The 72,089-nt window shown below is 43.0% G+C and overlaps 2 protein-coding genes across 3 annotated transcripts; one reads left to right on the top strand and one right to left on the bottom strand.

Moving 5' to 3' along the window:
* Positions 1-217: 217 nt before the first annotated feature.
* Positions 218-21,008, bottom strand: ush1g.L (Usher syndrome 1G (autosomal recessive) L homeolog). 2 transcript variants are annotated; one of them, XM_018235313.2, is made up of 4 exons: positions 20,688-21,006; positions 6,656-7,039; positions 5,699-6,544; positions 218-5,127 (listed from the first exon to the last, which is right to left on the bottom strand). In XM_018235313.2, exons 1-4 carry the CDS (start codon positions 20,849-20,851, stop codon positions 5,124-5,126), a joined length of 1,398 nt encoding a protein of 465 aa, XP_018090802.1. In that variant the 5' UTR covers positions 20,852-21,006; the 3' UTR covers positions 218-5,123. The 2 variants fall into 2 exon arrangements, with proteins under 2 accessions (XP_018090802.1, XP_018090803.1); XM_018235314.2 differs by lacking the exon at positions 218-5,127 and having other exon boundaries at positions 5,695-6,544; positions 20,688-21,008.
* A 7,890-nt stretch (positions 21,009-28,898) lies between these two features.
* Positions 28,899-51,127, top strand: LOC108701106 (proton channel OTOP2). The gene is made up of 7 exons (XM_018235315.2): positions 28,899-28,982; positions 43,829-44,475; positions 46,430-46,566; positions 47,307-47,365; positions 48,520-48,662; positions 49,153-49,997; positions 50,322-51,127. The coding sequence occupies exons 2-7, from the start codon at positions 43,854-43,856 to the stop codon at positions 50,490-50,492; spliced, it is 1,977 nt and encodes a 658-aa protein (XP_018090804.1). The 5' UTR covers positions 28,899-28,982; positions 43,829-43,853; the 3' UTR covers positions 50,493-51,127.
* The last annotated feature ends 20,962 nt before the right edge of the window (positions 51,128-72,089 follow it).

Raw genomic sequence — 72,089 nt, forward strand, 5'->3', positions numbered from 1 at the left:
CTTCTACATCTACCTTCTGCCTCCTCAGTGTTTCATCGCCCACAAGCTTCTCCGTTGCTACCCAATTTTTTATTTCTTCTTCCGCTGTTATCAACACCCTCGCCAAACAAGAAAGGTTAGATGGCAAGCCAGGGTGGAGGCCTCTTAGTAAGAAGGGTGGAGTGTAAGGAGTCATTGAGGAAAGGGAGGGAGTAGCATGGACTCACAGAGACAATAATGATTAAAAATTATTTATTCCATTTCCATGTTATAATAGGATACATTGTACATTGTATGATGTGTCATCCTGCATATTAGAAGGTTAAAAAATGATAAAAATGCTCCATGTGTGCTTATTTATACATTATGCATTGCTAAGATTTATGGATATAAAGAACCTTACCTATATATAAATACAAAGTTGGAGTACATAGTTATTGTGTACACAGTCCACCATTCATATATACAAGGGGTGTATGTGATCCACCTCCATACTCACATGTATACAAAACATACAGTAATTAAAGGTATGAGGTTAAATGAAGATGTGCATCTACAGTTGAAACTATACATCAAATACTGGCTGGAGTTTACAGAATTCAAAGCATAACTAGTGTTTGCTAATCCCAGTGCTGCCCAACATTTTCCATAGAGAGGCTTGAAAATCCATCATGGATTGAATTATAGTAGAGTGACAATGTCATTGCCTGAAGTCTATTAAACCTTTGGGTGCACTGAGGCCCATAATAAGTGTCCTACAGGTTTTTATTTGGACAATGCTATAAGAATCTCAAGTGTACCGGAGCCTTCATCTACTAGTTTTTCAACAGTCAGCTCAACAATGCTAGGGTTTAGGACTGATTAAGTATAGAGGGCAAAAGTAAAGCATCCCTGTGAAAGTGAAGATTGATACCTAAGATGCGAAGCTTGAAGCTCCATGCCTTTCTGATATTTGCCTGGCTCAAGCCTTATATGTTGCTACATAAAAATAAAATAATAAATACATATATCTCACCTGAATTATATTAACATGTATGAAAGGAATGGCCATCATGGATCAGGAGAGGAACATGCATCCGATAGCAGATCCTAGACCCAACCCTGAGATCAGAGCAAGTAGCCAGCAATGGCCCCACAAACCTAGGGAGATGCAGGACAGGCTGCACAGAGCTCGGGATAGTGGCATCTGCATCACATATCCTATACGAAATAAGATACAACAATGGATGCAGAAATGTCCAACATACAGTGTTCCAACTGGTGTTTAACTACAACTACCAACCAAGGGATTGTGGGATTTGAGGCTAAAATACAGTTGAAGTTCGGAGATATAAATACACAGGAACCTTTATCAAGGAAACACAGTGGAAGTACAAAATATATAGCCAAAGAGAGGCTAGGTGATTAAAAGAGCCCACCCACCTTGATGACTCATAGTAGTGGAAAACACACCTGTGAGAATAAAATGGCCCTCTGGTTGTAGTAATGGGCTCCTGTATGTTGTAGCTTTCAAATAGGCCAACTCGTATACACATACCCACATCAGTCGTGGGATCAAGGGGTAGCAAGTAAGTCGCTTGGCCATGTCCCTGTATCCATATATACACTACAGTAGAGGTGAACGGGTAGCCATAATAACCCCTTAGACTCGGGCAATATGCTTTCGATAATGCCAACTTGAAGGGAGACATAATAGACCAATAGCCGCTTTGCCCGAGTTAACTGGCTGCATAAACTAGTGGGAGTACTGAACAAATTGGAACCGAATTTCCAGATAGTCCCTCCCTTATTCATAAGCCCAGGGCTAAGGTCAATGTGATAAGTGCATTTGCCATCTGTCATAGCCACATATCTGTATAGGGGACAAAGCAACGTGCTCCCGGCATTAATGAGGAGTGCCTAGACCTATAACAACATCAGGAGTCACTGCCCAGTTTCCTGTTTCTAGATAACCAATCCCTTCAAATTGGGATTATCGAAAGCATATTGCCGAGTCCAAGGGGTTATTATGGCGACCCGTCCACCTCTACTGAGTCAATTCACAAAATAAACCAAGACCCTATAACTTGCTTAACCTTTCTTTTCAAAGAAATAAAATCAACTTGCCTGGAGCCCTTTAGATTCCCTTCAACTCAAACTTCCAAAAGCTAAACCTAAATCCGTCCACTGCTTCCTTCTCACCTGCTTAATCCCTCTCTTCTCCAATACATGTTCCTAACCAATGGCCTACATATAACACATTTACTTTTCTGCCATCACCCCTTTGTTTGGATCCTGCTCCTCACATTCAATGTCTGTTTCGATATCCAAGAGAATGAATTACAATTCCATGTTTCTTCACAGATGCAACTTTGTCATTTTATATCCCCATTCTCTCCTATTTACAATATGTCTTGTACCTGTTTGTAATTTACAAACCAAACTTGCATTCAAATCAGTATCAGGTTCCACCATAACACACATTATACTGAAACTTCTCTTACAATAATAAATTAGTGGATGCAGCTGGACTCCAACTAGATGGACTTGCTTGACTTAATTAAGATCTCACGTGTACTAAATAGGAGGCACAAAATTTCTTTAAAACCTGTGAAACCTTTAGTGATAACCCAACCCTCATTGAAACTGGACATGGAATAATGTCAGGCATTGCCAGAACCAGGCCTTGCATCTCTCTATGGCTGAACGTAGTCAACTTTATTACCAGGATCTGCATGAGAAGACCTAAGATTGAATGTTATTGTTGGCTGAAGAAATCATTTTCGAAGAAGGCTGAATCTGGACCTTTAGCAAACAATCCTCTAGTTCAGCAATCAAGATGTAAACAAGTGTTAGGCAAGTGTTAAGTACTTATATCTGCCATTTAAATAAATAAAAGGACCTCGGGATCATTTTTTAGGGATTGTGGATTGTTTTAGGGACTTGTGTTGCCTTGTGCCGATTCGGCGCATAAACCCCACATTATAAAAACATAGACATGTATACAGAAAATAGCTGTTATACACACCAAAAGACATACAAATCAAGAGCATGCTGATCAAATATTCAGTGTTTACAAATAACAGAATGAATAGTAAGGCCATGCACTTACAGCTCTTGTAGAATGAAGGTATGATGCCTCATGCACAGCTACAGTGTTTGGCCTGCTTAAGCATAGGTTCAACTGAAAATTGCATGTGACCTAATAGTGAATTATTGGGAGATGCAATACTTATTACTTATAGTAACCTATCACTGCCTTTTACTGGCTACCTGTTTAAAAGCAAATAAGCTACGGGCAAGTGCACTTGGGCAAACGTAGTGCCTTTCGAAAAAGTCATTTATGAGAGAAGTCCTCCATGGCATTGCTGCAGGTCTCTATGCTCCAAAACAAAAAGACTTAAGAAAACATAAACTGGGTCTCAGGCTGAACCCACAATCCTGAATTTTCAATGTTACAGAATATACTTATCATACAATATTGCACATGGTGGGAACAGAAATCCATGCTTTCTCGCATCCAAAAAACAAGCACACGGGTCATTAAAACCAGTCACACAAACATATACATACACAATATGTGCGCATATAAAATAAATAAATAAATATATATATATAGATATATATTGTAACAGATAGGTGGGTAAAGCTCACATTAAGTGGTTGGTGGGATGCTGAGACTCAACATTCAATCACCTCAAAAGAGGCATTATTGCTCATATTGACAGTTACAACCCAATATTGTTGAACTTTATCTGACAATGCTGGGAGACAAAGTTTGCTGCCTGTAATAAACAGGATACCCAACTAGAAACCAGTCCAATGAGTTTTCTGGTTTGCTTGCTATTGTAATACCAGAACAACATGAGTAAAGGAGACAGGCAGCCACAAGATGGCAGACATACCCCAGGAAAGGTTTACATCACCATGAGTAATGCTGTTACATCACGGGGTGTCATACGACGAAGGTGAGCAGAATGTATCCTAAATACAGGTCCTATATAAATAATTCATGGTGCAGTAAAGGAGGATAATCTTTTTTTGGAATAGAAAGAGATAACTTTCCATATTGTACAACATTCCGATGGGATTTCAAGGAAAAGGGTCAAAGAGAGAAATAATAGGACATACTGAAATTTTTTAACTTAAAGTCAGTACAGGTACTGACTTCTATAGCTTATTGGGTGCACTAAACCTTCCTGCTTGGCATCTTCAATCTTATATAGAGAGGGGAGCTGCCATCATCTGTTCACTAAAACAGAAAGTAAGTTAGGAGTATATAGCTTTGTATGTTCTGCAGACCTTCTCTATATGGTGATGGGACCTATCTAGAGTATTTTACACAACAGGTTTCTAAAGAACAGATCCCAAACCGGAATGAGACCTTCACATTTAGGGACAGTTTGAATTCACAGCAGAAAGAGCCCTTGCCTAAGCAGTGTGCCCAGTCTTAAAGCTCCCAAGCATTGTTTCCGATTGTATCCGTGACAAAACATCTTTTTTAATGAAAGACTAATGTAAGTTTCTGATGCTATCATTTGCATGTGTTTCAGGGGAAAACCAAATCATGGAAAAATTGCATCTGTGGGTGAGTACTTTTAATTCCCATTTACAGCAACAAGTAACTCCAGGGCAATTAACAAAATTCCTAGAGTGTGCTCTTTATTTGTGCATGAGAATTAATGAAAAGGCTTTCCCTCTCAATGGGCCAACGAGAATCTGGTGCCTCCCAATGTTGCCTGGTATGAAGGGAAGCCCAAATGAAGTTAAAACAATAGCATGTTAATGACATCTTTCGAGAATGGTGGATATCTGGCCCTTAGACCAATAGTTGGTGAAGTGTTTCCAGAAGGAACTCATGTCCAGAAGGGATGATATTGAAACAAAAGGTCCATGTCCAGAAAGGATCATGATGACTGAGACAGACCCAGCAACAGCTGAACCTGTCTCTTAGCTCTTTAACAAGGAGGGCTACATCTCCCCTGTGCCTCACAGACAGGAACAATTAGGTAATCTTGGCAGCAGAGAAAAAAACAGTGAGGTTTGGGGAAGTGTCCCCTAAAGTGGCACTGGTAATGGCATGGAAGGAGCATGGCAGTCATTAACCCAATGAGTAGCCATTAGGATATCTGGCACTGTGATTGGGTCCTGCTCTGTGCACTCTGTTATCTGTGATGATAAAAGAAAGGAAGAACCGGTTAGAATATTCCCCTATGTAATTGTCACTACAATTGCTAACCCGTTAAGCATTAATGATATTTATATACCAGGAAGCATCACTGGCCAAGAAATAGCTGAATAACTAAACTGAAGCTGCTATATTGGATCTGTATTAAAGCCTCTGGAGATTTACTACTGTGGTGGTGGGGACTGGTGTTTAGCATTTCAGTGGCGGTTAAATTATTGAGTGTATTGATTATTATGGATTACCACTCTATATGTTAATATGACCTTGCACTGTTTGCTTATACACAGAGATTCCATAAAACTATGCCAACAGAGGTATTACCCCGTACTAAGGACAATTCAACAGGAACAGTCCCCTATGTTTGCTCATAGCCTGTACAGAGAAACTATAAACATTGCCAAGCTTACTATTTCTCTAAATTGACCACATCTTAGCAAGAAATGGAGCTATTTTAATAAGAAATTTAACAGGCAGAGAGAAAGCATATTACATGAAAGACATATGCTTTACCCAAAGTTCCCTATATCACAAATAAGTCAGCAAAGGACTTACAGCTCAGTGTCTCCCATGGTAGAGGGTCTATCTACTGCCTGCTTCCTTCGTTGGATCCCATCCAGGATCTTCTTGCGGGGTCCCAGAGGGATGCCGATGCTCTTGAGGTCATGGTCAGAGCACAGTATAAGGGCTGCTAGATCAATCTTCTCATCCTGTAATACAGACACCAGATCAGACATCTGAAGAGAGGCCAGGAAAGACTCCAGTGGGCTGGTGTCTGGTTCTTCATCATCATCCAGCCTTAAGTCCTCTTCCTCCCAGGGCAGCTCCTGGTCATTTCTAACCACCAGACTTCCTGCACTGCCAATACTGTCGTCCAAACTTGGTGATCGCTTTAACCGGCTGCGCAATTTAATTTCCTCTCCAACCCCAGTTTGTAGTCCATTCCCCTCGTCTCTCCCCATTCCAAACAGGCCACTGCTCAGATAGTTTCTTCTAAACACCATAGTACCAAGCCCCGGTCTGGTAAACAGAGAATCATGTCCAGAATCTGTGCTGACTTCTGAATGAGCAGAATCACCCCCATGAAGTCCAGGATCACTAATGGCTCGGGAGAGGGAGTCTTCCTCTGGCAAAAACATGTCTCGAAGGTGTTGGCGCCCTCTCTCCCTGGGGCTGGCATAGGTGCCCTGTTTGACAAACATGACATCATTACCGAGCTGCAGCCCTGAGAGTGAGCGCATGCTCTTTCTGCCATCTTCATAGATCTTGAATGTTCCATCTGTTTGTTTCCTCTTCTCCAGTTTCTTCTGTATCTTTGTCTTGCCTTTTGTGGTCCCTGCAGCATGAGAATATGGCATGGTGGAAAGCATTGTGGCACTGGGGTAACGCTGGCTCACTGAGCTGTTGAAGAGAGAAGAAGACAAGCAATGATGTTTTTAGAGATGTTCTGACAATAAATACTAAGGGAAGAGGTGTGTTCTTTAATAAGGAGGTAACATCCCCTCTCATTACCTTGAGAAGCTGGAGAAGCTCATGGTGTCGGAATGGTCAGACATGTCCCTTCGATATCGCCGTTCCATGCGTTCGTGGTGTTTGCGCTGCAGCTTGGCGCAATCGCGGATCCGCTTTTCGGCCTCCCTGAAGGCCCGTTCCTTTAGCTTACTCACCAATTTGGGGTTGAGGCCAGTTTGCTTGGCTGCGATTGAGTCTAAATAGCGAACACACTCCATGTGGCCCTTTGTAGCTGACATGTCCAGTGGAGTATGGTAGTCATTGTCCAAACACCAGATGTTGGCTCCAAAGGACACCAAAAAGGAAAGGCAGTTCAAATGCCCATTGGCAGCAGCCAGGTGCAGAGGGGTGTTTCCCCAAATATCACATTTATCTGGATCACCCCTGAAAAGAAAAAATAGAAGTATTCAGACATGATTCAGTTGATAGATCAGCGAACTGGTTCAGAGCTAAAACTAGCATTTTCCTAAATACACCTAAGAGAAGAGGCAGAGTATGGTGATTTCTGTTGTTTTTCGAAAGGGGGTGGAGATCATCAATATCCTTATGGACTGGAATGCAAATGAGAAGACTTACTGAAACCAAAGGGACAATATTTGGCTTGAAAAGAGAGGGTCCATTATTATACCAGCAATACTTGGTGCCCGTGGAGTAACTAGATATCACTGGGCCTCACAGCAAATACATTTTCAGCCCCCCCCCCCAAATGTCTAGAGGTTGGCTTGATTTACCAATATTTATTGAAATTGTATATGGATTAGGGCCTCATGGGGCCCCTATACCTCCTAGGCCCTCCTGCAGCCGCAAAATCTGCTTCCTCTGTAGTTACGCCTCTGCTTGGTGCCACATTATAGATTTGAACTTGATAGACCAGTGTCTCTTAACCTTTATATTGGGGACCCCAACAAAGGGGCAAATTCACTAAAGGGCGAATTTTTGCAAGCGAAGGCTCTGCCACACTTTGCCAGCCATTATATCATTACCAATATGCTAATTCCAAAAATGCAAAGTTGTGTCTCTGTAGCCGTGAAGTTTCACTAGGGTTCATTCATCAGCGTGAGCATTTCATAACAAACTTTCATTAGCGTTCATTTCTGCCTAGCGAAACTCCGTTAGTACTCTTACGTTTTTGAAAAGAGGGGGTTCATATAGGTCGTATAGACATCTTTATTAGAGATGTTGGTACAAATGCTCGAAGTTGCCACTTTTTATTATACATGTCCAAGCAAGCAAAATAAAGACGCTCTAATGCCCTAGACATGAGCCCATCCTAACACAAATGTGGCATGACCCTCAAATTGTTGGGAAAATGTTAATCCAAAAATCTTTAATAGTTAGAACTTTTAAAGGCAATCCCACTTGAAAAAATATGAAAAATGCCAGCATTTTTAGAACTTTTATGAGTTTTAGGCATACAGGATATGATGTCACCGACATAAGATTGAGGAGTATGTGGTTTCATCTTATCAGTTCCCAGGTCTAACGTGGCGAAGGAAACTCTGGAAAATGAGGTAACATTCTGTAAAATTCACCGTTTCGTGAATTTAGGGAATAACAATCGTTTGCCTGAGCGAAAATTTGTCTGGTGCAAAACTACCCTAGCAATGGTCTCTTTTGCTAGTGAATTGTCCTCTACGCCTGTTACTAAATTGACAATGTCCCCGCGGATGAGATTTCTGACTAATTTTTGCTAGTAACGGCCACTTCGCTTTTTAGTTAATCTGCCCCTAAATTGGGGGTATCAGCTTAACGACCCAAACATTTTGGTTTAGAAGCATGCACCAAGTTGAGTTACTCCATTGTATTGTAGAAGAATATTATACAGTACTGTGGACCAGTTCTGTGGTACCGAGGGCTGGAATTTTTCTGGCCTACAGGGCAGAGGGCCAATAATGGAAACCAGTGTTGACCACTCTCTCTTTTTAAATCACACCCACTGTAAACCACAAGACCATGTCCACATTAATTGTGGTAGCAAACGAAAAAAACAAATGGTTTGTGTTCACTGCAGGGGTATCACTCATCACGCATATGTGAAAAATGTAAGTCGTATTAAAACATACCCTTAGATCCATATGCCTCCTCCAGAGGCAGAGTATGGCACACACAGGGAGCATAGGGAAAGCAGAATAGGGCAAGAGACAGGGAAACCTATCAGGACTCTAAGATGAACAGTTCATACTGTGCTACATACAGTAACACAATGCTGGTGCCCCTCCAGCAGTTTATATGAAGTGTGAATAGAGGTGTTACAGGTGTGAATAATGCACGGGGGATTAGAGGTGTGAACAATGCAGGATTTTACTGTCTGAATTTGAGGTGTAAACTATGCAAGGGAGGGATTAGAGGTGTGAACAGTACAGGAGTTTACTGTCTGAATTTGAAGTGTAAACAATGCAGGGGCCAGTTAACTGATACCTTTTAAAGTTTACACAAGGTAAGAAGTCACGACAGGCAGACTTTCATGTGGGGGGTCACACAAGGGGAGGTCGTGGGCTGGATGCAGGTGGCAGGAGAGGCTCAAACACCTGAAGATAACCCAATCTCAATGAATCCATAACAACGGAGTGTAGTGCCAATGAAAGCATTATACATATCAGTGAATGACACTACTCTATTGTATCTTAATGAGTTCAGGCCCGAGCGCTTGATGGGTTCCGCAGGCACACAATGCCGAGATCGTTCTGATATTCTATCCCCCATTTCCCTGGAAGTGTTTCATTAAATGCACATTATTGACGCTTCATCGGCCTTATTAATTGCCAGCCCTTACAGGCCAGAATTACCCACAGGGCTGCTTGGGAAGCACTAATGAAACAGCGTATTCTCTGGCAGGCACGTCCTCGCTGTTTATGCTTCACGGTTATGAAAATAATGAAGGAATTAAGAACAAGCACAGCACACATTTTAGAGAGGAAAAGGGTGCATTGGTGAGTTTGTGCAGCAATATTAATCAGGCTTGGGAGTCATTAGGCTAATACATCACGTTGCAGGTGAAATGCAAATACATCATTATGCCAAGATACAAGCGTACTATGGAAATGGGGTACAAGTGCAAAAATGATTTTTATTCATATGCAGCAATGACACCTTTTTTGTTTTAAATCGTTAACATTTGGGGCAATGTTCCATTACATATTTATAAAGTATATATAGGGCAGTTGGTAACTAATGAGAGCTGCAGGCATTTTAGGTACATTTTAGTGTTTTTTAGGTACAGAGTACGAACGGAGCATGTATATATGAGAAAGAAAGTCAAAATATATCTGGGTTGTACTAAAATCAAGCTTATTCATTGATGCCACAATGGCCATGTGCCAGGATCCTGCCGCTTCACTTGACAGGCAATTATTCCAATATGATAACAGCATATACCAGCTGTGTTAGGAACACTCGCAGTAATAATGCCTAAAATCAGCTGACTGGATTGGCGCTTGTATCGGCCAATCAGACAAACAATAATCAGTTAATAGTCAACCTGCCAACAACTCTAAGGGCATTAGTTATAGACCAAGCTCTACCCAACTATCACTGATGTCACCAGAAGGGTTGGGTGGAGCAGGGGTCCATATATAGATAGGGGGGGAATGCTGGAGGACTGTGGTGCACTGACATTAGTAGTCAGGCCCCCCACCTGCCTGCACCTGATAAAGGAGTGTTGCACCAGCCTGAACCCACACCACCCAGGTCCTGAGGTTACAGTCCAGGCTGCAAAACGCTACAATCAGTAGCCAAACTGGCCAGAAAGCTGCTCACCCAGTCAAAATAACCAAACAGACCTGACCATTTGTACCTGTGTTTTATAAACGAGAGCAGGATGGATTATGGGTTGACTCATTTGCATTTACTGCACTGCTGCCAAGTGAGGCATTAGTACACTTTAGCTATAACAGCAGAGATGAGAGCACTTGGTTAGATAGAATAAATACACCACTGAGGCTTTGAAAGTAAAAACATACTTGGAGGTGCCAATTTGTTAGGGACCCCCAATGAACCTAATTGCTAACCTGGGATCCCAGGTGTGTACACCTCTTCTGAAATTACACCACTATGTGGATGAGGAGATAGAGGGGAAGGAATAAAACCTGTATGGCATGACTTTAACTTTATTCTATGCAGTAAAAAGATAATCTGGTGGAGGGTGAAAAGGTTCCAAGGCACAGCACTCTATAATTGGTCCAGACTGCATGCCATTCGAAATCAGATGAATTGGACAATTATAGTACGGTCATTTATTAAACCTGCACTGTGCAACAACTTAATATAAAGAAATATTTAAAGGTCATATATCTCCTGCAACAGGCTTCACTCACTGGATGAGTTGATGAAAGATAGCTAGAATCTCAGCCATAAAGCAGGACAGGACTGCTGCTTACAATGGGTATCAGATAGGATCTGTGTCACTGTGACAGAATGCTCTGTTATAAAGATAGCTAGAATCTCAGCCAAAAAGCAGGACAGGACTGCTGCTTACAATGGGGATCAGATAGGATCTGTGTCACTGTGACAGAATGCTCTGTTATAAAGATAGCTAGAATCTCAGCCATAAAGCAGGACAGAACTGCTGCTTACAATGGGGATCAGATAGGATCTGTGTCACTGTGACAGAGTGCTCTGTTATAAAGATAGCTAGAATCTCAGCCATAAAGCAGGACAGAACTGCTGCTTACAATGGGGATCAGATAGGATCTGTGTCACTGTGACAGAATGCTCTGTTATAAAGATAGCTAGAATCTCAGCCATAAAGCAGGACAGGACTGCTGCTTACATTGGGGATCAGATAGGATCTGTGTCACTGTGACAGAATGCTCTGCCAAAAAGCAGGGCAGGACTGCCATTTCTGAAAGAAATTAGACATAACTAACTGACTGAATTTCCCCATGAAAACATAAACGTTACAATGATTTCAGGCATAGATACTAATGTAATTGGGGGGGATGGGATAGAGTCCCTTAATAAAATGTGGCTCCTTTGAATATAGGTTCAAATAGGCTCTGCTTTAAATTGTGTGAAGGGAAAGAAGAGAATGAGTGAGTTAATAGAAGGAAGGGCAGAGCGGCGCGAGTGCTATGTTACATACTGGCACTGGAACTAGGGAATGAGAGACAAAGAAACAGCATATAACAATATACAATAGAGTGAGGGGGTGCAGGGTTGTGGGGTGCTTGAGCACTAGGCTTGCAGGTCCCTCTCCCCAGTGTGCGGCCTTTCACCCCGGTGCTGCCGTATAACTCTTTCATGCACATGAATCATTAATGCTGTTGGGTTAGTGAGAAGCAGGAATGTAACTGAGCTGAGACGAGAGGGCAGCGTGAGTCATACAAACTTACACGGGTGTGCTAGGGATCTCAATACTGTAACATCTATATACACTCACGCATCACAGTGTGGTGGTACAACTTGCAGATGTTGTAAAACTACAATACTCAGCACTCCCTGCTGCCTCTTGCTGTAAGGCTAAGGCCACACTAGGCGATAGCGCCGCGATTTGATTCGCCGCGACTTTTCGCCGCGACTTTTAAGCCGCAATCGCTGGGGAAACTTTTGCGCTGGCGTCTATGGGGAATCGCGAAAAATCGCCAGCGTAAAAACACACGCGGCGATCTTTTCTCTACTGTCGCTCGAAATTGCCTCGCTAGGCGATTTCGAGCGACAATAGAAAAAAGATCGCCGCGTGTGTTTTTACGCTGGCGATTCCCCATAGACGCCAGCGCAAAAGTTTCCCCAGCGATTGCGGCTTAAAAGTCGCGGCGAAAAGTCGCCGCGAGTCAAATCGCGGCGCTATCGCCTAGTGTGGCCTTAGCCTAACCTTGCATGGTGCAGTGTATTATGGAGTCCACAAAACACTGGGTCTGTGCAAACCTTTTTGTTTCCCCCCATGTCTGTCCTTTTAGTACTAGTCACAAGAGTCATAGATCCTTTGTCTCATTCAGGAAGGAAGGGAATGTACTGGATTTGTCCAAGCAGCCATTGGTATAAAACACAGCACCAGATCACCGAAACGTCGTAATAAACCACCATTTTTTTGCACAGTATACCTTTAAGTCCTGTGAGTGCGTTTCATTTTCTATTTGTTTTTTATTATTATATAACCAGCAGGCAGCTCAGTATCCCATTTATACACAGACACACCTGCTGACTGCCCCTTTAAAAGAACTCCCTCTGAGCCACACCGGACATGTTTATGTGCACTCATCTTACTGAAGCAGAAAATTTACCCAAAAGTGACAAATAGCACCTGCATGCAACCCACTCACTAAGAGTTTTGTTCCATACCAACATCACTTTCCCAAGGTCATTCATCCGCTGCATGGAATTCTTGTGCCTCCTCCCCACCAACCCTGTGCTTGGTACTCAAACTCAGAGCCAGGTCAGGGGGGCTGCAGCACTCTAAGGGGTTAATCTAAGCACTCGGATACACACATTGTAGCCCAAAGCTCAGAGCGCAGTTCCCAGTGCTTCAAGGGAATGTTGAGAAGGAGGTGAGTACAGGGTATTGGCACCTGTAGGTGCTCCTACTTGCACATCACACATAGCCCATAGGCCACCAACATAGACACTTTCTAAATTCCAGAGGAGCAAAAAGTCACACCTGATAGCAGCAACGTAGCACTACTTTAGTCTAACATCCACAATTTGAGATTAACAACCGCAAGAGCAATGGCCGCAACAGGAGAGCTTCTAAACTGCACCCACAGGTGTTTAAGTAAAAAGCAACTTCCATCCGCACAAGCTCCCCGAATCCATCCACCCTCAGCAGTTATTTCAGGCTCATGAGTGTCAATATGAAGGCTATTTATATCCCTCTCCCATCAGTTCTTCAATGCAATACAATACTGTGTGTGTGACACCCATAGGAACCTTAATTACAGACGGCTCCCTGTGCTATAGCTAGAATGAACCATAAGTGGGGTTTTACCATTGCACACATGCTGCCTTCTGGATTTACTGTACATCTAATCTTCTGCTGGAAAACACCTAAACATTTTATTTTTATTTCAGTAAAGGAGTTATCACTGCTACCGATTTGCACATTAATATGTGTATTTCAGCAGACTTGGCTTTCTACTTTTTAAAGGGGAGGTTCACATTTAAAAGAGTTGTTCACCTTCCAAACACTTTTCCGGTTGAGCTGTTTTCAGATTGCAGACTTTTTTCAATCGCTTTCCATTTTTTACTTTTTACCGTTTTTTCCAATATCTAAGTTTAAAGTTTAATGTCTCTGGTGTCTAAACGGTTACAATTTTGCAACATTTAGTTGATACATTTCTCAGCAGCATCTTTGGAGTATTAACAACTATTGTATCAATTCAAACAGCTGCCTGTAATGGAACTCAGAGATTCAGCTCAGCAGGGACAAAGATAAGAAATCTATCAACTAAATGTATTAACTTAGATACATAGTTTAGAGTCGGCGACCCCCGCTCCCAGCTCTGCTTTAGAAGGTGAAAAATGACACTTTACACTTGAATGTTAGAAAAGGAGCTGAACCGACTGAACTGAAAAAGTGTTTGAAGTTGACCAACTCCTTTAAGACCAGTAACATTAATTTTTTTTAAAAAAAATCGTTTGTATATAGAGAAAAAAAAACACCAATACATATTTCATTTTAAAATCGCAAAGTCTTTATTAAGAAATAACTTAACGAAACTCCACTTGCGCACCTCTTCAGAAAAGGCGACATTGTGCGGTGCTCAATTTCTCCTCCCTGGCTATCTCCTATAAAAGGCAGGGAGGAGAAATCAAGCGCCGCACGATGGATTGTCGCCCTGTCGCCTTATATGAAGAGGAGAGCAACCGGAGTATCAGTGAGTTATTTCTTAATAAAGACTTTGTGATTTTAAAATTAAATATGTCTTGTTGGTTTTTTTTGTTATATACAAACGAATTTAAAAAAAAAATTTGATGTTACTGGTCCTTTAACTTTTAGTATGTTACAAAATGACAAAATTGTTTTTTCAATTGGCCTTCATTTGTTCTTTATTTTTTTTTATAGTTATTGAATTATTTGCCTTCTACTTCTAGAAGTTTCCGCTTTCAAATGGTATCCCTGACCCCATCTAAAAACAAATGCTCAGTAAGGCTACAAATGTATAGTTATTGCTACTTTTCATTACTCATCTTTCTATTCAAGGTCTCTCTTATTCATATTGCCTCTCCTATTCATATTCCAGTCTCTTATTCATATCAATGCATGGGTGCTAGGGTAGTTTGGGTCCTAGCAACCAGACCTGGAAAGCTGCTGAATATAAAAAAGCTCAATAACTAAAAAAAGACAAATAATTGAAAAACAAAAAACCAATTGCACGTTGACTCAGAATATCACCCTCTATATCATATTAAAAGTTAACTCAAAGGTGAACAGCTCCTTTAATCAAATTTATCAAATTCTCATAAGATAAAACTCCTAAAAAGCCTGTGCAAGTGATCTAGGTGCAGGACTGTTTATATAGTGAATGATTGGTTTTATATCAATGGTTACTTTCACTTGTATAAACACTGTCCTGTGGACCAGAGCCTTAACCAGAAAAGAGCCAAAGATCCAGTAATGGATTTACAACATAATTACAGGGTGACTTCCAAGTATAATTAACGGTAATGGGTACCTGAATTCCCCCCACAAATACAGTGGTGTGAAAAACTATTTGCCCCCTTCCTGATTTCTTATTCTTTTGCATGTTTGTCACACTTAAATGTTTCTGCTCATCAAAAACCGTTAACTATTAGTCAAAGATAACATAATTGAACACAAAATGCAGTTTTTAAATGAAGGTTTACGTTATTAAGGGAGAAAAAAAACTCCAAATCTACATGGGCCTGTGTGAAAAAGTGATTGCCCCCCTTGTTAAAAAATAACTTAACTGTGGTTTATCACACCTGAGTTCAATTTCAAAGGTTATAAAGCCATTTCTAAAGCTTTGGGGACTCCAGCGAACCACAGTGAGAGCCATTATCCACAAATGGCAAAAACATGGAACAGTGGTGAACCTTCCCAGGAGTGGCCGGCCGACCAAAATGACCCCAAGAGCGCAGAGACAACTCATCCGAGAGGCCACAAAAGACCCCAGGACAACATCTAAAGAACTGCAGGCCTCACTTGCCTCAATTAAGGTCAGTGTTCACAACTCCACCATAAGAAAGAGACTGGGCAAAAACGGCCTGCATGGCAGATTTCCAAGGCGCAAACCACTTTTAAGCAAAAAGAACATTAAGGCTCGTCTCAATTTTGCTAAAAAACATCTCAATGATTGCCAAGACTTTTGGGAAAATACCTTGTGGACCGACGAGACAAAAGTTGAACTTTTTGGAAGGTGCGCGTCCCGTTACATCTGGCGTAAAAGTAACACAGCATTTCAGAAAAACATCATACCAACAGTAAAATATGGTGGTGGTAGTGTGATGGTCTGGGGTTGTTTTGCTGCTTCAGGACCTGGAAGACTTGCTGTGATAGATGGAACCATGAATTCTACTGTCTACCAAAAAATCCTGAAGGAGAATGTCCGGCCATCTGTTCGTCAACTCAAGCTGAAGCGATCTTGGGTGCTGCAGCAGGACAATGACCCAAAACACACCAGCAAATCCACCTCTGAATGGCTGAAGAAAAACAAAATGAAGACTTTGGAGTGGCCTAGTCAAAGTCCTGACCTGAATCCTATTGAGATGTTGTGGCATGACCTTAAAAAGGCGGTTCATGCTAGAAAACCCTCAAATAAAGCTGAATTACAACAATTCTGTAAAGATGAGTGGGTCAAAATTCCTCCAGAGCGCTGTAAAAGACTCGTTGCAAGTTATCGCAAACGCTTGATTGCAGTTATTGCTGCTAAGGGTGGCCCAACCAGTTATTAGGTTCAGGGGGCAATTACTTTTTCACACAGGTTTGGATTTCTTTTCTCCCTAAATAATAAAAACCCTCATTTAAAAACTGCATTTTGTGTTTACTTGTGTTATCTTTGACTAATAGTTAAATGTGTTTGATGATCAGAAACATTTTGTGTGACAAACATGCAAAAGAATAAGAAATCAAGAAGGGGGCAAATAGTTTTTCACACCACTGTACAGTGCTGCCTGTGTTCAGCAGTGCTGCATACATTAGAAATGGGCCACTGTAACGTTCCAAACAGGCGCCAATATGTGCACATACTGATGCATCAACCCAAAGCAATGATGGCTGAAACTTGGCATGCATCTGCAATTATGCAGTAATTTGGGGGAAGCTGCATTGTTGGTAAAAAAAAACTATAGTACTTTGCACCACTTGCATTCTACCAATGACTACTGCCAGCAGCAATTCTAATATTTTCCCTGGGAATAGCCAAAAAGCCCTGTGAGTCACATACTGCAACAATAGACCAATCCAATACAGTGTTTAGGGCCCTTCTAAATTTAAAAAGTCAACCTATCATTAAATGCTGTCCCAGAGCTGTTCTGTCATTTTTGAAAAAGGGGCAAATTTACTAAAGGGCGAATTTTCGCTTCGGAAGGCTTCACCACACACGCAACTTCGTCAGAAGTTTTGTCTCTGCCAGCGAAAATTCATCAGCGTGGACATTTCCAAGCTAATTTTCGTTAGCGTTACTTTTTCCTAGCGGAGTGTTGGTGAAATAAGTGGCCACTTATTATTAAAAATTGCCAGAGGATGCAAAATAAAGATAAAGCAGATCCTCTATTGTCCTAGTCATTAGCCCACTCTAAAACAAATGTGGCATGAGCTTCAAATGGTAAATTCTTTTTTTTTTATAAAAAACATATATGTAACAGTTACAAACTTTTAAACATAATCCCACATTAAAATATGAAAAAACGCAAGCATTTTGTCTTTTTTTATGACTTTTTTGGCATTCAGGATATAATGTCAATGACATAATTTTGTTGAAAATGTAGCTTCATCTTATCAATTAGCCCTTTATAACCTTGCGAAACAGACTCTGGCAAAAATGTAGTAAGATTGTTCACATGAGCTAAATTCGTCTGGTGAAACGGCACAAAACTTCTCTAGCGCAGAGCTCTTTCGCTAGCAAATAGTCCTCTTCATCTTTTAGAGAAATTGGCCATGTCCCGGCTAATTGTCTTTTTGGAAATTTTCACTAGAAAAGCCCACTTTGCCATTTAGTAAATTTGCCCCAAAGTGTTGATGTCACTGAGAACAACCAAAAATGGAATATCTGTGGAATTCCATTCCCTTCTAAATTAATCAGATCAGGCTCTTTTCTACAAGCTGGATTTGGGATTTTCTCTTTTGCCTCTTGAAAAGGTTTGTTTATAAACATAGCCAGTCCCTGCAATGGACGCAATTGCGGTTATATGTGCCAAGCAACATTGCACCAGATCAGTCTATCTGATAAATCACACACAAGTGTCTATTGATGAAGATGAAGCCTCAAGGTACCACCTCTGTGAGTTGTGTCAACAGGCTCAATCCACACACAGCCACAGTTATGGGAAATAGGCTACACTGTGGGTAAAACCATAGTAAATTACAACTGGAATAGCACTCTTTATATTGCACTTACATGGTTGCAAATGATCTTTTTTTTTAATGAAAATTCTGGTGGAATTCATCATAAATATGATGAATTAACTCAATGCTGCCCAAAGCAAAGGCTGAGCTATTAACAATAAAAATAAAGGAGAAATTGTACAAAAACAAATATATGATTGGATCCCTTATAAACAGTGTGTACTCAATTTCTTTAACGGAATCTAAGACATACAATGTTGTAAGTAAGGATGAGGCTGTATAATCTATATGGATAATGGGAAGCAGAGGCCTGTGACAGACAATAAATGTAAAACATCACTGCCCATCAATATCCAGCTGGGGCTGTGTATCAATCAAAACTAATCTATTTTGTCCCTCTGATCAATGGCCTCACCTTCTGCTGTATGCTTTCCTATTTGAAAAAAATTGGAAAACCAATACCTTATTCAAAAGTGGGGCTTTCCCAGATTTATTGAAGTGCTCAAGACACGCAGGTCACGATCAAACGTTTTGGGACACCAACTGCCCTTCCTCAAGTGATCACTTGAGGAAAGGCAGTTGGTGTCCCGAAACGTTTGATTGCGACCTGCGTGTCTTGAGCACTTCAATAAATCTGGGAACACCCCACTTTTGACTAAGGTATTGGTTTTCCATTTTTTTTTCAGAGTATGTACAACTGGCGCCGCGGTGGGAGAGGCCAGTACCAATACCGTTTCCCATAACTTTGATTTTTTTTTCTATTTGGACATACATAGGCAACCGAGTTATACAATAATAAATAGTTATAATACAACTACCTCATTTACTATTGCAATAGAGTGTCAGGTTCCAGAGATCCCCCTCTCTCACACAGTATCAGAACCCAGTGCTCCCCTCTATTACACAGAGTGTCGAAGCCCAAAGCATCACCCTCTCACACAAGCGTGTCAGGGCCCAGAGCATCTCCTTCTCTTGCACAGAGTATCAGGGCCCACAGCATCACCCTCTCACACACAGAGTGTCAAGGCCCAGAGCATCCCCTCCTCTCTCACAGAGTATTAGGGCCCAGATCATACCCCTCTCTTGAACAGAGTGTCAGGACCCAGTGATCTCCCCCTCATGCACAAAGTGTCATGGCCCAGATATCCCTCTCTTTTGCACAGTGCGAAGGCCCAGAGCATCAACCTCTCACACACACACACAGAGTGTCAGGGACCAGTACTCCCCCTCTATTGCAAGTGTCAAGGTCCAGAGGTTCCCCTTCTCTCACACAGAGTGTCAGGACTCAGAGCACCCACCTCTCACACGCATTGTGTCAAGGCCCAGAGCATTGTCCTCCCACACAGAGTGTCAGGGCCCAGAGCATCCCGTTATCTCACACAGAGTATCAGGGCCCAGAGCATCACCCTCTCTTACACAGTGTCAGGACCCAGAGATCTCTCCCTCTTTCACAGAGATATCATGATTTTTTTTTTGCACAGTGTCAAGGCACAAAGCATCACCTTTTCACACAGAGTATCAGGGTCTAGAGACCCTTACACATAAGAACAAAGTCAATTAACACAATTATTACATTGTAAATGTACAAAATAAAAACAGATCCTGTATTAACTAAATTATAACAAAGCATTCCCAAAGGAACATACCTGTGCTTCTTGCTCGCTAACAAATATACAGCATAAAGGTTCTTACGCGTTAGGCCAGAGTAAGGAGCGTGAATAGAAACTATCCATTGGTAACTATGATAGGAAGATTTAGTAGTAACTAAGTATCAGCAGCTGGTAAAACACTAGCCAAAATAGGCAGCCCTTCCAGGCTCAGTTGGAAGCTTATTATACCCCATATATGGGGCTCCCCAACTCTCTGTCCAATCAATATCAGTACGTTGCTGCAACCCTTGTCAAATAAGTCCCAAGGCCAACAACTGGATCACACAGATTTGGCCCAGTACGTGGGTGGACCATGGCAGAGATCTGCTTGTTTGATATCCTTGGCCATTCTAAATGTCTTTATTATCATGCAGTACTAGTTATTTATTAGGAACCTTCCTTAGAAAGATATAGACGTCATAACTAAATAGCAGAATTTTTTTTAGTAGTAACTATAAGGAACTTTATGAGTACGTTGTGCTATTAACATCCAGTTACAATTACCAATTAGATGTGTTATCATTGGGACCCCATTCTACTTGTTGAGAGGGAGCCCTGGTAATCTGTGAACTAATAACAGGGATGTGGGGGTGGGGAAGAAGATGGGTTCTAAATTAGTTGTATGGGGCACACACAGGCAGAGGCACACAGGGACAGACACACAGGCAGAGGCACAGACACACAGGGACAGACACACAGGGACAGACACACAGGTAGAGGCACACAGGCACAGACACACAGGGACAGACACACAGGCACAGACACGCAGGCACAGACACGCAGGGACAGACACACAGGGACAGACACACAGGTAGAGGCACACAGGTAGAGGCACACAGGCACAGACAAGCAGGGACAGACACACAGGGACAGACACACAGGTAGAGGCACAGACACAACTACACGAACACGTCACGGTTCTCACCCCCGGCTCACGATGACCCGCAGTGCCCCCAGGTGCCCATGATAAGCCGCCCATAGAGTCGGGGTCATCCCATCCTCGTCCGGGGAGTTCAGATCCCTCCGGGTCGCTTCTTTTAGCAGGTCCAGGAATCCATCCCTGGCGGCCCGGTGGTAGCGCCCGTCCATCCTGCATGTCCCGGGGAGCAGCCCTGTCCCCCCGCTCGTTCTCAGCTGGTCGCAACACACACGGTTATCCCGTCGAACGATCCCGCCCACTCACCCCTCAGCTTTCGACATGGTCCCGCCCACAGCCCCATGTCCTATTACATGATCACGCCCATAGAACGCAGCATGAAAGGTGATCCAGCCCACAGTCACCTGTCTCCTCTAAAGGCCCCGCCCTGCTTTATTCCCGCCCACATACTCTAAGCTGTGAGGTCTTGGCAAGTTCTATCTGTGTTGTCTTGCTGTTCCCTCCAACAGATTCCCAGATCACTGTGACCTACCCACTGTGCTCATCCCCAGCCCCTCACTCGGAGTTCTGTCCTGCCTCTTACTCCCCCTGAGCCCTGGCTCCTCCTGTAGCCGGTGTAGTGTGAGATGCAACTGTATCTCCCGGGAGACTGACACAACAAGGCACCTCAGCACTATACATTACACTATTGCATGCATCTCCTTGTCTCCCTTTACTCTCACAAACACATATATACCTGCCATAGTCAAATCCGATTGTAAGCTCAGCTGGCCAGGCAGGAACTGATAAATTAGGAATCATTTCTAAACACAGCTGCAGGTGCTTATCAGGGCTGGTTTTACATAGTGGGTGCCCCTAGGCCCGTTCATCTCCCCTGTCCCCTCCTCTTTATTTATGCAAATGTTATGACTGGGACCAGAGCAATGGAAATTTAAAGAATGTTCATATTTCCTGTACATCCCCAGTGTTTCTGAACCAATGTGGATATGGTTAGGCAACATGCCGCCCCCTCAAATCCTGCCGCCCTAGGCCCGGGCCTTGATGGCCTTTCCACAAATCTGGAAGCAAATGTTGCACTTACTGATGACATTCATTAACGGTACTTGGCTCCAAATACGCCCCATGCGCATATAGTTGCACCATGGGCCATTGCATCTGTTCAATGAGGCCCTACAACCTGCACCTCGCTTAACCTTTGGCGTCAGAGCATTCAAGGGTGTCAGTGATAGATGATAGGCCCCCAACATATCCAGAAGTTTATCAACAGCGCCGGTACTAGGGGGGCCAATCACACCCCCCTGACCCAGACACAAAGCACCCTCCGGCCCCTCTGCCTGAGCCACAACCCCCCTCCAGCTAGGGCTGCCACCTTTTATGGAAAAAAATACCGTCATTCCTATATTTTTATGATCTTTCCCTATAAATTACATTGGCATCAAGCAACCTTTTTACCGGCCAGGTGGCAACCCAACCTCCAGCCCCCTTTGCCTAACTTCTTCCTCTTGCAGCCACGCTAGGGGCCACGGAGGGAGGTCAGAAGCCATGCCAAAGGCTTCATGCAGGGAGTGGGTCTGGGACAGTGGGGCTCACCGGGTTTTTTCCTGGTATCCTGCCAGCCCAGTCCGACCATATATTAATATATGTTGAAATTGCTCATTAATTAGGGTCTAATGATGCCCAATGTACATCCTGGCCCCCTGCAGCTGCAGGGTCTGCTTCCTCTGAAGAGGGGCCACAACCCAGCAGTGATGCGTCATGGCAGGCCCAGGTCCTGCCTTTTATGCTTAATAAGGTGCAATTGTGTCTATTGACATTGACAGGGGGCTGCTTACACTCCAAACATGGCTGTAATTCTAGGGTAACAAATACAGTAACTGGATCAGGTTGGCGGCAGTTTATCATAGAGACCTGACAATAGTTTTCAAGTTATTTTCCCTTTAAATCTAGACGCACCTCTCCATCTGGCAGAGGGGCAGATGCACAGATGCCAAGTTTAGAAGTGTGTGGAGTTACTGTATTATATTTGTGTTTCTCTTATTAGTGTATATGTACTTATCATTTTACAGTGGAATTGTCTCTTGTCTGGACTAATACTGTATTGTGCAAGGCTTGAACTAGTAATGCTGCACAAGGATTGCAACACAGCTTTCTCTCCTGTGTTATTCACTGGTTCTCATTTCTATAGTATGCTTAAACATTCTTACCTGATTCTGGTACCAGATTCAGGTCCTCCACTATACAGAAGGATGCAGCAAGCTGGTCTCATTCTGTGCTTTACTATCACAAGCAAATTAAGATAGTAAAGAGCTCCAATAGAGTAACAGGTCTCTAATTCACCAGAAAATAAGTATTTCTGTATTTCCTGATAGACATTGGTGGTTCCCTAAATGGGTCTGATGCCCACAGCCTCTACAACTGCCACACCAATGGCAGTTCTGCTTCTAAGTCTCACTTTCAGAAGTGCCTGCATACTGAATGAACTGGCAGAACTTCAGTTCTTTTTCTGAGAGGTCCATATTATAACTGTGCCTGGACAGGCTATTCTCAGCGTCTTCCTTTCTTGTTGGTCTCAGCTCAGGTTCTTCCTCTGTTATACACAGTTGTGTTCCAGTCTCCTCTGTCTGTAAGATATACTTGATTTCAGGTTCTTCCTCAGTTATATACAGGCTGGCCTTGGGTCCTTCCTTTCTAAGGTGGACAGAAGTTGCTCTCAGGGTTTTGTTTTTTTCTGTTAGACCAGGGTTCCTCTACCTTTTTACCCATGAGCCACATTCAAAAATAAAAAGAGTTGGGAGCAACACAAGCATGCAAAAAGTTCTTGGGGTGCCAATTAAGGGCTGTGGTCAGCTATTTGGCCCCCTGTGTGGACTGGTAGCCTATAGGAGGATCTGTTTGGCAGTACATTTGGTTTTTATACAACAAAAACTTACCTCCAAGCCAGGAATTCAAAAATAAGCATCTGCTTTGAGGCCACTGAGAGCTACTGAGGCATCTTTGGAGACACAGAACTTTACTGATAAGGGCTGTGGTTGCCTTGGGCTGGTACAGATGGAAACACCTTACTCCTACAGAGAGAAGCTCGTTGGATTAGACGTTTAGAGAGCACCTACCCTAAAGGGATGAATGAACAGTTAAATTTATCATGCTTCCTCTAATTTATACTGCGCAATTATAATTTAATGTGTTTCTTTTTCAGGAGGTATTAACAGCCAAATAGTCTCAGTTTACGATGTCCGTAAGACTATCGCCGGTGGTGAGTTTAATAAATATAGAATTTATAGTACCAGTCTAAGTTCAAATATTTAAGTAAGAAATTATTGTTAACTCCCCTAGAAGTGAGAATGTAAAGGGGTTATATGAAGTTGATAAAATGGTAACATTGTATAAATTATTTTAAAATTTATACGATAACTATGTTAGGAACATGTATCAAGTTGTAGTTGGATAGGCTTAACGAGCAGTTTCCTTTTTGTTCAGGCTAGGTTAATGTATGCAGTGGCCTGTCGTTTTATTTGGACTTAACACGGAGCACAATGATTCACAGACAAGATTGAGGACTGTTCTTGTAATGCATTCTATTCACATAAGAAATATTTTAAGGCATGGACACTTTTTATAGGGAGTTGAAGAATGTATGTATTTATTGATCACATATGGAATGTATAACATCTTGTTTAAGTAATTTAATATTTATTCTTGTATAAAGTAATTTGTATTTATGCTATTAACGGAAACAACAATTTAAATGCATTTGTCGATGTATGTACCCAGAATGCACTCCAGAGGTGAAAGGTTAAGGAAAGTTTAAATACTTCCCTTGTGTTTGCTTTTGCACACTTGATAAATGGCCAACGCCCGAAACATGTTGTGGAGCATTTTTCCCCAATAAAAGCACTTTGCAGTCATAGCTACTGCCTTGGATTTGTCCTCCTTTCTATTATAATACTGACTATATCAATTTGGGTGTGGACACCTTGCAGGAGAATCCACCTACATATACTAAAGGTGAGCTACAGCCTATTTATAATTGATTTATTGGTACAGAAGCCCAAAACATAATGTACAACATTTCTAGCTACTACTTCTACTAACTAAGCTTTAGTTCTCCTTTAGTAACATGTGCATTCAGTCTAGCAGCCATTCCATTAAGTACTGACTTGCTCCCCAGTTTGCCCTCTAAAGACCCATATTATTGCTGTTTTATGCTGTCATATCTTCATTTCCAAGCCAATAAAAATTGCTCTGATTTTGTGCCATGTAAATTCCAACACATGCCAGTGGCCATGCAGGAAAAAATATACGAAAGCCACTTTCATCGATTTTAAATAAGAATTTACCCACCATAACTGACCTTCAGGCTCCCTTTGCTCATAACTAGATTACAGATATATAGAAGTACTGGGGTAACAGTCACCCTGCTATAGTTCCAGGGGTACCCAGGTCACAAATAAACACTCACCTTGATAGAGGCCCGAAGGTGGGCAGAAACGTTGGACACATAGATTGAATGCAATAAATGTGACTTTATTCATCTAAATAATTTGGAGTGCGGTTCTATGTGAAAATCTATACATACAATTATGATCCAGCACCCACCATCATACTAACAGATCCGGATCAGAGTGCGGCTGCTCATGATAAATTATATATATATATATATATATATATATATATATATATATATATATATATATATATATATATATATATATATATATATATAATATATACACACACACTATAGGAAACAAACCATTAGGCGGGGGTTGCAATGAGGCTGTGACCACAAAATACATATAGACAAATACAAAACACATATCGTATATACTCGAGTATAAGCCGACCCGAGTATAAGCCGAGGTACTTAATTATACCTACGAAAACTGGGAAAACTTATTGACTCGAGTATAAGCCTAGACACAACTACAGCCCTGTCTCCCAGCAGCGCACATTCTGCCAAAGCAACCCCCCCAGCGATGAACCGGACTTCTTTGCAAAGTTGATGGTGACAGAGAATTGCCAAACGGATTACTGTGTGCATTGTCCCACTGTCCCACTACCATGTGCAGAGGGTACTGTGTGATATTGCAGTCACTGTTATTCTTTCATATAACCAACAGATGGCGCTGTGTGATATTTCAGTAACTGTTATTCTTTCATATAACCAACAGAGGGCGCACTGTTATTCTTTCATATAACCAACAGAGGGCGCTGTGTGATATTGCAGTCTCTCCCCAAGCAAACTGTTGGTATAGGAATGATTAAAAGTGACTGCAATCACAGCTACTGCCCACTGACTCGAGTATAAGCCAAAGTAGACTTTTTCAGCACATTTTGGATGCTGAAAAACTCGGTTTATACTCGAGTATATACGGTATGTACAATAGGCCAATAACCACACTCACATGTCTTTCTTGGAAATGGAAGCAAATGTTGCACTTACTTATGACATTCATTAACGGTACTTGACTCCAAATATGCCCCATGCGCGTATAGTTGCACCATGGGCCATTGCATCTGTTCAATGATTCCCTACAACCTGCACCTCGCTTAACCTTTGGCATCAGAGCATTCAAGGGTGGCAGTGATAGATGATAGGCCCCCAACATATCCAGAAGTTTATCAACAGCGCCGGTACTGGGGGGGCCAATCACACCCCCCTGACCCAGACACAAAGCCCCCTCCGGCCCCTCTGCCTGAGCCACAACCCCCCTCCAGCTAGGGCTGCCACCTTTTATGGAAAAAAATACCGGCATTCCTATATTTTTATGATCTTTCCCTATAAATTACATTGGCATTAAGCAACCTTTTTACCGGCCAGGTGGCAACCCAACCTCCAGCCCCCTTTGCCTACCTTCTTCCTCTTGCAGCCATGCTAGGGGCCACGGAGGGAGGTCGGAAGCCACGCCAAAGGCTTCACGCAGGGAGTTGGTCTGGGACGGTGGGGTTCACCGGGTTTTTTCCTGGTATCCCGCCAGCCCAGTCCGACCATTTATTAATATATGTTGAAATTGCTCAGTAATTAGGGTCTAATGGTGCCAACTGTACATCCTGGCCCCTGCAGCTGCAGGGTCTGCTTCCTCTGAAGAGGGGCCACAACCCAGCAGTGATGCGTCATGGCAGGCCCAGGTCCTGCCTTTTATGCTTAATAAGGTGCAACTGTGTCTATTGACATTGGCAGGGGGCTGCTTGCACTCCAAACATGGCTGTAATTCTAGGGTAACAAATACAGTAACTGGATCAGGTTGGCGGCAGTTTATCATAGAGACCTGACAATAGTTTTCAAGTTATTTTCCCTTTAAATCTAGACGCACATCTCCATCTGGCAGAGGGGCAGATGCACAGATGCCAAGTTTAGAAGTGTGTGGAGTTACTGTATTATATTTGTGTTTCTCTTATTAGTGTATATGTACTTATCATTTTACAGTGGAATTGTCTCTTGTCTGGACTAATACTGTATTGTGCAAGGCTTGAACTAGTAATGCTGCACAAGGATTGCAACACAGCTTTCTCTCCTGTGTTATTCACTGGTTCTCATTTCTATAGGATGCTCAAACATTCTTACCTGATTCTGGTACCAGATTCAGGTCCTCCACTATACAGAAGGATGCAGCAAGCTGGTCTCATTCTGTGCTTTACTATCACAAGCAAATTAAGATAGTAGAGAGCTCCAATAGAGTAACATTTCTCTAATTCACCAGATTAATGTCTTGTTTGTCCTGGTTCTGCCTTTCTCTGTTGGGAAGAAAGTGGTTCTTAGTTTTTCCTGTCTCTTTTTCTGCACGGGCCAATTCCTTGTTCCTCCTTTACCTATTGCACGTTGTACATGCATTTGACTCTGATTATATTTAAATGGTAACATAGTAATTTAGGTTGAGGCACATTCAACTTTTGTCCAAATGAAACCTGCCTAACTACTCGCTGAAAGAAAACTCATTTGCAGTCTCTTCAATTGGCCTTAGAAGGAAAATACAATTCCTTCCCTGTCTATAAAATGTTCTATGTGTACTGTATATTGTGAGTGTGTCCCTAAGCTCAGTAAGTGACAGAAGCACAGAGCATGTGCAGTGAATCAGCAGAAAAGAAGACGGGGAGCTACTGAGGCATCTTTGGAGACACAGATCTTTACTGATAAGGGCTGTGGTTGCCTTGGGCTGGTACAGAAGCCCAAAACATAATGTACAACATTTCTAGCTACTACTTCTACTAACTAAGCTTTAGTTCTCCTTTAGTAACATGTGCATTCAGTCTAGCAGCCATTCCATTAAGTACTGACTTGCTCCCCAGTTTGCCCTCTAAAGACCCATATTATTGCTGTTTTATGCTGTCATATCTTCATTTCCAAGCCAATAAAAATTGCTCTGATTTTGTGCCATGTAAATTCATGCCAATATCGAAAGCCACTTTCATAGATTTTAAATAAGCATTTACCCACCATAACTGACCTTCAGGCTGGGCCCCCTTAGCTCATAACAAGGTTACAGATATATAGAAACACTGGGGTAACAGTCACCCTGCTATAGTTCCAGGGGTACCCAGGGCACAAATAAACACTCACCTTGATAAAGGCCCTAAGGTGGGAGAAACGTTGGACACACAGATTGAATGCAGTAAATGTGACTTTATTCATCTAAATAATTTGTAGTGCGGTTCTATGTGAAAATCTATACATATAATTATGATCCAGCACCTACCATCATCATCACTTATTTTTAAAACCATTAGGCGGGGGTGCAATGAGGCTGTGACCACAGACAAATACAAAACACATATGTACAATAGGCCAATAACCACACTCACAGGTCTTTTTTATTTTTTCACTATTAAGAAAGACCTGCGAGTGAGGTTATTGGCCTATTATATATATATATATATATATATATAAATATATATATATATATATATATATATATATATATATATATATATATATATATATATATATATATATATTGTATGCACAGCCAGAGTGGCTTGTAGCCCTTTTAGGGGTGCCTCCTTTGCCCCCCACAGGCATCTGACATTGCTTAATTGAGCCCTGTCCCCTGCCAGGCTGGTATTAAGGATTATAGTAATCATTGAAGCTGTGGGTGTGGGTCCCACTAGCCAGCGTTTCTCCCTTCTCTTGCACACACACGCAGCTACTTTCCTGGGAGTGCCACTTCCTCACAACCTGTTGGGCCAGAACACTCTAGCAATCAGCCCAGGTTTATTTTGGGGAAAAGTAATTCTGTACACAAATGAGAAAGGGCTGGGCCACTTGCCTCCCCCCCCTTCCCAGGAAACACTACTTAATGTAGACATCAGATTGAATTCATCCATATCACTTCTCATCTGTAGCAGGTAAGGACTTTCTTCACAATAGAATTTCCCTATTCTAATGGATGTATCCTGAGCAGATCTCTCATATATATGGGGCTGCACGACTGCAAAGGTCATTTATTGTGAAAATCATATTAATGTATTGAACAGCTGCCAGCTGGATTTTTTTATATATGAGCTTACAGTCTTCAGGTTGTGTTATCAGTGGTGTAGTTCAGTCTAATAGAAAGCTATGATTGCTGTTTAGGCTCACAAATGTAATCTGGTAACTGAGGGTAAATATTGCCTGGATCTGAGTATCTCTGAGACATCACCTTGTTTTTCAGCAAGACTTGATGAATTGGGAGTCATACCAATATAATGCTATAGGTATGGGACCTGTTATCCACAATGATCGGGACCTGGGGTTTTCTGGATAATGGATCTATATGTAATTTACCTCACGTTTACTCAATAATCATTTAAATGTTAAATAAACAGAATAAGATACTTTTGCCTCAACAAGGATTAATTAGATCTTAGTTTGGATCAATTACAAGGTGCTGTTTAATAATTACAGAGAAAAGGGAATTTTGATGGTGTGATTAGCACTCCTGTTTATACTGACTATGCATCGTACAGTATTTCTGTGTGAGTTTCATTTCTAGTTTTCATAACTGTATACATTTCTACTGTGATATTGGATTCTGCCTGGATTTGAAGTTCTTTAGTAAAGTAGTTAAATTCATTTATATAACCCTTAAATACAGCTTTGTTCATATATTCTGTTAACCATGTGTCTATTTCTCCTTCCTTGCTGACCAAATGCAATTCAATGAGAAAAACTTCCCATGGTTTATCACATAGAAACTCAACAGAAGTCTATGGGGAAAGTCTGAAATAAATTGAGAGATATGCTTGTCTCATTAAATTGAGTTAGTTAGATCCTGTAAAGATTAAAGTACTCATTATAACGCAAAGCCATAAAGCAGAGCATGACTGTTTTCTACAACAAAAATGACTATATCCTTTCCAACGTGTATGTTAATCAATATAGCCTTCATGTCTATGTTTTGTTTAAACTTTACACTTTGTTTTCCGTTGCAAATACAGTAATATTTTTCATGAGATTTTTTTTTTTTTTGATGATATTTTCTCCCATTAGATCAGACCTTTGTGTCTATTAAATTCAATTGTCTCATATCTGATACCAACACAAAACCGTTAAAACCATTGCATTTCCATGTGCGGTGGTTTCTCAGGCTTTACTAGATGTTACAGACACAAGGAGGGACAGCAGTTACAGTCAGCCAAACTTCTCACACAGGTGTCTCAGACCCAGAAAACAAGGTCCCCAATGTCAGCACCAAAGGGTTTCTCTCTACCCTAGCTTGCCTACACCCTACACTGCTAGCTTAGTCATGAAGGAATTACCCTGATGCTCTCCTTGGGGTGCATCTCTCACTCCTACAAAGAGCTATAAAATAAGGACTAGCTATAAATCTATATGGACCTCTTTCAAGGCTGCTGGGTGCAGAAACATTGTAAAGACTCCCATTCATAGAAGACTAATGTACCTTGTTGACAGAAAGCTGCAGGAAGACACAGAGGGTGATAGCAAGGCATCTCTGATCTTGGGGTGCTGATCTTCAGGTGATTCTTTCCACAGGCTTCTCTCTTCTTCTGTTGAGGCCTTCTTTGCCTCAGACTCCCAGAACCACCTGCTCTCGCTGGTCCCATCCTTTTATAGACAAGAGGGAAACCCGCCTAACAACACTGGGCCAATAGACCCCTAGGGTACGCCTAACCTGTATGGGCATCTCCCCCCACCCCCCACCAAAACCTCTACAGACCCAACCCAACAGCTAGAGAGTAGTGGAAGGATTAATACCCCACTCCCATACATACGTTTTATAATCTTGTAAAGGCATAGCAGCTAAGATTTTGTGCCACTGGGCCAGCTCCTAACAATCTGTGCTAGCCTACTGTCATTGGTATTGTCTTCCCCTATCAGACCTTTCTCAGTGTGGCTTCACAAACTTGTCATGATCTGCACCCTAACCTCACCCATTTGAAACAATACAGAAATTCAATGAGAGGTACAGGTATCTGCAACAAAGACTGTTGCCTTCATGTTTACATTGCCTGCATGATAAAAGTCATAAATATGAATAGTGGAGTGTTGTTAGAATGAGTGAGTAACTGGTGTGAGTGGCCAATCACAACATCAGCAGTGAGGTGCTGGGTCATCTCTTTCTCATTCTTCTGTGCTTCACTGGCTGACACAGTCACCCAACGTCACTGGTGAATCTCAGGCAGATAAGAGTATTATAGCTTAGCTTAGTAATAAAGCAAAATAATAGGGGTTCTGGATAATGTGCATCAAGGTTTCCTAAACTTTCTTACTCTCTGTATAAATTCAATTATGATAGATCATCACTAGCACAAACCCCATGGACGTCTGTAGTCTGAGATTATTAAAATGATAGATTGTAGTTCCAGCAGAGCTATATGTTATGGAGCTGCAGAAAACACACAAGGCCCTCATTACTTAACAGCTATAATCATTAGCCTCACCATATTTCTGCCAGAGAGTGAGCAGCTAAGGGTTCTCTGTGCCCCTACTATGCCCTTAAACTTGGGAGGTATAATAGAGGCCTCACATGCTCCAGACTGTTACTGTTACAGATCCAGCTTGCAGCCCTTGATATAATATATAATGTACACAGTTATCAGTCATTGTAGCTTAACTCAAGGTGTAGGAGTTAAACTCCCTGGATCAGATTTTAGATGTTTTTGGCTGCTGTCTTTTTGGCAACACTTGATCTAAATGTACAGACACAACTTCTTAATCTTTAGGTAAACAAAGCGCTGGTATGTGCACTGAAGCATACCTGCATCTCCACATATGAAAGCACCACCTCAAAGTCTCAATGAGACTAATAAAACGTATATGGCCCTAAATGACCAAAACAGTTAGTCCCCTGCCCCTCCAACCATCTACTCTGCTCATTGTCAGCTAAGTCATCCCTTTTCTCACCTGAACCTTGACTTTCACTAGCTGTGAAAAGAAAAATAGGTAGCACCTTCCGTTGATAGAGATTAATAACTTTCAGTGGTGTGCAGGGTCATGAGATATATATAGCTAAACAAAAAGAAAGAAAAAGTACGACCCATAGTGTTGCACCTACCCACTTTTTGATCTGAGGTCCCAAGAGATATAAGTAAAACTTAACTTTTATTACTTAACCACATAAAATTGATATGAAACAAAAAAGTGTATACTAAAATATTAAAACAAAGTTAGGTACACAAGCTGAATCGACACTAAGTCAGCAGCTCAGGAACGGTAACTGTAGACTGAGAGATTCTAGTGAATTGGTGTTAACAGTCACACCTGTTGTATTCCTATATTCTCACATACAGCAGGGCACTGGTTAATCGCTATATAAGTGGCCTTGACGGACCGGATGAGAATGTGGGTCACTATATGTCCTTTGTAGGTAATTAAACCAGAATGTGGCAACACACGCTTATATCTCTAAGCTATTTGTGCATATATATATGGCCACATATATTTGGCAATATAACGGCGCAAGTGGGGTTAAATGCGAGCAATAATTAGAAACCCCAAACTTCAGTGTCCTCTTAGGACCCGCTCCCCTCTCCTTTGAGTTAGAGCAAGAGTGCCGTATAAACAAGCGCAACCGCCTGATGCGACACTGTTGCCAGTGACGAGAGGAGGATCTGCCAGACGGTGCTGTCAACGCTGCCTCTGTTCCGCCCACACCTCCCTTACTTGGCGTGGAAAAAAGGAACTAGAGACAGTGTATCCGACTAGCGGAATACATTAAGCTAGATGCAAAGGACGTGGTTTCCCAAACCACCCTTCCACCCTTCCGCCCTTTCACCAGTGCCCATTCATTTCCCGTTTCTACCTAACAGTTAAAAATTAAATTAAGAGGCGCCTGACGCGCGTTTCGCTCGCCAACCTACGAGCTTTTTCAAAGGCAATTTGAAAAAGCTCGTAGCGGGTCCTAAGAGGACACTGAAGTTTGGGGTTTCTAATTATTGCTCGCATTTAACCCCACTTGCGCCGTTATATTGCCAAATATATGTGGCCATATATATATGCACAAATAGCTTAGAGATATAAGCGTGTGTTGCCACATTCTGGTTTAATTACCTACAAAGGACATATAGTGACCCACATTCTCATCCGGTCCGTCAAGGCCACTTATATAGCGATTAACCAGTGCCCTGCTGTATGTGAGAATATAGGAATACAACAGGTGTGACTGTTAACACCAATTCACTAGAATCTCTCAGTCTACAGTTACCGTTCCTGAGCTGCTGAGTGTCGATTCAGCTTGTGTACCTAACTTTGTTTTAATATTTTAGTATACACTTTTTTGTTTCATATCAATTTTATGTGGTTAAGTAATAAAAGTTAAGTTTTACTTATATCTCTTGGGACCTCAGATCAAAAAGTGGGTAGGTGCAACACTATGGGTCGTACTTTTTCTTTCTTTTTGTTTGACTTTCACTAGCTGCCTGCAACCTTCTCTCATACTCCCCAGGAGAGCAATACAGTAGGTCTTATGAGCCTCTATATAATTGTAAGAAAATTACCTGGGTCGCGGCGGCGTGGACGGCCGCCACGCCGCCGCGCTCCTTCTCCGTCGGCTTCCGGGTCCTAGTGCGCGCGCGGCGCGCATGCGCATTATTTAAAGGTGCAGGCGCGCTGGCGTAATGACGTTAGCGCGCAATGGCGCGAATTTCAAACTGTATTTAAGCCCATTCATTGGTACTGCTGGTTGCCCGTGATAGGATTTATCCTGTGGTTTTGCCTGAAGCCTTGTGCTGTTTGTCCGTGTTTATTCTGCTAGTTATCCGGTTTTTGACCCCTGCCTGTTTCCTGACGACGCTCCCATCTGAATCCTGACCTGTGCCTGTTACCCGACTACTCTATTGCCTGAACCCCTTCTGCTTGATACCCGGTTTTGACCCTTGCCTGCCTGACGATCCTTGCTATCTGCCTGCCTCGACCCAGCTTGTCTGACTATCCTCTCTGCCTCATCCTTGCCTGTAACCGTGATCCTCGGCCCAAAAGACTCTAGATACTTGCCGTGCCCCATTGCCTGCCAGAACTCTAGCCTTGCCCACTCATAAGTCCAGGTGGCACCCCAGTAGGCGGAGGGCCTTCCCGAAGCCCAAAAGTGGTCACACATACTGGTGAAGAGAGCTCTGACCACGGTGCTTGGCTCTAGTTCTGGTATTGGGTGCCGGCCGTGACATTATCACGGGCCATGGAGGACGACGATCACATTGAAGCTGCTGCTGCTGCTGCTCCTCTCCCAACATCCACTGATCTGTTGCTTACTACTTTGCTGCAACGAATGGAGGACCAGGAGCAAAAGCAAAATTATCTGCTCCAGGGGTTCCATAATCTAACCCGCCAGCTGGGACCCTCGCAGCAGTCAGCTAGTTCTGTTCCTACATCCTCTGTGGGTTCCCCGCCTGATAGGGGTTCTACATCCAGACCCCAGGAACCCAAGATCGCATTTCCTGCCAAGTTCGGTGGGGACAGAACCCAGTTTTTTGTTTTTCAAGAAGCCTGCAAGCTGTACCTCAGCTTTTTCCCCCATTCTTTTCCCTCTGATGAGGAAAAGGTCAGATTCGTTATGACCCTATTAGTGGGTGACCCCCAAATCTGGGCACTTAGACTGCCAGCCACCGATCCTGCCCGTTTTTCTTTAGACCAGTTCTTCCGTTCTATGGCTATTCTATACGATGACCCGGATCGCGCCTCTTCGGCCGACACCGCAATTCGTAAATTACGCCAAGGTAAACGGGAGGTGGAAACTTATTGTACTGAGTTTCGTAGGTGGGCGGTGGAAACGGGGTGGAATGATACGGCTCTACGGAGTCAGTTTCGCATTGGTCTGGCCAAATCTGTCAAAGACAGCCTTGTTAACTATCCCCTATCTTCCAGTCTGGATGACCTTATGTCTTTGGCCATCCAGATAGATAGGAGACAAAGGGAGAATAGGGATGAACAGGATACTTCTGTTGGGTATAAACATGTTCATAGTGCTAAGTTTTCAAACCCCTCTGTGTCTCAACCTCAGGAGGAGCCTATGCAGCTAGGCATCTCACACCTTACTCCTGAGGAAAAGGCACGCAGGCGGTCCCTTGGGCTGTGTATTTATTGTGGGGAGAAGGGTCACTTTCTCAATCAATGCACCAAGAGGCCGGGAAACGCCCAAGCCTAAATGGAGAAGGGGAGCTTCATTTGGGTGCAGGCGTTTCCTCTCCCCAATCTGCCTCTAAGGTTCTATTACCAGTTAAATTGACCTGGCCTACGGGCACTATCAAAGTGTCGGCTTTCATTGATTCTGGGGCAGAGGGTAATTTCTTGGACACGGCTTTTGCTGCAAAATTCAAAATTCCACTGGTTGCCCTTAATCCGCCCATGAGAATCCTTGCTGTAGACAAAAGACCCTTGGGGTCTGGGGTGGTTTCCCAAAAGACCATCAACCTGTCCTTGTGTATAAGTAATCTGCATTCTGAAGAAATAGCTCTGTACCTCATTGAGGGAGCTTCCTGTCCTCTCATTCTGGGTTTACCCTGGCTCCAGAGGCATAACCCTCTGATAGATTGGGTTTCTAGGGAGGTTATTCAGTGGGGTTCTGGTTGTAGTGGGGTGTGTACTCCATCTGTAGTGGGTAATACCATCCTTGAGGGGTTACCATCTGCCTACACTGCCTATTCTGACGTATTTTCCAAAAAGGCAGCTGAGACACTACCCCCACATCGGCAGTATGACTGCCCTATTGATCTGCTTCCGGGATCATCTCCTCCTCGAGGCAGAACCTTTCCCCTTTCATTGCCTGAGGCCCAGGCAATGAGAGAGTATATTTAAGAGAACCTTGCTAGAGGGTTTATTAGGCCTTCCAGTTCCCCTGCGGGGGCAGGGTTTTTCTTTGTAGGCAAGAAAGACGGTGGTTTACGCCCCTGTATTGATTATAGGGGCTTGAACAAGATCACTGTGAAAAATCACTATCCCTTACCCCTTATCTCTGAATTGTTTGACCAGGTCAAGGATGCTAAAATCTTCTCCAAATTAGACCTGAGGGGAGCTTACAATCTCATACGGATCAGGGAGGGGGACGAGTGGAAAACTGCTTTCAATACCAGGGATGGCCACTATGAGTACCTCGTAATGCCCTTTGGTCTATGTAACGCCCCAGCAGTGTTTCAGGAATTTGTCAATGACATCTTCCGGGACCTGTTGGGGGTATATGTTGTGGTTTATCTTGACGACATACTAATTTTTTCTGCAAATCTTTGCGAACATCGCATTCATGTCTGTGAGGTATTACGTAGGTTAAGGGTGAATTGTCTGTATGCTAAGTTAGAGAAATGCACATTCGAGGTAACCTCTGTCCAATTTCTGGGGTTCAAAATTTCTTTTAAGGGTCTTGAAATGGATCCGGGCAAGGTGAGAGCTGTCCTGGATTGGACTCAACCCCTTTCACTGCGTGCAACCCAGAGATTCTTGGGGTTCGCAAATTATTACAGGCAATTCATCAAAAACTTTTCTGTCATAGTGGCGCCCATCACTAATTTAACCAAAAAAGGTGCTGATCCCAGCATGTGGCCCCCTGAAGCTATTCAAGCTTTTGAAACCCTCAAGAGGGAATTCAGTTCCGCCCCAATTCTACGCCATCCTCATACTGCTTTACTTTTCATTGTGGAGGTAGATGCTTCTGAGGTAGGAGCAGGGGCGGTTCTTTCCCAAAGGCACCCGACTACCAACAAGTTGCATCCCTGTGCGTTCTTCTCTAGGAAGTTCCTGCCCGCTGAGGTAAACTATGATATAGGGAATCGTGAATTGTTGGCAGTCAAGTGGGCCTTTGAGGAATGGCGGCACCTACTGGAGGGGGCTAAACACCAGATTACGGTCTATACTGACCATAAGAATTTGCTCTATATTGAGTCAGCTAAGCGATTAAACTCTAGACAGGCTAGGTGGGCTCTGTTTTTCACCAGGTTCGATTTTTCTTTAACCTTTAGAGCTGGTACAAAGAACATCAAGGCAGATGCTCTCTCTAGGAGCTTCGACTCAATCTGTTCTGACTCAGATGATAATCCTTCTATTATCCCAAGTGAATGTATTGTAGCCACATTGGAATCTGACCTCTCTTCCTTATTGTCCTCTGTTCAAACTGATGCTCCCTCCAACACTCCCGAGGGGAGGCTTTTTGTTCCTGAAAATCTCAGAGAACAGGTGTTAAGAGAGGTTCATGATTCCAAAATGGCAGGACACCCCGGTGTAAGTAAAACTACATCTTTGTTGTCCAGAAGTGTGTGGTGGCCAACTTTCAAGCAAGATGTAAAATCGTTTGTAGACTCTTGCCCTGTTTGCCAACGCTCTAAATCTTCTAAAAATTTGTCCCAGGGATTACTCATTCCCCTGCCTATTCCTGAGAGACCGTGGACCCATCTTTCGATGGATTTTATAGTGGACTTACCATCGTCCCGGGGGAAAACAGTAATTTGGGTGGTCGTGGACAGATTTAGCAAAATGGGTCATTTTATCGCACTTCCACATCTCCCTTCCGCTAAAACCTTATCTGAGCTTTTTATTCAGCACATATTCAAGTTACATGGTTTTCCTGTTAATATTGTTTCTGACAGAGGGGTTCAGTTTGTCTCCAAGTTTTGGCGAGCATTTTGCTCTTTAGTGGGGATTAATCTTTCTTTTTCTACTGCTTATCACCCACAAACCAACGGGCAAACTGAAAGGGTAAATCAGACCTTAGAACAATTTCTAAGGTGTTATGTCTCTGAGAATCAGTCTTCTTGGGCAGAATTGTTACCCTGGGCAGAATTTGCCTACAATAATGCTTCTCACTCCTCCACTGGGGAGTCTCCGTTTTTTGTTGTTAATGGGTTGCACCCCAAGGCATTTTCTTTTTCAGGGTCTGGTTCCTCTGTTCCATCTGCCAACTCCTCTGTCGAACAGTTTTCTAAAGTCTGGTCACAAGTTCACAACTCTCTTAAGACGGCTACATCCTCTCAGAAGAGGGCTGCCGATAGGAAACGCAGGGAGGCACCCCAATATAAGGTGGGAGACTTGGTGTGGCTCTCCACCAAGAACATTAAATTGAAAGTTCCTTCCCTAAAATTGGGTCCCCGTTTCATTGGTCCATATCCCATCACTTCTGTTATCAACCCTTCTTCTGTTCGTCTTAAGTTACCTGTTAATTTCAAAAATTTCTGATTCCTTTCATGTCTCGCTACTAAAACCTGCTTCTAACACCCGCCTTATTTCTGTTCCTCCTCCAGTGCAAGTTGACGGTCAGCCTGAATTTGAGATCCAGGAGTTCCTTGATTCCCGTTTGGTACGTAACAAACTCCAGTACCTCACTAGATGGAAGGGATTCGGTCCTGAGGAGAACTCCTGGGTCTCAGTTGATGACATCAAGGCTGACCGCCTCAGGAGGCAATTTCACATTAAGTTTCCTGGGAAGCCTGGGGGTCCAGTGGCCCCCCCTAGAGAGGGGGGTAATGTAAGAAAATTACCTGGGTCACGGCGGCGTGGACAGCCGCCACGCCGCCGCGCTCCTTCTCCGTCGGCTTCCGGGTCCTAGTGCGCGCGCGGCGCGCATGCGCATTATTTAAAGGTGCAGGCGCGCTGGCGTAATGACGTCAGCGCGCAATGGCGCGAATTTCAAACTGTATATAAGCCCATTCATTGGTACTGCTGGTTGCCCGTGATAGGATTTATCCTGTGGTTTTGCCTGAAGCCTTGTGCTGTTTGTCCGTGTTTATTCTGCTAGTTATCCGGTTTTTGACCCCTGCCTGTTTCCTGACGACGCTCCCATCTGAATCCTGACCTGTGCCTGTTACCCGACTACTCTATTGCCTGAACCCCTTCTGCTTGATACCCGGTTTTGACCCTTGCCTGCCTGACGATCCTTGCTATCTGCCTGCCTCGACCCAGCTTGTCTGACTATCCTCTCTGCCTCATCCTTGCCTGTAACCGTGATCCTCGGCCCAAAAGACTCTAGATACTTGCCGTGCCCCATTGCCTGCCAGAACTCTAGCCTTGCCCACTCATAAGTCCAGGTGGCACCCCAGTAGGCGGAGGGCCTTCCCGAAGCCCAAAAGTGGTCACACATACTGGTGAAGAGAGCTCTGACCACGGTGCTTGGCTCTAGTTCTGGTATTGGGTGCCGGCCGTGACAATAATGCAGTGCAACTTGCTTGATCTTCTAGCTGCAATTGTGGAACTATTGCCTCTACCATGATGGCACAAACTCTCGCAATAATAAATGGGCTCACAACTGGCCCCTCACTGACCCAACTGTTAAACTTAATTTTTGTAGTTTTATTTTTTGAAGACCCCTGTATCTAACAGATATATCTCAATCACACTCTCTTATTAGGGCCACATAAATAACTGCTTTCTAAACTAAGGTCCATTTGTTTTGGTAATGTTGTTTGTACATTGACAGGGAACTGGCTAACAGATTATGTACAGAGGGTGGTTGTCAACAGAACATCTTTAATTGGAGTAGGGTTGTATTTAGTTGTATTTAAGGGTTCTGTATTCGGTCTCCTTATATTTAATTTGTTCTTTAATGATTTGGTGGAGGGCGATGTAAGCAACGTATCAATGCTTGCATGTGACATAAAATTATGCAGGCCATTTAGGTCCAGTATATGGCATCCTGGGTTAAAGCACAAGAAAACCCCTCAGCAACAATTGTGCCCATCTGTTAGGGTGACCAAAAAATAATCTATAGCCAGTTACCAATCCCTGTCAAAGTGCATGATCCTTTTTCAATAACCTGCAATTTGGTTATTTTCATAAACTACAGTGACATCACATCCAGCAAAGTAATGATCCATAACTAAGATCAAGACCCCAGAGCATGAGCATAAACAACCTTTTAAATTCTGCGCACACAGACGCAAGCATAATGTCCATATTGAAGGCAGGGCTATGCGAGCATGGGCAGAACTGACATGAAGGTAAACCTGGAACCAATATGGCCACTACAAGCTTTATAGTACAATGAATTTTCTTCTAGCTCGTTACTATACAAGTATGGGGTGTTTAATAAAATCAATATAGCGACTGGAAATGGGCTAGGGTGGACTAAAGTTTGGAGTAATTTGGCATTTTGGACTTTTCTTTTCCATTAACTGGTAGACTGGGTGACTAAAGGTGGCCATACACGGGCCGATAAAAGCTGCCGACAGACTGTGTCGGCAGCTTATTGGCCCGTGTATGGGGGCCCCCGACGGGCTTCCCCGATCGAGATCTGGCCGAAAGTCGGCCAGATCTCGATCGGATGGGTTTAAAAATCCCGTCGGATCGCGGCCGTATCTGTTCGTTGATGCGGTCCCGCGATCCGACCGCTCGTTTGCCGAATGTTAGGATCCGATCGTTGGGCCCTAGGGCCCACGATTGGATCTGCCCGATATTGCCCACCTCAAGGTGGGCATATCGGAGGGAGATCCGCTCGTTTGGCGACATCGCCAAACGAGCGGATCTATCCATGTATGGCCACCTTAAGTAACAGATGAGATTCAGTGTTGAGTGATAAATATATTAAAGGAGACCTGTCAATGGAAAAAAATATTCCAAATCCTATTTTCTCACATTAGTCAGGCAAAAGCAACTGTAATTACACTATATTAATATATAACGGTTTGAATCTTGTTTCCTTCCATCTGGGAATGCATCATTATAGCAAGCAGGCAGGCACCATTTTGTGCATGCTGTTATTAAGACAAGCCTTACATCATCTCAAAGTCTTGTTTGTGCACCAGAATGGGGGACCTGATGTCCATCCCCATGTACTGGTTACACAATTGAATGGTAGAGAGAAAGAGGGAATGTGGGGAGAGCAGTGACATCTAGTAAGTGCTGAATGGAAAGTGAAAGTAACTGCCTGCTCCGCCTCTATGCCTAAGCCTAAGGCATAGAGGAGGGGCAAGCAATATTTGATTGACAGCTGAGATTTTGAAATGCGTTTACAACAGCTATGAATGCTTTAATAAAAAAATGGATTTCATATTTAAGGACTTTTATTATACAGCTTTTTATGTCTGGGTGACAGGTCTGCTTTAAAGGGGTTGTCAACCTTTAAATATACTTTATTATGATTTAGAGAGTGTTATTCAGAGACAATTTGCAATTAGTCAGAAGAATGCGCTGCATCAGGCAGGCAGGGTCCAGGATCGCCCCTGCATTCTATAACATGCTAAAAATTGACTTGAAGGTTAACTTTATAATATGCCATTATAATATGCCTGTGTCAGGCAAATCACTATGGAGAAGTACCTGGGGGTGCTTGTGGATAATAAACTTGACTGTACAAAACAATGGCAGTCAGCAGCAGGAAGGTAAACAAGGTTTTGGGGTGTATTAAAAGGGGTATAGATTTGTTGAAGGAGGGTTTATTATTTCCATTTACAAAGCACTGGTAAGGCTCCCCAGCAAGGAATTATTACCTCCTCACTCACTTACCTCTGGATCAACTAGCAGTAAGGCAGGTTAGGAGGTTTTTATCTGAACAAATTTTTGAACTTCATGGATATTTCTCTTTTTTTGAACCTCAACCAAATATGGATTTGGACTACCTACTCTTTCCATACCCATGTTATGCAGAACAAAATCTGCAATTAACATCACGGTAGTATCTACTCTTGGAAAAGGTCTTTTCACCCTTACTTTAACATGGGTAGATATTTATACACAATGGAAAAGGCCTAATTGAGCTCCCTACACAAACACTACACTTTTTCAAGCATCTTGGTTTATGTTGTTTCATGGGGTGGGATCCAACATTAAAGCAGTTTAAATTTTTTTTCTTCTTGAAGTCTGGAACGTTATTGTTCCTTGAAAGAGTAAACGCTAATGTATCCTTTGTGCATTCTTTCTGACGTCTACATAATCGTCTCACTGCTTCCCAGTCAATGCACTTCTTGGTTGTTTGCCAACGGTTTAACTCCCAGTTGTGTTTCTTTTTGTAAGAAGACTGTAGGAAATATCTTATGTTTCAGTTACTTCTTCTTCCATCTCCTCTTCTCTGTACTGTTTCACCACCCACCCTATACATACAAAACATTCCTCCCACAAACCAAACCTTTCTTATGGATTAATTCATGATGAAATCTTCTCCAGACAAGGATGGAATAATCATAATTATAACAATACATTGATTCAGGTGAAGGTTTAGTGATCATTGTTTTCTTTCCAAATTATTATTTTGATTCTAATTGTGGTTAGGGCCTTCATTAAACCATCCCATATCTCAGCAGCTATAAAGTTCTCTATAAAGTTCCAAAGCTGATATCTTAAGGAAAGTTATAAATGATTGGCCGAAACTGAATATAAACCTAATTTATTACCCATAATGTTGTAAAACAACAAAAAGAAAACTCATTTTCTGATTCTTACTTGACTTCACACGTGTAATTCCATTTCAATGTAATAAATGGACCCTGTATGTTATTGTAAGGAAATGAGAAATGATAAATGACTAAATGTAGAAGGTGAGGGCTCCCTAACAAACTCTGGGACTGTTCAGCTTGAAGGGAAAGGCTACGGAGAGAGTTCTAAATCTCAAAAGCAATCAATAAAGCTGCCAGTTCCGACCTGTGACCTTTCAGATTTTGCAAGGGATTTATTGAACATATTTGCATTTAAATTAGACAGTTGGGACTATTTTTAATTAAAAGAACTCCAGCTGCTCCTGTGACATTAACCCTTTATCCCCCCCATTGGACGCATGTCACCGCTCAGTCTGTCAATAAAAAAAACCATAACGAGATTACATAAATGCCCATTAATGAGATGGAGTTAATCTGAAAGAAATTTCTTCGTAACATCACAGTCTCAGCAGCTGAATTATAAAGCTCAAAGCTATAGAGTGTTCCATGTCCAACTTCCCTTACTGCTCAAGAACTGAAGTCTAAAGCTTCAGTGGTAACTGTTGTAAACTGATAACCCCTAGCCCCACAAAAAATTATCAACAGAGCATGTATTCAGGATATCCTCATATCAACACCAGTGCGACAGATAAAGTTAGCAACATATGGGCCAATATTGGAAGGCAGATAGGTCAGAAGCCAAACAGAAGCAACGTGTTCAGGAATTAACAGATGTAATAGATCATCAACTTTAGGTGCATTTAATGGCAAATATTCCAAGTTTGTACAGAACTGACCAAAGATCTGGAAATTTGACTAATGGAACAAAAAGATTGATCTGCTCCTGTGTTACCAGATTTTTTCTCATAATTCTGCTAAGGCTACTCAGAAGTTCTGGGGTTTTCCAATGTGTTGTGCCTGTTTTGTTCTTGGGACTTTATCATTTGTTGCTTGAATGTCTGAAAGTGTTTTGAGACCTGTGCAAGGTTCCCTTAGACTAGTGATCCCCGACCAGTGGCTTGTACCAAAATGTTGCTCACCAACCCCTTGGATGTTATTCCCAGTGACCTCAAAGCAGGTACTTATTTTTGAATTCCTGGCTTGGAGGCAAGTTCTGGTTTACATTCTACCGGCAGGAAGGCAGTTCAGGGACATTATTCACCTGAAGAAGAAGTGATTTGTCGCTGGGTGACTAACCTCCCAAAATAGCAGCGTGTGTCTCTGCCCTTAGACTCTAATGGTAAATTAAAAAAACAGCATTAGAAAGTGAGTGATAGAGAAATTTCCATTCAAACAAAAGCTCACATGCCCATTGGTTTCAGATGTCAGTAACTTTAAGCTCTTGAAATTTTTCATCTCATCCTTTGAAAAATACAGATGCGTATCATATATAGCTATAAGTACTAAACAAAGTCCAATTTGTTTTTAACCAGGAGCTGCCACTGGCAGTTCTAGAAAATGTCTAACACAGAGACCTGCCATGAAGACCCAGAGGTACCATATGCTCCCAGTAAAGCCTTTGAGATGCCCCAGATCAGCAAGAAAGATCTGAATTCTCCCCACCCCACCCATGATGACCAGGAAGCACCTAACATACCCAACAGATACCAAGAAATTACTAACTTGGCCTCTGAAGTCTTGGGGATGCCTCCAACATCTAATGAAGGTATGAATGTTCCACAGGTTACCGACAAAGATTTGAACATGTCTCATCCTCCCTGTGAAGGTGCATTGCCCTCTCCACCTGCTCAAGTTCTAAATCCGGAGAGTTCAGTTGCCCCAATGGACTTAAGCCTTCAGAATCAGGTGACGGCCACCTCATCAGGACATTCTGAGGTTTGGAAGAAGGGAGGCCGTCTTCTGTCTGCGCTTATGGCCATTAACATTGGTCTGTTTGGCAGTGTTCTTGTGAGTAGCGGATCACTGGAACATGTGTCTGTACAGGATAAGGAAGTGCTGGCATTCCTTGTTGTTCTTATGCTGCTTTCTGTTTTCTGGATGATTTTCCAGTTTTATTTCTCCTGCCAAAAGAATGCTGTTCTGTTCAAGGATTCACATGCGGGACCAGTGTGGCTAAGAGGTAAGGGGACCTTGTTCTGCTCTTCTAACTAGAGCTGTACCATTTGTGTTACTAACTATAAAAGGACAGGACTGCTGCTTACAATGGGGATCAGATAGGATCTGTGTCACTGTGACAGAATGCTCTGTTATAAAGATAGCTAGAATCTCAGCCATAAAGCAGGACAGGACTGCTGCTTACAATGGGGATCAGATAGGATCTGTGTCACTGTGACAGAATGCTCTGTTATAAAGATAGCTAGAATCTCAGCCATAAAGCAGGACAGGACTGCTGCACACGCAGACGCTGGCACACATGAACAGGGCCAGCTGAACGGGGAGCGGGTCTGGGCCAGTGGCGGCCCAACAAGTTTTTTGCCAGTGTCCCGCCGACCCAGTCCGACACTGACAAGAATCTCAGCCATAAAGCAGGACAGGACTGTTGCGTACAATGGGGATCAGAGAGGATCTGTGCCACTGTGACAGAATGCTCTGTTATAAAGATAGCTAGAATCTTAGCCATAAAGAAGGACAGGACTGCTGCTTACAATGGGTATCAGATAGGATCTGTGTCACTGTGACAGAATGCTCTGTTATAACGATAGCTAGAATCTCAGCCATAAAGCAGGACAGGACTGCTGCTTACAATGGGTATCAGATCGGATCTGTGTCACTGTGACAGAATGCTCTGTTATAAAGATAGCTAGAATCTCAGCCATAAAGCAGGACAGGACTGCTGCTTACAATGGGTATCAGATAGGATCTGTGTCACTGTGACAGAATGCTCTGTTATAAAGATAGCTAGAATCTCAGCCATAAAGCAGGACAGGACTGCTGCTTACAATGGGTATCAGATAGGATCTGTGTCACTGTGACAGAATGCTCTGTTATAAAGATAGCTAGAATCTCAGCCATAAAGCAGGACAGGACTGCTGCTTACAATGGGTATCAGATCGGATCTGTGTCACTGTGACAGAATGCTCTGTTATAAAGATAGCTAGAATCTCAGCCATAAAGCAGGACAGGACTGCTGCTTACAATGAGTATCAGATAGGATATGTGTCACTGTGACAGAATGCTCTGTTATAAAGATAGCTTACAATGGGTATTGGATTATAAAGATAGCTTACAATGGGTATTGGATAGGATCCACGTCAATAATATTCTGTTATGCTAGAAAAGCCAGAATTTTTTAAATGGTTTTTATTTAAAGTCCAACACAACCACAACATTTTACTTGTATGGCAATACAGTTAGGTGTTACCAATTATGTAGATGCGGATAAGCACATTTTAACCACAAAGCAGGACAAGGCTGCTTCCACTGTGACAAAATGCTGCTTTGTGAGAAAAGGGAAGAAGAATTAGGGAGATTTAATACCACTGATGTCAAGGGTTTGCACGTTGCTTAGTTAAAAATGTTATTGCTCAGTTAAGTCAGTGAAACACTCACATGTTTATGGTAATTTGACCTTTGGGACTGCAGCATTATGGTTATATTTCATGTTCAGATTTGCAGAGGTAGTAGTCAGGCAGATCCCATATAAAACCATTATAAATAATATGCAAATAAGCTTATCTATCTGTGAAGATTAGTATACTATCAAGCAAAGAAAAAAAAATCAGGAATGCTTGGAACCTGGGTTTTTCTGGATAAGGGATCTTTCCATAATTTGGATCTTCAGAACTTAAGTCTACAAGAAAATCATGTAAACCCAAATGGCTAGTTTTGCCTCCAATAAGGATTAATTATATCTTAGATGGAATCAAGTACAAGGTACTGTTTTATTATTATTACAGATAGAAAGGAAATCAGTTTTTAAAATTTGGATTTGGATAAAATGAGTGTGTGTGTGTTTTATTAAACATTTAAAGGAAAAAATAAACTAAACTCTATTTATATAGGGTATATGTTAAGGGCCTTGTTTTATGAGTGGTAATTTAGTGTTTGTCAATATTGCCTCCTCTTTTCCCCAGGGGGTCTGGTGTTTTTTGGTATCTGTAGTCTGGTTATGGATGTGTTTAAGATTGGATATTACATCAGTTACATCGATTGTGAGTCCCCAATCAAACTCATTCACCCCATGGTACAGAGTGCATTTATCATTATGCAGGTGAGGCTTCTCCTTTATTCTATACTTTCAGTTCTCTCAGTCATTAACCTTGTGTTCTGCCAATTCTCCAGTTACTCACTTTATGTTAGAAGGGATTATTCTTGCAGGGTGCAAAGTGCCAAAAATAGTGTTGTTTTGCACTTTGAGTCCTACCCTTCACCTTGAAAATTTGCTGCAGGTTTCTGAGCTCCAAAACTAGGGACAGAGGTTTATAGTATATAACACCCATGAATACAGTGCTGCCTACGTTTGGTTGGACTGTATCCTCCTGCAGCACTGTATTCAAGAGGGGTGAGCAGAGGCACATAGATGTCCCCCCTCCCGCCCCCTAACGTGTGCCTCATTCAGACATTCAAGTTGGGGAGTACCAGAGTGCGTAGACCACAGAGTAGCCCTGTACTCAGAGGGCCCTTTCCGGGGTGTAAATACCTGAATATTTATAGCTCTGAACTGAGGCTGTAGCCTTTAGTTTCCTTTTGTTGTTTTTGTCTAAAAGAACAAATACCTATGTAGGGAAGTTGTTTTTAGAGAAGAAGTGGTCCCAGGACCTAATATTTGCAGGACATTTGTGCCCTATAAATTCTCTCCAAAGAGGCTATAAGGAAAATTTGGTGTCATGGGAAAGGGCAGTCACTGTGGGATAGGTGTGTAATTGTGGAATAATGTCCATAGCACAGAAAGACTGGGCCAGTAACACTTTTAGAACTAGTGGATTCTAAGTCAGTATTTCTCCCTTTCAGACTTATTTCCTCTGGGTCTCCAGCAAACACTGCGTGCAAATTCATACAAATATTTCCAGGTAAGTTCTCTAGATGTTGGGTTTTTTTCTTTGCTCATCGTCCTAGGCTTTATCTAAAGATGGCCATGCATGTGGCCTCTGACCAACCTAATTTTCTCCACATCTGAACAAGCCCAATAAGATATAATTCTAGGAATGCAGATGTTTGGGTACTGTATCTGGATGTACTGGTTGCTGCCCTATCAGCAGCCATATCTCTCCGCACAGCCTTCCCCCTTACTGGCAGTATCTATAGGGGGAGCAGACCCCACAGTCACAGGTGCCCCGCAGTGAAAGGATGACCGGTAATAACCCCCTCCACTTACCCTCTCCTGCACCTGTCTGGCAAATGCCAATGCCCCTCCACTGCATTTAAATTTAGATCACTGGTGCACTGGGGAAGTGGGGATGCAAGAGCCTGCTGGGGCATGGGCAGAGATGCCAAAGTATGCTCCTGCATACAATTACAAATATGTTTTGGCACATGTCATATAAGAAGTACCCTGACAATACAGAACCAGCTATTATAACAGTCTGTTGGCTACTGGTAGAATGGTCAGAATATTGGCACCTTAACTGAACAGTAGGGGAACAGATGACACTATCTGCCAAGTGGAGAAAGGTTTAACCTGATGACTATCCCTGAAATCCCCGATCCATTGTTTGTGTTTTCATCATTGGATTTTCCAATATCACTAATAAAAATAGGCTCACGTGCAAATAAAAAATGACTGTCAGTTTAAATGCAGCACAAAACACAACTCACAAAACCAGCTGAGCCACCTAAACACACCACCCTATTTCCAGCCTTCTTAAGAATCTTAGCTCAGTAAACACTCACCCCATTATTATTAGTAGAGCTAACCTGTAGATACTCTATGTTCTCTGTTATTAAGTAAAACAGCCGTGTTAGGCAAGAGAACACTGAAAGGCACCTCCTTCTGTTGAGCCCCCTGCATTATTTAATGGGACCCACCAGTGGTGTAACTACAGAGGAAGCAGACCATGGGGCTGCAAGGGGCCCCATGAGGCACTTATTAATCAGAATTTTCAATATATATTGGTAAAACAGGTCAGCTTCTGCATATGTTGGGGCCTTAATCTAGTTACGCCACTGGGACCCACTTAACATGGTCATTCAAATAGGCCTTTAAAACAATATTTTTCTACCCCAGGCATGGCCTCATGTTGATACTTATCACCAACCTCAGCATCTGGATGGCAGCTGTAACAGATGAGTCTGTCCACCAAACCAGAGACCTTGAGGACGACCATAAAATTGTCCACAGCAACTCAGTTGGGTCCCATGACCACAAAGGTACAGATCTTAGATGGGGTTGGGTATGTAGTGATATGATATGTAGTGATGGGCGAATTTGGGGCGTTTTGCTTCGCCAAATAAATTCTTGAATTTCCCAAATATTTGCGAAATGGAGAAAAATTAGCGAAATGGCGCTGGTGTCTCGGCGTCCGTTTTTTTTTTACGCCACCGAATTTCGCGGCGGTTTCGCAAATATATTTGCAGGTGGAAATTCACCTCAAATTCATGCCTGGCAAATAAATTCGCCCATCACTACTGATATGACCTAGTCTGAGTGAAAGTTAGATAAAAACCCAGGCGGATTCAGTCTGGGTTCAAGTTTTGGTTGACTGGATGACAGTTCATCTTCTAGGCCATGACTAAAAAAACAACTGTGTAAAATACCACAAAGAGTACAAGCCAAGACCATCACAAATTAGACTTTGGTATAATTGACTAGTTATACTGTAGTGCCAACTACCTTTAATTACTTATGTCTCTTTTGCAGAAGTAGGAGGAGCACATGAACACACCTGCCAGTGTAGCAATCACCTGTGTCACATCTTCCAGACAGGATATTACTACCTATACCCATTTAACATTGAGTACAGTCTATTCGCCTCGGCTATGACATATGTTATGTGGAAGAATGTTGGCCGTGAAATGGATGACCAAGTGGCTCATCACAGTCACCTCAGCCTTTGCTTTTGTTTTAAGAACATGTTTGCCGGGTTCCTATTCGGAGGGGCAGTCTTACTGTGTGGTGTTGTTGTCCTTGTCATCTACAAGGTCAAGATCAACTTGCCAGATAAGCTCTACAGGGCACACATCTTGTTCTATTCATTCAGTATCGTGGCTCTTACTCTCATGTCGCTGGGTTCCTTGGCTGGATCCATTATATATCGTTTTGACAAGAGGCATATGGATGTTCATAAGAATCCCACTCGGACTCTGGACGTTACCTTGCTCCTAGGGGCAGCCTTGGGTCAATACTGCATCTCTTACTATTCCATTGTAGCTATGGTGGTCCCTTCTCCTGGGGAACTAATCAAAGCCCTAAATTTGGTCTACTCAATACTCATGATAGTGCAACTTACTCTTCAGAATACCTTCATCATAGAAGGGCTTCACCGAGAACCTTTTCAAGATGCTGCCCCACAACCAGAGAAGGGTCTTATCTTTGCCAATGAGACTGTGGCTCCTTCCCTATCTCATAATGAACCCCCAGGATTCCCAGCACCAGCTCCTGATATCCCAGTCAAACCCAAACAGAGTATAGCTGAACCCCCATGGAATCTCAAGCGTAGGCTGGTTCAGGAGATCTCGCTCTTTCTTCTGCTTTGTAACATCATTGTAAGTATTTGGCATCAATATTTTCTGTTGTGATGAACATTGGGGGGTAAATATATATATATCTGTATATATGATATGTGTTTGTGGAACATTCTAAGCAAGACCGAGTCAACAGAGATGAAAACTCAGTTGAAATAACAGCACCACCTCCTGGTCATTTTTAGCCGACTGGCTAGACTTGGTTGGAAATGAAAATTTCCTCAGAAAAGGGAAGTCTTGTGGTGTAGAAAATGAAATTAGTGAGCATAGATGAGACCTACGAGTAATGTTGCTCTTTGCAAATCACTGCTCTTACTTTTCACTTTCTTCTTCTTATTTTGGCAGCTCTGGCTAATGCCAGCATTTGGCGCACGCCCACAACTGAAGAATAACCTGGAACTGAAGTTCTACGGACTTTATGTGTGGTCTATAATAACCAATATCTGCTTGCCCTTTGGCATTTTCTACCGCATGCATGCAGCCGCCAGCCTATTGGAAGTATTTCGAATGTCATAGGCTGGACAGAGGTCTGTAATTGGGTCAGAGGATACAGTGCCAAAGAGAAGGTGGATGAAGGAAACTGAAGGATAAACTCAGGGATATTTTTTCCTGGATTCTGTGCCTTAATAAACATCTCCGTGAACCCCCCCCCCCCCCGACATGTCAGCTGAGTGACTATCTTGGACCCTCAAGTCAGATAATCAATTAAATAATGAAACCACTTTACTAGAATAAGTAAGTTGGATAAAATATCTTGAGTCGATCCGAGCCCCAGAATTCCCATGGCTCAAAATTCATGCAAATAAGGTTTATATTTATATCAGATGAAAGGTCTGTACATGGTTTCCTGTTTATCCAAGTTGTACTTCTTCTGTATGACTCCTGATCATGGGCCTTGGATAAATACCTGTTTTGTCCAGTTATTCAAGCATATTAAAGATAATAAGGAAAGGCCCCATATTTTTGACAGTGCTATTACTGATCAGATCCAGTTCAATGATATGGAATAAGGAGACATTTTCTACATGTTGAGTAGGCTTTTGTAGGTTAAATGTTGTATTTATACAGGAGATGTAGATTGCTGTTTGTGTACAAATGTATGGAAAGGAGATTTTGCAATATTCCAATATTAAAGAAATATTATATTGCCATTGCTTGCCTGTGTAGTTTCTGTAGTGTGGGGTAACAGGATAAGACTAAACAAAAGCAGCATGGTGATCCTGTGGCCGAAGGAACAGTTAGGAAAGATAAAAAGCAATATATACAAGAAGTCACGCAGTAAATGGATTACTGACGTCAAGCTGCAGAAAGTAACCATATGTGATTCACTCTGTTGCACCATTACAACACCCTTGAGACAGCAAATAAAAGTTGAATGCATATAGCAGCTCCCGGTTGGCACTCAGCTCAGTTGTCATATGCATACAGATATATATCTATAGTAAGAAGTCGAATCAACGGGACGTGCTGTATTTTTATTCTACCTTGAAGATATTCCACTAGTCATCAAACTGGATTCAGAATGACCTGTGCAAAAATATTTATGGTTATATACCCTGGAATCTTACTGCAATCAGCATGCCATAATTTGTTTAGTAAAACCAGCACAGGGTCAGAGACCTCATGGAGGTAAGGTGTTGATTGTATTAGCAAAATTGGAGCTATGAGGTGTTACTAAACCGTCCAGGGAGAGGTGCTAAAACTGCATTGTATGTGTCAGACGATAGGGGTAATATTTTTTATGTTGTGTAAAAAATGTTGAGATAATACAACTCATATCACCACCAGGGTCAGACTGGGGGGCCCAGGGCCCACGAGGCTGCTGCCTTAGGGCCCCCCTCCACCGCACGTGTGCAAGTGTGATATCACGCGCACACGAGCTGAGTGTTTTGCCACAACTGCCTCAGGGCCCCCCTCCGCCGCACGCGTGCGCATGCATCCGCACGCGCACGTCAATGGTGTTTTTGCTTCGATGGAAGGGTGCGGATCTGGGTCGGCGGGGGCCCGTTGTTGCAGGTTTTCGTAGAGTGACTTAGTAAGTTAGGTTGAAAAAAGACACATACTGTCTGTAGGAGGAGCTCTTTTTCAGCTGCACTAAAAAAAAAACCCACAAGGGGCACAAGCAGGAAACTCTTCCCCCTCTGTCCTGTCTGTGAAATCAGTTTCCAAGTGATTTACTGCTAAAGTCCAGGTTACTCATGCAGACATTTGCATCACAATGTCGTGTCAATATAAACAGCTCCAGATGAGGGGGGGTCAGTAGCTACCAATCAGATTGAAACACACAGAAATTGGCCTACATTGGTGCACATCTGAGTAACAGCATAAAATAGCTTGGAGGATCGAAAAAATGGAGACTCTTTAACCCAAATATATGTTTAATATAAATGTATATCATCACCAGTAATGCACTGATGTTCTGCACACAGAGCAATGGTGTTGAGCTAAAGCTTTGATGCAAAGTAACAAAGCTGAAATGCTCCTTAAAATAGGGCCGTGTTGCCATCTAATGTTCATACTTATAACTGCAGCCACAGCCCAATTCATAAAATGCTCTACGACTGTATTAGAACCTCCCCCCACCCCAGATTCTCTTTCTGTCTTGCACTTATTTCTTTAGGGGCTGTCTGGGGCTTTAAGGTAAAGGTAGCATTTAGTTTATAAAGTGTTCTGTACAGACCACCAAGAAATACTATTTGTAATAATTCACAGTGAAAATATTAATGATATCAATGAAAGGAAATCTCTGGTCCCCACTTTTGGTTTAAGTTAGTGAATTTCTTCCATACCCCCAGAGTTAGAGGAATTACCAGTGTCACGGAATGCCCCAGAGTCAGAGTATCACCCACTTTCCAATTTAGACCCCCAGCTACCAGATTGCTGAATTTGTAAACTGGAGAGATGCTGAATAAAAAGCTGAATAACTCAAAAACCACAAACAATAAGAAATGAAAACCAATTGCAAATTGTATCAGAATATCACTCTCTACATCATATTAAAAGTTAATTTAAAGGTGAACAACCCCTTTAAAAGCATTAACAGAATCAGCCGTCACAACCTTATCTGGCAGGCCTTTCCACAACCTCATTGTCCTCCATGTGAAGAACCACCAAAGCTGCTTCAAATGAAAGATCTTTTCCTCTAGTCTAAAAGGGTGATCTCTGGTGCGGTGATCCATTTTATGGGAAAAAAGATCCAGGCAAGTACAGCATTGGATATCTCAAATGTATCTATAACATGTATAGGGATCCATAGAATGATTATAAATAGAGCAATTCTCTAACAGTTTTTTCTACTCAGTCCTATGGGAGTTTCATGTGCTGCTTCTCCTGTTTCTCGTTACTCATCATTCTCTGCAGAATTGCATGTGTTTGGTGACACTGGTTTGGTGTCGTTGACCTTGTAGGCATTGTTTGCCCAGTTTTTTTGGCCACAGCCACTGAAGCACAGAGGCCAGAAAAAATATGCCATATAAATGCTGAAAATAGTCATTTTTTTGGTCGCAGCCACTGAAGCACAGTTGCCAGAAAAATTATGCCATATAAATGCTGAAAATATAAATTTTTTGGTTGCAGCCACTGAAGCACAGAGGCCAGAAAAATTATGCCATATAAATGCAGAAAATATGCATTTTTTTGGTCGCAGCCACTGAAGCACAGTTGACAGAAAAATTATGCCATATAAATGCTGAAAATATAAATTTTTTTGGTTGCAGCCACTGAAGCACAGAGGCCAGAAAAATTATGCCATATAAATGCAGAAAATATGCATTTTTTTGGTCGCAGCCACTGAAGCACAGTTGCCAGAAAAATTATGCCATATAAATGCTGAAAATAGTAATTTTTTTGGTTGCAGCCACTGAAGCACAGAGGCCAGAAAAATTATGCCATATAAATGCAGAAAATATGCATTTTTTTGGTCGCAGCCACTGAAGCACAGTTGACAGAAAAATTATGCCATATAAATGCTGAAAATATACATTTTTTTGGTTGCAGCCACTGAAGCACAGAGGCCAGAAAAATTATGTCATATAAATGCAGAAAATAGGCATTTTTTTGGTCGCAGCCACTGAAGCACAGAGGCCAGAAAAAATTAAACCAGTAGGGTTTGCACCCTAGTTTGTAACGGTGGCGGAGGGAGGAGGAGGACGCTAAAGGACAGCTGTGTGTGGAGTCATGAGGCTTGAAGAGAAGGACAGCTGCATAGAAGTCAGAACAAGTCTTCCGGCGTGCAGTAACCCTCCGAGATCCACCCCTCATTCATTTTAATAAAGGTCAGGTAATCGACACTTTTGTGACCTAGGCGAGTTCTCTTCTCAGTTACAATCCCTCCTGCTGCACTGAAGGTCCTTTCTGAGAGCACACTTGAGGCTGGGCAAGACAAGAGGTTCATGGCAAATTGTGACAGCTCTGGCCACAGATCAAGCCTGCGCACCCAGTAGTCCAGGGGTTCATCGCTCCTCAGAGTGTCGATATCTGCAGTTAATGCCAGGTAGTCCGCTACCTGCCGGTCGAGGCGTTCTTTGAGGGTGGATCCAGAAGGGTTGTGGCGCTGCCTTGGACAGAAAAACATTTGCATGTCTGACGTTACAGACTGGCCAAAGGGCTTTGTCCTTGCAGGTGTGCTCGTGGCAGGATTACTGGCACCTCTGCCCCTGGAATGTTGATGAGTTCCTGAAGTGACATCACCCTTAAAAGCATTGTACAACATGTTTTGCAGGCTGGTTTGTAAATGCCGCATCTTTTCGGACTTGTGGTATGTTGGTAACATTTCTGACACTTTATGCTTGTACCGAGGGTCTAGTAGCGTTGCGACCCAGTACAGGTCCTTCTCCTTAAGCCTCTTGATACGGGGGTCCTTCAACAGGCATGACAGCATGAAAGACCCCATTCTCACAAGGTTGGATGCAGAGCTATCCATCTCCGCTTCCTCATTATCAAGGACTGCATCATCCACGGTCTCCTCCCCCCAGCCACGTACAAGACCAGGGGTCCCCAAAAGGTCACCACTAGCCCCCTGGGAAGCCTGCTCCTGTTGGTCCTCCTCCTCCTCCTCCACAAAGCCACCTTCCTCCTCTGACTCCACTTCTGGCACCTCTCCCTGCGTTGCAGCATGTGCCTGGGTTCGTTCTGGTGATTCCGACCAGAAATCGTGCGCTTCCAGCTCCTCGTCACGCTGGTCTACAGCCTCATCTGTCACTCGTCGCACGGCACGCTCCAGGAATAAAGCGAAGGGTATTAGGTCGCTGATGGTGCCTTCGGTGCGACTGACCATATTTGTCACCTCTTCAAAAGGTCGCATGAGCCTGCAGGCATCGCGCATAAGCACCCAGTAACGGGGGAAAAAATCCCCAGCTGTGCAGATCCAGTCCTACCACCCAGTTCAAAAAGGTACTCGTTGACGGCCCTTTGTTGTTGCAGCAGACGTTCCAACATAAGGAGCGTTGAATTCCAGCGAGTCTGGCTGTCAGGAAATCAAACGCCTGACTGGCATGTTGTAGCGCTGCTGAATGTCAGCAAGGCGTGCCATGGCTGTGTAGGAACGTCTGAAATGGGCCGACACCTTTCTGGACTGGGTGAGAACGTCCTGGAATCCTGGGTACTTGGAGACAAAACGTTGGACTATTAAATTTAACACATGTGCCATGCAGGGCACATGTGTTAAATTGCCTAGTCTCAACGCTGCCAACAGATTGCTTCCATTGTCACACACCACTTTTCCGATCTGCAGTTGGTGTGGGGTCAGCCACCGATCGGCCTGTGACTGCAGAGATGACAGGAGTACAGATCCGGTATGGTTTTTGCTTTCCAGGCACGTCATCCCCAAGACAGCGTGACAACGGCGTACCTGGCACGTCGAATAGCCTAGGGGGAGCTGGGGGTGCACAGGTGTGGAGGAGGAGAAGGAGGACCCAGCAGCAGAGTAAGAAGAAGAAGAAGACGAGGTAGAGAGCGATGGAGGAGTAGAGGTGGTGGCAGAACCGCGTGCAATCCGTGGCGGTGACACCAACTCCACTGTTGTTGTTGAGCTACCCATTCCCTGCTTCCCAGCCATTACCAAGTTCACCCAGTGGGCAGTGTAGGTGACATACCTGCCCTGACCATGCTTGGAGGACCATGCGTCAGTAGTCATATGGACCTTTGGCCCAACACTAAGTGACAGAGATGCGGTAACTTGGCTCTGCACATGTTGGTACAGGTGTGGTATTCCCTTTTTAGAAAAAAAATTGCGGCTGGGTACCTTCCACTGCGGTGTCCCAATTGCTACAAATTTGCGGAAGGCCTCAGAGTCCACCAGCTGGTATGGTAAAAGCTGGCGGGCTAAGAGTGCAGACAAGCCAGCTGTCAGACGCCGGGCAAGGGGGTGACAGTCAGACATTGGCTTCTTACGCTCAAACATGGCCTTCACAGAAACTTGGCTGGTGGCAGATGACTGGGAATGGGAACAGGTGGTCAAGGTGGAAGGCGGAGTGGAGGGTGGTTCAGACGGGTCAAGGAGAGCAGAGGTAGAGCAGTAAGATGCTGGACCAGAAGGAGTGTGGCTTTTAGTTTGCCTGTTGCCTTTGAGGTGTTGCTCCCAAAGTGCTTTGTGCTTGCCGCTCATGTGCCTTCGCATAGAAGTTGTACCTATGTGGCTGTTGGGCTTACCAAGGCTCAGTTTCTGACTGCACTCATTGCAAATTACAATGCTTTTGTCAGAGGCACACACATTAAAAAAATCCCACACTGCTGACTTTTTGGAAGTGTGCGATCTGGCGGTAACAGTAGAAGTTGGCGGAGTTGGCGGTATTGGCGGCTAGAGATGTCGCGAACTGTTCGCCGGCGAACTTGTTCGTGCGAACATCGGGTGTTCGCGCTCGCCGGAAGTTCGCGAACGTCGCGCGACGTTCGCCATTTTGGGTTCGCCATTGTTGGCGCTTTTTTTTGCCCTCTCACCCCAGACCAGCAGGTACATGGCAGCCAATCAGGAAGCTCTCCCCTGGACCACTCCCCTTCCCTATAAAAACCGAAGCCCTGCAGCGTTTTTTCACTCTGCCTGTGTGTGCTGAAGAGATAGTGTAGGGAGAGAGCTGCTGCCTGTTAGTGATTTCAGGGACAGTTGAAAGTTTGCTGGCTAGTAATCGTTTTGATACTGCTCTGTTATTGGAGGGACAGAAGTCTGCAGGGGTTTGAGGGACATTTAAGCTTAGGTAGCTTTGCTGGCTAGTAATCTACCTTCTACTGCAGTGCTCTGTATGTAGCTGCAGTGGGCAGCTGTCCTGCTTCTGATCTCATCTGCTGACTGCTGCAATAACAGTAGTCCTTGTAAGGACTGCTTTTATTTATTTTTTTGTTGTTTTACTACTACTACTACTACTACTACTATAAGAGCCCAGTGCTATTAGTCTAGCAGTGTTGGGGAGTGGGACTGGTGTGCTAATCTGCTGCTCCTAGTAGTTCAGCAGCACCAACTTTAATTTTTTTTTTTTAATATTCATTTTTTTTTATTTTACTTTTTTTTATTTTACTACCGCTGTAGTAGTGTATAAGTTGACCTTTTAGGCATTATTTGCCCTGTAGGCATTATTTGCACACTGTTTTCTTCAACCCGCCATCGAGCTGTGTGACCTTGTTCACATTCTGTCTAAATATCCATAATATTACCGTCTCCAGAAAAAACACCGGAGTCACTTTTTTCAAGCAGCCATAATATATTTTACGTAATCCGTATCCACCGCTGTAGTAGTGTATACGTTGGCCTTGTAGGCATTATTTGCACACTGTTTTCTTCAACCCGCCATCGAGCTGTGTGACCTTGTTCACATTCTGTCTAAATATCCATAATATTACCGTCTCCAGAAAAAACACCGGAGTCACTTTTTTCAAGCAGCATTCATATATTTTACGTAATCCGTATCCACCGCTGTAGTAGTGTATACGTTGGCCTTGTAGGCATTATTTGCACACTGTTTTCTTCAACCCGCCATCGAGCTGTGTGACCTTGTTCACATTCTGTCTAAATATCCATAATATTACCGTCTCCAGAAAAACACCGGAGTCACTTTTTTCAAGCAGCATTCATATATTTTACGTAATCCGTATCCACCGCTGTAGTAGTGTATACGTTGGCCTTGTAGGCATTATTTGCACACTGTTTTCTTCAACCCGCCATCGAGCTGTGTGACCTTGTTCACATTCTGTCTAAATATCCATAATATTACCGTCTCCAGAAAAAACACCGGAGTCACTTTTTTCAAGCAGCATTCATATATTTTACGTAATCCGTATCCACCGCTGTAGTAGTGTATACGTTGACCTTGTAGGCATTATTTGCACACTGTTTTCTTCAACCCGCCATCGAGCTGTGTGAGCTTGTTCACATTTTGTCTAAATATTGATAATATTATCGTCTCTAGAAAAACCACTTGAGTTACTTTTTTTCAAGCAGCATTCATATATTTTACGTAATCCGTATCCACCGCTGTAGTAGTGTATACGTTGGCCTTGTAGGCATTATTTGCACACTGTTTTCTTCAACCCGCCATCGAGCTGTGTGACCTTGTTCACATTCTGTCTAAATATCCATAATATTACCGTCTCCAGAAAAAACACCGGAGTCACTTTTTTCAAGCAGCATTCATATATTTTACGTAATCCGTATCCACCGCTGTAGTAGTGTATACGTTGACCTTGTAGGCATTATTTGCACACTGTTTTCTTCAACCCGCCATCGAGCTGTGTGAGCTTGTTCACATTTTGTCTAAATATTGATAATATTATCGTCTCTAGAAAAACCACTTGAGTTACTTTTTTTCAAGCAGCATTCATATATTTTACGTAATCCGTATCCACCGCTGTAGTAGTGTATACGTTGGCCTTGTAGGCATTATTTGCACACTGTTTTCTTCAACCCGCCATCGAGCTGTGTGAGCTTGTTCACATTTTGTCTAAATATTGATAATATTATCGTCTCTAGAAAAACCACTTGAGTTACTTTTTTTCAAGCAGCATTCATATATTTTACGTAATCCGTATCCACCGCTGTAGTAGTGTATACGTTGACCTTGTAGGCATTATTTGCACACTGTTTTCTTCAACCCGCCATCGAGCTGTGTGAGCTTGTTCACATTTTGTCTAAATATTGATAATATTATCGTCTCTAGAAAAACCACTTGAGTTACTTTTTTTCAAGCAGCATTCATATATTTTACGTAATCCGTATCCACCGCTGTAGTAGTGTATACGTTGACCTTGTAGGCATTATTTGCACACTGTTTTCTTCAACCCGCCATCGAGCTGTGTGAGCTTGTTCACATTTTGTCTAAATATTGATAATATTATCGTCTCTAGAAAAACCACTTGAGTTACTTTTTTTCAAGCAGCATTCATATATTTTACGTAATCCGTATCCACCGCTGTAGTAGTGTATACGTTGACCTTGTAGGCATTATTTGCACACTGTTTTCTTCAACCCGCCATCGAGCTGTGTGAGCTTGTTCACATTTTGTCTAAATATTGATAATATTATCGTCTCTAGAAAAACCACTTGAGTTACTTTTTTTCAAGCAGCATTCATATATTTTACGTAATCCGTATCCACCGCTGTAGTAGTGTATACGTTGACCTTGTAGGCATTATTTGCACACTGTTTTCTTCAACCCGCCATCGAGCTGTGTGAGCTTGTTCACATTTTGTCTAAATATTGATAATATTATCGTCTCTAGAAAAACCACTTGAGTTACTTTTTTTCAAGCAGCATTCATATATTTTACGTAATCCGTATCCACCGCTGTAGTAGTGTATACGTTGACCTTGTAGGCATTATTTGCACACTGTTTTCTTCAACCCGCCATCGAGCTGTGTGAGCTTGTTCACATTTTGTCTAAATATTGATAATATTATCGTCTCTAGAAAAACCACTTGAGTTACTTTTTTTCAAGCAGCATTCATATATTTTACGTAATCCGTATCCACCGCTGTAGTAGTGTATACGTTGACCTTGTAGGCATTATTTGCACACTGTTTTCTTCAACCCGCCATCGAGCTGTGTGAGCTTGTTCACATTTTGTCTAAATATTGATAATATTATCGTCTCTAGAAAAACCACTTGAGTTACTTTTTTTCAAGCAGCATTCATATATTTTACGTAATCCGTATCCACCGCTGTAGTAGTGTATACGTTGACCTTGTAGGCATTATTTGCACACTGTTTTCTTCAACCCGCCATCGAGCTGTGTGTATTATCGTTTCCAGAAAAACCAACTGAGTTTTTGTTGTTGTTGTTGTTTTTTTAAAAATAATGCCAGGCAAAGGCAGGCCGCCACGCAGAGGCCGTGCTAGGGGCCGTGCTGCTATGCAATCCTGTGGCCCTAGCAAATTGCCCAGTTTTAAAAAGCCAATGACCCTGAACTCCCAAAATGCTGAAGAGGTAGTTGACTGGCTTACACAGCACACCCCATCCTCTACCGTTTCTAACTTTACCACAACATCCTCCTCATCCTCCACTGCTATGGCCACCCCACGTAACACTTCCTCCACCACCGGTGCCCCTTCTTCACTGGGGTCAGAGGAGTTATTTTCCAATGAGTTTCTTGAACTGAGTAATGCGCAACCATTATTGCCAGAAGAAGATGAAGGAGATGAGGACCTTACACCAGATTTAATTCTGGCAGAGAACACGATAGAGATGGACATAATGAGTGATGAGGAGGAGGTCCCCGCTGCTGCTTCCTTCTGTGATGTGTCAGAAGAAATTGATGCATCTGAGGAGAATGATGATGAGGAGATTGATGTTTTGTGGGTGCCTAGTAGAAGAGAGCAAGAGGAGGGTAGTTCAGATGGAGAGACGGAGAGTCAGAGAGGCAGTAGGAGAATAAGACTTAGAAGAAGCAGGGAGGACAGCCCGCAGGGATCAGTAGGGCAACAACATGTATCGGCACCTGTGTTCAGCCGGCCAACGCACCCGCCATTGCCGCCAATACCGCCAACTCCGCCAACTTCTACTGTTACCGCCAGATCGCACACTTCCAAAAAGTCAGCAGTGTGGGATTTTTTTAATGTGTGTGCCTCTGACAAAAGCATTGTAATTTGCAATGAGTGCAGTCAGAAACTGAGCCTTGGTAAGCCCAACAGCCACATAGGTACAACTTCTATGCGAAGGCACATGAGCGGCAAGCACAAAGCACTTTGGGAGCAACACCTCAAAGGCAACAGGCAAACTAAAAGCCACACTCCTTCTGGTCCAGCATCTTACTGCTCTACCTCTGCTCTCCTTGACCCGTCTGAACCACCCTCCACTCCGCCTTCCACCTTGACCACCTGTTCCCATTCCCAGTCATCTGCCACCAGCCAAGTTTCTGTGAAGGCCATGTTTGAGCGTAAGAAGCCAATGTCTGACTGTCACCCCCTTGCCCGGCGTCTGACAGCTGGCTTGTCTGCACTCTTAGCCCGCCAGCTTTTACCATACCAGCTGGTGGACTCTGAGGCCTTCCGCAAATTTGTAGCAATTGGGACACCGCAGTGGAAGGTACCCAGCCGCAATTTTTTTTCTAAAAAGGGAATACCACACCTGTACCAACATGTGCAGAGCCAAGTTACCGCATCTCTGTCACTTAGTGTTGGGCCAAAGGTCCATATGACTACTGACGCATGGTCCTCCAAGCATGGTCAGGGCAGGTATGTCACCTACACTGCCCACTGGGTGAACTTGGTAATGGCTGGGAAGCAGGGAATGGGTAGCTCAACAACAACAGTGGAGTTGGTGTCACCGCCACGGATTGCACGCGGTTCTGCCACCACCTCTACTCCTCCATCGCTCTCTACCTCGTCTTCTTCTTCTTCTTACTCTGCTGCTGGGTCCTCCTTCTCCTCCTCCACACCTGTGCACCCCCAGCTCCCCCTAGGCTATTCGACGTGCCAGGTACGCCGTTGTCACGCTGTCTTGGGGATGACGTGCCTGGAAAGCAAAAACCATACCGGATCTGTACTCCTGTCATCTCTGCAGTCACAGGCCGATCGGTGGCTGACCCCACACCAACTGCAGATCGGAAAAGTGGTGTGTGACAATGGAAGCAATCTGTTGGCAGCGTTGAGACTAGGCAATTTAACACATGTGCCCTGCATGGCACATGTGTTAAATTTAATAGTCCAACGTTTTGTCTCCAAGTACCCAGGATTCCAGGACGTTCTCACCCAGTCCAGAAAGGTGTCGGCCCATTTCAGACGTTCCTACACAGCCATGGCACGCCTTGCTGACATTCAGCAGCGCTACAACATGCCAGTCAGGCGTTTGATTTCTGACAGCCAGACTCGCTGGAATTCAACGCTCCTTATGTTGGAACGTCTGCTGCAACAACAAAGGGCCGTCAACGAGTACCTTTTTGAACTGGGTGGTAGGACTGGATCTGCACAGCTGGGGATTTTTTTCCCCCGTTACTGGGTGCTTATGCGCGATGCCTGCAGGCTCATGCGACCTTTTGAAGAGGTGACAAATATGGTCAGTCGCACCGAAGGCACCATCAGCGACCTAATACCCTTCGCTTTCTTCCTGGAGCGTGCCGTGCGACGAGTGACAGATGAGGCTGTAGACCAGCGTGACGAGGAGCTGGAAGCGCACGATTTCTGGTCGGAATCACCAGAACGAACCCAGGCACCTGCTGCAACGCAGGGAGAGGTGCCAGAAGTGGAGTCAGAGGAGGAAGGTGGCTTTGTGGAGGAGGAGGAGGAGGACCAACAGGAGCAGGCTTCCCAGGGGGCTAGTGGTGACCTTTTGGGGACCCCTGGTCTTGTACGTGGCTGGGGGGAGGAGACCGTGGATGATGCAGTCCTTGATAATGAGGAAGCGGAGATGGATAGCTCTGCATCCAACCTTGTGAGAATGGGGTCTTTCATGCTGTCATGCCTGTTGAAGGACCCCCGTATCAAGAGGCTTAAGGAGAAGGACCTGTACTGGGTCGCAACGCTACTAGACCCTCGGTACAAGCATAAAGTGTCAGAAATGTTACCAACATACCACAAGTCCGAAAAGATGCGGCATTTACAAACCAGCCTGCAAAACATGTTGTACAATGCTTTTAAGGGTGATGTCACTTCAGGAACTCATCAACATTCCAGGGGCAGAGGTGCCAGTAATCCTGCCACGAGCACACCTGCAAGGACAAAGCCCTTTGGCCAGTCTGTAACGTCAGACATGCAAATGTTTTTCTGTCCAAGGCAGCGCCACAACCCTTCTGGATCCACCCTCAAAGAACGCCTCGACCGGCAGGTAGCGGACTACCTGGCATTAACTGCAGATATCGACACTCTGAGGAGCGATGAACCCCTGGACTACTGGGTGCGCAGGCTTGATCTGTGGCCAGAGCTGTCACAATTTGCCATGAACCTCTTGTCTTGCCCAGCCTCAAGTGTGCTCTCAGAAAGGACCTTCAGTGCAGCAGGAGGGATTGTAACTGAGAAGAGAACTCGCCTAGGTCACAAAAGTGTCGATTACCTGACCTTTATTAAAATGAATGAGGGGTGGATCTCGGAGGGTTACTGCACGCCGGAAGACTTGTTCTGACTTCTATGCAGCTGTCCTTCTCTTCAAGCCTCATGACTCCACACACAGCTGTCCTTTAGCGTCCTCCTCCTCCCTCCGCCACCGTTACAAACTAGGGTGCAAACCCTACTGGTTTAATTTTTTCTGGCCTCTGTGCTTCAGTGGCTGCAACCAAAAAAACTGGGCAAACAATGTCTACAAGGTCAACGTATGGCAAAAAATGACTATTTTCAGCATTTATATGGCATATTTTTTCTGGCAACTGTGCTTCAGTGGCTGCATCCAAAAAAATGCATATTTTCTGCATTTATATGGCATAATTTTGCTTGTGCTTCAGTGGCTGCTCAAAAAAATGCATATTTTCTGCATTTATATGGCATAATTTTTCTGGCCTCTGTGCTTCGTGGCTGCAACCAAAAAAATGCATATTTTCTGCATTTATATGGCATAATTTTTCTGGCCTCTGTGCTTCAGTGGCTGCAACCAAAAAAATTTATATTTTCAGCATTTATATGGCATAATTTTTCTGTCAACTGTGCTTCAGTGGCTGCAACCAAAAATTTATATTTTCGATTTATATGGCATAATTTTTCTGGCCTCTGTGCTTCAGTGGCTGCAACCAAAAAAATTTATATTTTCAGCATTTATATGGCATAATTTTTCTGGCAACTGTGCTTCAGTGGCTGCGACCAAAAAAATGACTATTTTCAGCATTTATATGGCATATTTTTTCTGGCCTCTGTGCTTCAGTGGCTGCGGCCAAAAAAACTGGGCAAACAATGCCTACAAGGTCAACGACGTTGACCTTGTAGGCATTGTTTGCCCAGTTTTTTTGGCCGCAGCCACTGAAGCACAGAGGCCAGAAAAAATATGCCATATAAATGCTGAAAATAGTCATTTTTTGCCATACGTTGACTCAACGTATATGGCAAAAAATGACTATTTTCAGCATTTATATGGCATATTTTTTCTGGCAACTGTGCTTCAGTGGCTGCGACCAAAAAAATGCATATTTTCTGCATTTATATGGCATAATTTTTCTGGCCTCTGTGCTTCAGTGGCTGCAACCAAAAAAATTTATATTTTCAGCATTTATATGGCATAATTTTTCTGTCAACTGTGCTTCAGTGGCTGCGACCAAAAAAATGCATATTTTCTGCATTTATATGGCATAATTTTTCTGGCCTCTGTGCTTCAGTGGCTGCAACCAAAAAAATTTATATTTTCAGCATTTATATGGCATAATTTTTCTGGCAACTGTGCTTCAGTGGCTGCGTCCAAAAAAACTGGGCAAACAATGTCTACAAGGTCAACGTATGGCGAAAAATGACTATTTTCAGCATTTATATGGCATATTTTTTCTGGCAACTGTGCTTCAGTGGCTGCGTCCAAAAAAACTGGGCAAACAATGCCTACAAGGTCAACGTATGGCAGTTGTTTAAAGAGAACAGTAGATTACTAGCCAGCAAAGCTACCTAAGCTAAAATGTCCCTCAAATCCCTGCAGACTTCTGTCCCTCCAATACAGAGCAGTATCAAGCAGATTACTAGCCAGCAAGCTTACTATCATCTGTCCCTGAAATCACTAACAGCTCTCCCCCTACACTATCTCTTCCAAGCACACACAGGCAGATTTTTCAGATACATTTTTGCCCTTGATCCCCCTCTGGCATGCCACTGTCCAGGTCGTTGCACCCTTTAAACAACTTTAAAATCATTTTTCTGGCCAGAAATGTCTTTTCTAGATGTTAAAGTTCGCCTTCCCATTGAAGTCTATGGGGTTCGCGAACCGTTCGCGAACCGCTCGCATTTTTGCGCAAGTTCGCGAATATGTTCGCGAACTTTTTTTCCGACGTTCGCTACATCCCTATTGGCGGCAATGGCGGGTGCGTTGGCCGGCTGAACACAGGTGCCGATACATGTTGTTGCCCTACTGATCCCTGCGGGCTGTCCTCCCTGCTTCTTCTAAGTCTTATTCTCCTACTGCCTCTCTGACTCTCCGTCTCTCCATCTGAACTACCCTCCTCTTGCTCTCTTCTACTAGGCACCCACAAAACATCAATCTCCTCATCATCATTCTCCTCAGATGCATCAATTTCTTCTGACACATCACAGAAGGAAGCAGCAGCGGGGACCTCCTCCTCATCACTCATTATGTCCATCTCTATCGTGTTCTCTGCCAGAATTAAATCTGGTGTAAGGTCCTCATCTCCTTCATCTTCTTCTGGCAATAATGGTTGCGCATTACTCAGTTCAAGAAACTCATGGGAAAATAACTCCTCTGACCCCAGTGAAGAAGGGGCACCGGTGGTGGAGGAAGTGTTACGTGGGGTGGCCATAGCAGTGGAGGATGAGGAGGATGTTGTGGTAAAGTTAGAAACGGTAGAGGATGGGGTGTGCTGTGTAAGCCAGTCAACTACCTCTTCAGCATTTTGGGAGTTCAGGGTCATTGGCTTTTTAAAACTGGGCAATTTGCTAGGCCACAGGATTGCATAGCAGCACGGCCCCTAGCACGGCCTCTGCGTGGCGGCCTGCCTTGCCTGGCATTATTTTTAAAAAAACAACAACAACAACAAAAACTCAGTTGGTTTTTCTGGAAACGATAATACACACAGCTAGATGGCGGGTTGAAGAAAACACTGTGCAAATAATGCCTACAAAGTCAACGTATACACTACTACAGCGGTGGATACGGATTACGTAAAATATATGAATGCTGCTTGAAAAAAAGTAACTCAAGTGGTTTTTCTAGAGACGATAATATTATCAATATTTAGACAAAATGTGAACAAGGTCACACAGCTCGATGGCGGGTTGAAGAAAACAGTGTGCAAATAATGCCTACAAGGTCAACGTATACACTACTACAGCGGTGGATACGGATTACGTAAAATATATGAATGCTGCTTGAAAAAAAGTAACTCAAGTGGTTTTTCTAGAGACGATAATATTATCAATATTTAGACAAAATGTGAACAAGCTCACACAGCTCGATGGCGGGTTGAAGAAAACACTGTGCAAATAATGCCTACAAGGTCAACGTATACACTACTACAGCGGTGGATACGGATTACGTAAAATATATGAATGCTGCTTGAAAAAAAGTAACTCAAGTGGTTTTTCTAGAGACGATAATATTATCAATATTTAGACAAAATGTGAACAAGCTCACACAGCTCGATGGCGGGTTGAAGAAAACAGTGTGCAAATAATGCCTACAAGGTCAACGTATACACTACTACAGCGGTGGATACGGATTACGTAAAATATATGAATGCTGCTTGAAAAAAAGTAACTCAAGTGGTTTTTCTAGAGACGATAATATTATCAATATTTAGACAAAATGTGAACAAGCTCACACAGCTCGATGGCGGGTTGAAGAAAACAGTGTGCAAATAATGCCTACAAGGTCAACGTATACACTACTACAGCGGTGGATACGGATTACGTAAAATATATGAATGCTGCTTGAAAAAAAGTAACTCAAGTGGTTTTTCTAGAGACGATAATATTATCAATATTTAGACAAAATGTGAACAAGCTCACACAGCTCGATGGCGGGTTGAAGAAAACACTGTGCAAATAATGCCTACAAGGTCAACGTATACACTACTACAGCGGTGGATACGGATTACGTAAAATATATGAATGCTGCTTGAAAAAAAGTAACTCAAGTGGTTTTTCTAGAGACGATAATATTATCAATATTTAGACAAAATGTGAACAAGGTCACACAGCTCGATGGCGGGTTGAAGAAAACAGTGTGCAAATAATGCCTACAAGGTCAACGTATACACTACTACAGCGGTGGATACGGATTACGTAAAATATATTATGGCTGCTTGAAAAAAGTGACTCCGGTGTTTTTTCTGGAGACGGTAATATTATGGATATTTAGACAGAATGTGAACAAGGTCACACAGCTCGATGGCGGGTTGAAGAAAACAGTGTGCAAATAATGCCTACAAGGCCAACGTATACACTACTACAGCGGTGGATACGGATTACGTAAAATATATGAATGCTGCTTGAAAAAGTGACTCCGGTGTTTTTTCTGGAGACGGTAATATTATGGATATTTAGACAGAATGTGAACAAGGTCACACAGCTCGATGGCGGGTTGAAGAAAACAGTGTGCAAATAATGCCTACAAGGCCAACGTATACACTACTACAGCGGTGGATACGGATTACGTAAAATATATGAATGCTGCTTGAAAAAAGTGACTCCGGTGTTTTTCTGGAGACGGTAATATTATGGATATTTAGACAGAATGTGAACAAGGTCACACAGCTCGATGGCGGGTTGAAGAAAACAGTGTGCAAATAATGCCTACAAGGCCAACGTATACACTACTACAGCGGTGGATACGGATTACGTAAAATATATGAATGCTGCTTGAAAAAAGTGACTCCGGTGTTTTTTCTGGAGACGGTAATATTATGGATATTTAGACAGAATGTGAACAAGGTCACACAGCTCGATGGCGGGTTGAAGAAAACAGTGTGCAAATAATGCCTACAAGGCCAACGTATACACTACTACAGCGGTGGATACGGATTACGTAAAATATATGAATGCTGCTTGAAAAAAGTGACTCCGGTGTTTTTTCTGGAGACGGTAATATTATGGATATTTAGACAGAATGGGAACAAGGTCACACAGCTCGATGGCGGGTTGAAGAAAACAGTGTGCAAATAATGCCTACAAGGCCAACGTATACACTACTACAGCGGTGGATACGGATTACGTAAAATATATTATGGCTGCTTGAAAAAGTGACTCCGGTGTTTTTTCTGGAGACGGTAATATTATGGATATTTAGACAGAATGTGAACAAGGTCACACAGCTCGATGGCGGGTTGAAGAAAACAGTGTGCAAATAATGCCTACAAGGCCAACGTATACACTACTACAGCGGTGGATACGGATTACGTAAAATATATTATGGCTGCTTGAAAAAAGTGACTCCGGTGTTTTTTCTGGAGACGGTAATATTATGGATATTTAGACAGAATGTGAACAAGGTCACACAGCTCGATGGCGGGTTGAAGAAAACAGTGTGCAAATAATGCCTACAAGGCCAACGTATACACTACTACAGCGGTGGATACGGATTACGTAAAATATATGAATGCTGCTTGAAAAAAGTGACTCCGGTGTTTTTTCTGGAGACGGTAATATTATGGATATTTAGACAGAATGTGAACAAGGTCACACAGCTCGATGGCGGGTTGAAGAAAACAGTGTGCAAATAATGCCTACAAGGCCAACGTATACACTACTACAGCGGTGGATACGGATTACGTAAAATATATGAATGCTGCTTGAAAAAAGTGACTCCGGTGTTTTTTCTGGAGACGGTAATATTATGGATATTTAGACAGAATGTGAACAAGGTCACACAGCTCGATGGCGGGTTGAAGAAAACAGTGTGCAAATAATGCCTACAAGGCCAACGTATACACTACTACAGCGGTGGATACGGATTACGTAAAATATATGAATGCTGCTTGAAAAAAGTGACTCCGGTGTTTTTTCTGGAGACGGTAATATTATGGATATTTAGACAGAATGGGAACAAGGTCACACAGCTCGATGGCGGGTTGAAGAAAACAGTGTGCAAATAATGCCTACAAGGCCAACGTATACACTACTACAGCGGTGGATACGGATTACGTAAAATATATTATGGCTGCTTGAAAAAAGTGACTCCGGTGTTTTTTCTGGAGACGGTAATATTATGGATATTTAGACAGAATGTGAACAAGGTCACACAGCTCGATGGCGGGTTGAAGAAAACAGTGTGCAAATAATGCCTACAAGGCCAACGTATACACTACTACAGCGGTGGATACGGATTACGTAAAATATATTATGGCTGCTTGAAAAAAGTGACTCCGGTGTTTTTTCTGGAGACGGTAATATTATGGATATTTAGACAGAATGTGAACAAGGTCACACAGCTCGATGGCGGGTTGAAGAAAACAGTGTGCAAATAATGCCTACAGGGCAAATAATGCCTAAAAGGTCAACTTATACACTACTACAGCGGTAGTAAAATAAAAAAAGTAAAATAAAAAAAAAATGAATATTAAAAAAAAAAAATTAAAGTTGGTGCTGCTGAACTACTAGGAGCAGCAGATTAGCACACCAGTCCCACTCCCCAACACTGCTAGACTAATAGCACTGGGCTCTTATAGTAGTAGTAGTAGTAGTAGTAGTAAAACAACAAAAAAATAAATAAAAGCAGTCCTTACAAGGACTACTGTTATTGCAGCAGTCAGCAGATGAGATCAGAAGCAGGACAGCTGCCCACTGCAGCTACATACAGAGCACTGCAGTAGAAGGTAGATTACTAGCCAGCAAAGCTACCTAAGCTTAAATGTCCCTCAAACCCCTGCAGACTTCTGTCCCTCCAATAACAGAGCAGTATCAAAACGATTACTAGCCAGCAAACTTTCAACTGTCCCTGAAATCACTAACAGGCAGCAGCTCTCTCCCTACACTATCTCTTCAGCACACACAGGCAGAGTGAAAAAACGCTGCAGGGCTTCGGTTTTTATAGGGAAGGGGAGTGGTCCAGGGGAGAGCTTCCTGATTGGCTGCCATGTACCTGCTGGTCTGGGGTGAGAGGGCAAAAAAAAGCGACAACAATGGCGAACCCAAAATGGTGAACGTCGCGCGACGTTCGCGAACTTCCGGCGAGCGCGAACACCCGATGTTCGCGCGAACAAGTTCGCCGGCGAACAGTTCGCGACATCTCTATATAGCAATGCAGATGAATTGGTTCTGCAGGTTACACCTATCTGGATATAGACAGATCTGTCACTCTCCCTGCTTGTTGAGATCCCATCTAATGTTACACAAATGTTTAAACACTGAAAAACACAATTCTGTTGATAATACATTGCTCAGGGAATGAGCGAGGGCTGCTAAAGGTTTAGTGCCACTGATTGACTACACTAGGCAATAACTCAGCAACATGTCTCTTGCTCTTTAACTGACTGTATTTGTTGAATTAAGTTCTAAACTAGAACATACCCCTACTGAATGAGTTGAATGATTTGTGTATCTACAATCCATCAGTGTGTATAGATTTCTTATTCATTTCCATTGCTCACTGATACCTCTTCTTTTTTCATCCAACAAGGTAGAAATACCTCCCCCTGTGGAAAACCCCAAGTCAATCAGGAGGTTTCGTTTCGTTCTCGTTTCGTACTCAGAGACGGTTCCTTTGGAAAGGTTGGTTGTGTACTTCCATAAATCACATAATCACTATTATTTAAATATCTGTCATATAAGGTTGAACTTGATGGAGAGTTTTTAAATTCATCTACTATGTAACTGTATAAAATAGTTCTAAGGGCAGTGGTATTTATGAGACCCATTAGTTTCCCTTTGTAATCAACACTCTTGCACAACACACTATCCATAAAACTATCTAAATCTTTCAGTCCCATCCCAAGAGACAAATAATGGACAGTCTTATTGATTGACCAGTAGACTGATGCCCCAAGTCACCTTTCCTTACTGTCCCCTACAGGTCATGCTGGAACAAGATGTGATAACAAAAATGTGGGATGCTGTAAAAATATTAGAGAAAGTCAACGCATGATGATTCATTGTGAGCAGCATAATACAGGAGGCACAGGACTGTCCACACTTTGCACACTGATATGACGCCTAAACAATGAAAGTACAGATGTGGGTTTTGGTGCATGTAGTCTTTTGCATGTAATACTTCAGTTTATATTTGGGGCTGTTCTCATAATCAGAATAAGTTATTGATACGTACAATATTAACAGTATGAACACACCTGCCTGCTCAATATCTAATTTAAAAACTAAGGGCATTAATAAGAAGTTGGTCCTCCCTTCGTGCTATTTCAGTATCTGAGAAGAGTTTCCATCAGATTTTGTTTGTTTGGTTTGATTCCATTCAGCCACAAAATCATTAGTGATGTTAGCCACTGATGTTGGGGATCAGTCCCCAGTTGGGGTTTCAATTCACCCCTCAACAGTTCAGTTGAGTTAAGGTTCTTCCAGTCCCATCTAGGGTTTTGTAAGTTTATTGTGCATGAGGGCATTATCCTTCTGAAACAAGAAAGGGCCATCCCCAAATTATTGCTTCATAGTATGTAGAGCAAGAATTTGCATTTAATGGAACAGGGGCCTTTGTCCAAACCATTTTAAACAGACTCTGGTTATTACTCTTGTTTTCCAGGTTTGTCCTTCAGACTGCTAAATGATGTCTCTATATAGTATACTAATGGAATCATGGGATGCTGATGGACATATTCTCTGTATTTATTTGAGTGCATACAGTACTTCACACTGACTTTGTAATCTTTGTTTTCCCCCGTTCTTTAGGACCATGGCTGCTGAGATAGTGTGTGGATTGACATCTCTTCATCCTCATGGTTTTATCCACCGGTAAGTGCAATTAGCCCCCATTATTCATTACAATCAGCCATGGCTGGGGTGAGATTTGAAGAGAATGGGGACCCGACTTTGGAAATTTAGTCAGAATGCATGGCTTTTCTAAATTTACTCCAGGACCTCCTGGTCTCTGCTAATGCCACTGTCAACCCCTAG

Source organism: Xenopus laevis, chromosome 9_10L, assembly GCF_017654675.1.
Source record: "Xenopus laevis strain J_2021 chromosome 9_10L, Xenopus_laevis_v10.1, whole genome shotgun sequence".
Lineage (NCBI taxonomy): Eukaryota > Metazoa > Chordata > Amphibia > Anura > Pipidae > Xenopus > Xenopus laevis.

Bases quoted from the DNA above. Each gene is read 5' to 3' on its own strand.
- ush1g.L (XM_018235313.2), bottom strand. From the start codon at position 20,851: ATGGACGGGCGCTACCACCGGGCCGCCAGGGATGGATTCCTGGACCTG. The intron at 7,040-20,687 runs GTGAGAACCGTG...TTTTCTTTTCAG, and splicing joins CGGGTCATCGTGAGCCGGGG to GGGTGATCCAGATAAATGTG. The intron at 6,545-6,655 runs GTAATGAGAGGG...TCTCTTCAACAG, and splicing joins AGCTTCTCCAGCTTCTCAAG to CTCAGTGAGCCAGCGTTACC.
- LOC108701106 (XM_018235315.2), top strand. From the start codon at position 43,854: ATGTCTAACACAGAGACCTGCCATGAAGACCCAGAGGTACCATATGCT. The intron at 46,567-47,306 runs GTGAGGCTTCTC...TCTCCCTTTCAG, and splicing joins GTGCATTTATCATTATGCAG to ACTTATTTCCTCTGGGTCTC. The intron at 48,663-49,152 runs GTACAGATCTTA...TCTCTTTTGCAG, and splicing joins TGGGTCCCATGACCACAAAG to AAGTAGGAGGAGCACATGAA.